The sequence below is a fragment of the Benincasa hispida genome, chromosome 3 (assembly GCF_027475165.1).
Source record: "Benincasa hispida cultivar pf3 chromosome 3, pf3_genome.v1.1, whole genome shotgun sequence".
Taxonomy (NCBI): Eukaryota; Viridiplantae; Streptophyta; class Magnoliopsida; order Cucurbitales; family Cucurbitaceae; genus Benincasa; species Benincasa hispida.
The window spans coordinates 37,183,535-37,255,623 of NC_143480.1; the positions used below are offsets into that span (position 1 = coordinate 37,183,535).

General features: G+C 34.8%; 3 protein-coding genes and 1 long non-coding RNA gene across 9 annotated transcripts; 1 reads left to right on the plus strand and 3 right to left on the minus strand.

The window, feature by feature from the left end:
* Positions 1–7,518: 7,518 nt before the first annotated feature.
* Positions 7,519–15,833, minus strand: LOC120073959 (ATP binding microtubule motor family protein). Its single transcript, XM_039026886.2, has 24 exons — positions 15,542–15,833; positions 15,219–15,454; positions 14,589–14,718; positions 14,350–14,505; positions 13,917–14,254; positions 13,685–13,823; positions 13,380–13,477; positions 11,768–11,924; positions 11,611–11,680; positions 11,434–11,510; positions 11,113–11,166; positions 10,965–11,045; positions 10,753–10,864; positions 10,593–10,679; positions 10,197–10,372; positions 9,959–10,120; positions 9,756–9,863; positions 9,498–9,656; positions 9,328–9,411; positions 8,577–8,782; positions 8,319–8,420; positions 8,116–8,225; positions 7,875–8,026; positions 7,519–7,776 (listed from the first exon to the last, which is right to left on the minus strand). Exons 2-24 carry the CDS (start codon positions 15,401–15,403, stop codon positions 7,570–7,572), a joined length of 3,150 nt encoding a protein of 1,049 aa, XP_038882814.2. The 5' UTR covers positions 15,404–15,454; positions 15,542–15,833; the 3' UTR covers positions 7,519–7,569.
* Positions 15,834–28,350: 12,517 nt separating this feature from the next.
* Positions 28,351–30,667, plus strand: LOC120073960 (pentatricopeptide repeat-containing protein At5g42450, mitochondrial-like). Its single transcript, XM_039026887.2, has one exon. The coding sequence runs from the start codon at positions 29,004–29,006 to the stop codon at positions 30,552–30,554; it is 1,551 nt and encodes a 516-aa protein (XP_038882815.2). The 5' UTR covers positions 28,351–29,003; the 3' UTR covers positions 30,555–30,667.
* An 11,111-nt stretch (positions 30,668–41,778) lies between these two features.
* LOC120073538 (uncharacterized) lies at positions 41,779–51,440 on the minus strand. 5 transcript variants are annotated; one of them, XR_016528222.1, is made up of 12 exons: positions 51,176–51,440; positions 50,823–51,067; positions 50,210–50,472; positions 49,981–50,126; positions 49,355–49,887; positions 46,133–46,287; positions 45,975–46,044; positions 45,798–45,874; positions 43,481–44,411; positions 43,276–43,412; positions 42,602–43,172; positions 41,779–42,290 (listed from the first exon to the last, which is right to left on the minus strand). It is a non-coding gene; the product is annotated as an uncharacterized LOC120073538 (long non-coding RNA). The 5 variants fall into 5 exon arrangements; XR_016528224.1 differs by lacking the exon at positions 41,779–42,290 and having other exon boundaries at positions 42,430–43,172; positions 49,355–49,470; positions 49,626–49,887; XR_016528225.1 differs by lacking the exon at positions 41,779–42,290 and having other exon boundaries at positions 42,430–43,172; positions 50,210–50,317.
* Positions 51,441–52,708: 1,268 nt separating this feature from the next.
* On the minus strand, positions 52,709–57,951 carry LOC120072606 (diaminopimelate epimerase family protein). 2 transcript variants are annotated; one of them, XR_005480548.2, is made up of 10 exons: positions 57,488–57,951; positions 56,987–57,154; positions 56,802–56,872; positions 56,054–56,111; positions 55,435–55,614; positions 54,852–54,936; positions 54,622–54,681; positions 54,445–54,518; positions 54,105–54,279; positions 52,709–52,994 (listed from the first exon to the last, which is right to left on the minus strand). XR_005480548.2 is itself a non-coding variant. In XM_039025003.2 (9 exons), the coding sequence occupies exons 1-9, from the start codon at positions 57,764–57,766 to the stop codon at positions 54,160–54,162; spliced, it is 1,095 nt and encodes a 364-aa protein (XP_038880931.1). In that variant the 5' UTR covers positions 57,767–57,951; the 3' UTR covers positions 53,953–54,159. The 2 variants fall into 2 exon arrangements, 1 of the variants encoding a protein (XP_038880931.1); XM_039025003.2 differs by lacking the exon at positions 52,709–52,994 and having other exon boundaries at positions 53,953–54,279.
* Between the last annotated feature and the right edge of the window lie 14,138 nt (positions 57,952–72,089).

Here is a 72,089-nt window from a genome sequence, read left to right on the forward strand (position 1 = left end):
CTTTTTTTTTTTTCCTTGTTATTTAATTAAATAAAATTTATTTTGGCTGCTGAGAATTGGGATTTGTTTAAAAAAGTTGGACTATGTCTTGTGTGATGAATAATTTTGGGCATGTGATTGAAAAATGTCATTTTGATTTAATTATTTGTGTTGGAAAAGGATAGATTGGACTTTCCTCTTTCTCACATCAAAATAGGCAACTATTCCCAAGTGTTGTTAAAAACCATGGGAGGGCAACTTATAAAAAATTGGAAAATTCTTATAAATAGAAAAATCTAAAAGAAAAATTAATTTTTTTAAAGAAAAGAAATTTTTATCGGACAATTATCAAAGATAAGTACAATCTATGCCATATCTAAATTTTTTCCAATTTTTATTACTAAGTTTTCTATTTGGTTTATGTAATTTTAAAATGTATAGAGAAATATATTTTTAGTCTCCATGTTTTAAATCTAGATTCTATTTGGTTCTTAGATTTCAAAATGTTAGACATTTAGTTCTTAACTTTTGATTTTAGTTTCAATTTAGTTCCTAAGTTTCAAAATGTTACAATTTTATTCTTAAGATTTAAGTTTTATTTCAATTTGGTTCATATATTTCAAGATTTTACATTTTTAACTTCGAATTTTCATTAAATAGTCATTTTCAATCATTCATGTTAATATCTCTTGATTAATTTAAAATAATTATGAAGTGAAATTTTAAAATTTTAAACATGATGAAAAGTAATGAAACTTAATTAATTATAATTATAGTAATTATTTTAAATTTATTAACACACATTAACATTAAATATGGAAAATGAGTATTTAGTGAAAAATCGATGTTAAAAGTGTAAATTTTGAAATCTAAGAATCAAATTGAAACAAAACTCAAATGTAAAAATAAATTGTAACATTTTGAAACCTAGAGACCAAATTGAAATCAAAGTCAAAACTTAAAGACAAAAGTCACATTTATCTTATGAAAACGTAATAAATTAATGGGCCCCATTTGATTACCTTAGGTATTGTTTATTGTGTTTTGCACCCATTCTCACATGTGAGACCCACTTCTAAATATGTAATAAAATAAACACAAGCTAATTAATGAGTGAAGTGTGGTCAATCCAATTGCGTCTGTAAATTACGTCAAGGTACCATTATTGTTATTGTTCCAAAAGAAAAATTATGAATTTTGATACTTTTACTATTATCGTTACCATTATCATTACCGTTTGACCCTCAGAGAGAAAGGTAATGGTAACGGTAACAGTAAATTTGACAAAATTCACAATTTTGTGAACACGATAAAAAACAATTTAATTACATTTACGATTGTGGTCTATTACGATTAATCTATTAATGAAATTTCATTATGATTACACCAAATTTCATTATGAATTAGTAAATATGATTTAAATGTGTAATATTTTAAACTTTAAGGATCAAATAGAAACTAGATAAAAAAACTAGAGATTGAAAAAGATAAATTTCTTTTTAAAGATATTCTTTCTAGTTTTTTCCTATTATTGAAGGAATGTCCTACACGCTTTTCATAATCTTCCTTTTTAACCGTAATTAAAATACTGCATAAAAGAAGGAAGGTAGAAGGGAGAGGAAACAAGGTGGAATGATGGTGGAGGGAGAGATAATAGATAACTTTTTAAAACAATTATTTTTCTAATTTGAAATGTCGTCATCATCATTTGAAATAAAACAAAAATTCTTTCAGTTACATTTTAAATATTTTCTCAAAAACTTGAGAATTAAAAAAAAAAAAAAAATACAATTTAAATTTACTCATACTTAAGTCGTGAACTCATAATTTATAAAATTTAGGTCTCGTTCAGTAATTATTTGATTTTTTTATTATTTTTTTTTTAAAAATTGAGCTTATCTCATCTATATTTTTTACGATGATTTACATATTTATTAAGTACAATAGTTGAATTCTTAGTCAAATTCAAAAAACAAAAATAACTTTTTTAAAGCTACTTTTTTTCTAGTTCTCAAAATTTGACTTGATTTTTTTAAACTATTGGTGAAAAGTAAATAACATTTGGATGTGTAAATAATGTCCATAGGCTTAATTTTAAAAAACAAAAACAAAAAATAAAATGGCTACCAAATGGGGTCTTAGTGTGCTATAACTAAATGCTTGTCTTGTTTCTCCACGATGGATTTTTTTTTTTAAGTTACAAAACAAATAGAAGGAAAGTGTTAGATGGTATAATTAAATTTACCTTCATCGCTTAAATTTTTTGATCAATCAATGATTTAAGATGGTATCAGGGTAAGTGCTCCAATGTTCAAGTTCTTGTCATATTATTTTCTTTTCATTTAATATTGATTTCTATTTCTATTCCCTTATTTTGGAGTCATTTTTATTACAATAATTATATAATAGATAATCTAAACTTTGTCCATAGAAGGTTAAAGTCTTAATTTTGAAACAATAGGAAGAATGTACCATTCTCCTAGATTTATTGTTATTTTATTTTTTAAAAAAAAAAAACTATTTATCGTTCCCCACGATTTATCCAACAATTTTTTTTCAATAGATTTAACCAACAGTCCTTATCCAATAATAACAACAACAAATAAATAAATAATATGACACAATATGAATTGTGTGTAAAAATAAGTGAAGTAGGTGAAGGAATAAAGTTTTTTTTTTTAAAAAAAACAAAAATTAAATAAAAAAAAGGTCATTTATGGCGAGCTGGGATAATGCAGTGGATGAACTTCCATGGAAGCTTCAAAGCCAAATAGACATACTTTGACTTTCTTCATTTATTCCCACAATTTATTTATTTATTTATTTGAGTTTCAGAAGACACTGGAATATGAGATTAATTAGAATTTTATTTCACACGTGTGAATTATGATATATGTGTGTAATTGTTTTTAATATAATAATATCCTTTAATTATCATGTTTAATCAGGTTTAATTATTGACCGTATGACAATTATTATCCAGAAAAAAAGACATTTGTGACCAACTTGAACATAATGTAGTTCTTAGAGATGATAACAAAACTGCTCATAATCTAGATAGTGATTTTTCAAATAATATTCTTCCCGTTATTCTTGAAAAGTGAGGATAGTTTCTTGTTTGTTGGTGGTTGGTTGTTGGTTATTTCGGTTTGAATATATTTAAATTTCAAATAATAATAATAACAAGAGCATAGCTCAACTTACCTAAAGTGTTATATACCATCTATCTAACAGGTCGATTTTTCAAATCGTAGTTGTAGTCTCAAAAAGGGTTTATGATATTTAATTGACCATAAAAACTAAATTGAATCTTAGATTGAACTCTACAAATTTTTAAAACTATAATAAACAATTAAAATTAAGCTCAAATTATAGCAACTAAATTGACAAATTAACTAAAAATATTTAAATATTATAATTAAAGTGAACATAACTCAATGATATACTTTACTACTTCATTTGAGATCAAAAGGTTAAAATATATTGTATTAAAAAAAATTATAATTTCATTGATATAGTATTTATTTTATTTCAATAAATGAAAGTTCTAGTTAAAAGTGTGGAGCCCATTGAAAAACCAATAGAAGTTGAACACCAATGCTGTTTGGAGTCCTGATCAATATTCTGGCAACTTTAGTTGGGTGCTTCGAGACCGTCAGAGTTGTGTTCGTCTTGTTAACTTCAAGATAATGTAACGAAGTCAAGATCCTTGAAGCCAAGGCTATGGACCTCTTTAGCATGACATCTCTTAATCTTTGGCTTATCATTATGGAGTCAGAATGTTTGGAGGTTGTAAAACTCTTGTCTAACATTTCTAAGGAACTTACTGAAGTATCCTTTTTCATCCATGAAGCTAAGATTTTGAGGCAAGATATGGGCGATGTCTCTTTTATCTATATTCGTCGATGGAATAATGTTCTAGCTCACTCTTTGACCTCCAAAGCGTGTTTTTCTTCCTTTATCCTGTATAGTTTGAATCTTTTGTTTCTTGTGACGTGATCCTTTAATCGGTTTGTTGTTTGTTTAAAGAAAAAAACAATAAAAAGAAGGTTAGGAGGGCGGCTACCTTCTCGTGTGGGCTGAAGTTTTAAGGCATATGTTATAATGCTTGGACCAAATTTATTAGATTAATTGCAATTTACATCAACTACAAAAAGGAATAGGCAGCCAACGTTCTGTCATCTTCTAAACTTTTTTTTCCAACATTCAAATTAGTGCAGCAAATTCTTTATAGCTATATATGATCATTTGCAGCCGTTGGTAATCTAACCATTTGAATATTTGTTAAATTACAAGTCTTTATCAATTTAGTTTTTTAGATCTCGTTTGATAAACATTTTATTTTTAAAAATTAAGCACATAGATATTGCTTACACCTCCAACTTTCTTTCTTTTTTATCTACTTTTCTCCAATCGATTAAAAAACCAAGCCAAATTTTTCAGAATTAAAAAAAGTAGCTTCCAAAAAGTTGTTTTTGTTTTTGAAATTTAGCTAAGAATTCAACCATTGTACCAACACAAACTTGAAAGTTTAAAATTTAATTGTTCTACTGGATAGTTTTATATCTAATGTAGTAGGTGTGTGAATGTCTAAAAATATTGGTTATATCAAGTAGGGGTGGGATTGGGTTGGGTTAAAAAATTTTTAGATCCAACCTAATTGTTTGGATTGTAAATTTTTTCAATCCAAATAACTCTTATTAAAAAATGAACCAAATTCAACCCAAAATATTTGGGTTGGGTTGGTTCAGGTTAATCGGATAATTTATTTAAAATTTTATTATAAAAAGAAACAAAACGTAAATATGTAAAAATCTAATTTAATTATTTTTCTATATTGGATTAAGATTAACAATTCAGTTTCAATTTATATAGTGAAAAATTTCTTTATATAATGCAAATAAACTACTTTTAAGAGTTATTGCAGAATAAATTATTCAAAAAAAATATTAGAATTAAATAAAATTAAAAATCGATATATGTATAAATAATTGTGTTATAAGTAATAAAAGAATATATTTTAAAGTTAAAATAAATTCGGATTGGTTTGGATTATATTTAGAGATGTCCACGGGGCGAGACCGAGGATGCCATTCCCTATCCCCGTCTTCGCTCCCGTGAAATTTGCGGCGATCAGTTCCACGCGGGAATTTTTCCCCGTTACTTTTTTTTTTCTTTTTGTAAAAAGCCAATTAATTTAAATAACTAATGTGAGCAAATTTTAATTAAATAATTAACTTTATCACTAAATTGTTTATTATGGTTAGTTTTATATGACAATTTGAATTTAAAGATAAATTACTCAAATTTTGGACTAAAAAGGCTAATTAATTTTTTTAGTAGAAAGAAATAAATATAAATCAAATTGTTCACGTATATAATCTAAATTTAAACATTCAATTTAAACATATTCATTATCTTTCCCAAAAAATAATCAAATTTGAAATTTAAATGTAATATTTATATAATAATAATAATAACATAACATTAGATAGCTATACTAAATAAATTTGTAAAAGCTAATGAGGCGGGGATGGGGACTTGTCCCCCTTTAGCTCATGGGAAATTTTTTTCCCCCACTCCCTGCCCCATGGGCCTCGTCCCCGTTGGGAAGTTGGACATCTCTAGTTATATTAGGTGAACCATAAACCAACCCATAAAATTTTCATTTATTTGAATCCAACCCAACCCAAAGAATTGATAACCCAATCCAAACTGCATGGGTTGGGTTAGGTTGATCGGTTTTTTCGGGTCATCAGGTTTTTTGAACACCCCTAATATCAAGTTTAAGATCTATTAGACATAAAATTGCAAATTCAAGAATCTATTACACAAACTTGAAAGTTTAATGATCTATGTTGAAAGTTTGGGGTTCGGGGCAAATAGTGGAGCTCAACTCATGGGTTCATAGTACAAGGTGGATAATAAGACACAAAATTGATGTTTTTAAGTCGTGAGGTCCAAGAACTACTTGGGTCAAACACCCCTATCAGCCCTGTCACTGAGTTGGCCGATTCAACCCGACCTTAGAAAGTAAAACCCAACCTCAAGTGCTTAAGGCTTGGATTGAGCCCCAATCGCCCAACCGTGAATAGCAAGTCCATGACCCAACCCCTTAGACCTGACTCATTAGATCAAAGTTTAGTTCGAGCTTGGACATGTCTCGTCCCATTAAATATTAAATATTTAATTATTTAAAAATATATGTATCATCATAGTTTACAAGAATATAGTTCAATTGGCATAGTGTTTATATTATCAATTTTGTGTTTTGAAGTTCGATTCCCTCATCCCACATTTTAATTACAATACATTTTTAAATATAATATATAGATTTTTTGAATGAAATATGTACCTCAACTGCCTGTTGTATCCGATGAAAGGAAAGCTTATGACACGTTTGACTTTTTCTTGAACGAATTTTATGAACCGCCACCAAATTAAAAGTTATTAAATTTGTATTATTCTAATATATTTTGTATTTTTATTTTTTTCTTGATAAAATTGTTGATACCACAGAGTTTTCACCCTTCAAAAAATTTTATGTAATCTAAATATATTTTCTAAGAGATATATTAAAAAGGTATTTTTTTTTAATTACAGGTTTTAAAGTTTTGAATTTCATTAAATTACTAGAACTAAATAAACACAAACATAAAAAATCAAATAGATTAAACTAATATTTATAATAATCTTTTTTATCCCATCTTTAAATCAAAATGGATTTGACCATTTGCCTTTTACGCGATATGAAAATCACGTGTACGAACTTTTTGACAAAATTCGTGAATACTCGTTTAATACTAATATAGTTCTTGAAAATTTTCAAGTTAATCTAGGACATAAAAATATAAGAAAACAAAACTGAACACCAAAAAAAAAAAAGTATTTAAAAAAAAGTATAGGCTCCATTTCATAATGGTCTTATCTTTACTTTTTTTTTTTTGGTTTTTGAAATTTCGCCTTAATTACGTGTCTATTCTTATATATATATATATATTTTTAAAGAAATACTTCATTCTTAAGAAACCGATTAGTTGAGAATTCAGGTTTATGTTTTTAGATTTACTGTAAATATATGTATTTGCGGACAATTCGAATTTTGTTTCTGACAAATATTTTCAGATTATGTGATACAAACGTACAAGTTCTGAAAATAACATTTTTATGTTTTCATTTTATCTATATTTTGAATTTTAAATTATGAAATGTAGAATTATATTAAATCAAGATTAAAAAATATATTTAAAAATACAATACATCATGTTATAAACTCAATTATTTTTTTATAAATTATAATATTATGTAATGTATTATAAATTATATATAAATTTTTTCAAGGGACCTAAAATATTTACAACTTTAAAGAATCAATTTTTGAATAAGTTACCAAACCACATCTTTGATAACATGAAATACACTATCAAATAGGCCCCTGGTTGGGAGGAAAAAAACAATTTTCTAAAAACAATTTTTTTTCTTGACTTTTTAAAAACATTTGTGAAAGGGTTTCTCAGTACAAACATCGACTTCAAGAAGAAGAAGAATAAACTTTTAGACATTTGCATTTGCTTTTTGGTGCTCTTCATTTCAGTTGACATTTGTAAAAGGAGCTCTTGAGGGTAACAACACTGCTCCATGTTGAAGTTTGCCTTCTGTCAATCCCCATTTCAACTTGTTTTCTATTGAAATTCCTTCTTTCAGATGATGTGCAGGAGTTCTCATCTCCTCAATGGATGCTAAACTTGGCACTGCTATTACTCTTTTCTTCGGCGTTGAGTCGGAATGTTGATCCACCTGTTACCAATCGAAGTTTTATCGTATTATGAAAATTGTTGTAAACAAAGCTATATGAACATGATAATGAATATGATCAGTCAAGCAAAAAGACAGACCAGATAATCTTTTATAAGGCACTGTTCTGCCTGGTCTCGGATTTTCGATATCGTTCTTCCATGGTTATCTTGTGTGGATTTTAGCTCATCCAAGCAAGAGGTAGAAATTGAGTCCAACTCCTTTTTATTTTCATGGTCTAATCTCAAAGAATCTGCCATCAGGTTCTCTCAGAAGTAAGCATAAGAAACATAGTTTTTCAAAAAGGAGAAGAATACAATTTTAAGATATCTAAAGAAGTACCATTTACTGCAGCTAGTGCACTACTGACTTCAGCATCAAAATCAGCATCCAGTGTTGAAGAAACAGTCGCAAATTCTTCATGTGCAAAATTGTTTTTGCAAATACTAGCCCTGTTTTTTTTTTTTTTTTAAAGAAAAAATAAGGAAATTTGCTTTTGATGCTGAAAATGAAGATCAATCAACAGAGAGAAAACAGATACTCACTTTACGGTAGATTCAATCTCTGTAGCACCATTCTTACTCAGTTTTATTACCGATGATTGCGCATCTTCCCATAGTCCTTGAGAATGATCCAATCTCTTTGAGCTGCATAGTGTAAGAATATAGATTTATACTAAACTATTTTTTCAAAAGAGAGTTTTATATTTGACAAAGATATACCTTTCAGAGCAGTTTACATCTATTCATTTTGTATGATAGGTTATTATTCAATCACAAGAAAATGATTCAAGTAAAACTTACCATTCGTCGATTGCATTTTCCAGTGCAGTCTTAGACTCATTTGATGAAACCATGCTCTCTGTGAAATGAGATTCCACCTTTTCAACATATTCATTCATTTCCTTCTTGGCACAATTTGATACTTGCTGCATGCAGGACATTTCTTGCTGTAATATCTTGTTGTGCTGTAGGTTCCATTCTTGAATGTTTATTGACGCCTCTGATACCTATTCAATTCATAAAAAGTTAAGCCAAGAGAATGCTTCACTCAAGTCTTAGCCTCATCATTGGACCAGTCACGGTCAGCCCAACCTTTCATTACATAGACCCTCCATAGTCCAATCCATAGACCTTGTTCAATGGGCCAAAATTAGATTAGGCTCGGATTGGCCCTTTGGATCGGCTCAAAATATACTATATTATTAATTTTTATTTTAAATTTAAAAATAGCATTAAAGAGACTTATTTATAGAGTATGCAACCCCCCTCCTACCTTCAATTTTTTTCAATGTAGGACAAGAATAGTGATTTTGGGTTGGGCTTTTAGGCCAGCCAAATAGGTTGATCCAAATATGGCTCAAAACGAGCTAGTCCATGGGCCAACCCAATAAAAAAAGATAGATCTATATCCAATCCAATTTACGAGGGCTAGAATGGGTCAAGCTGGTTAACCGTTAATTTTAGACTGGACTTAGATGGCCTTTGGGCTTTCGGCCTGATGATGAGACTGACTCAAGTCTAATATGCTTATGACACTAAAAAGAAAACCAACCATCTCAGCCTTCTTAGCTGTCAAATTTGCAATAATGGCTGCAATGTTCGTCAGAGCTTGTTTCTCCTCTTTCTCTGCCAACGCCTGTTCCACAAATTGAAGTAGGTTATATAAATTGACAGCGAACTATGAAAAGCTTCAATTTGAAATTTCTCTTAAAGCTACCTTACCTTGAACGTCTTCTCAAAATTCACTAATTGATTGGACCTCTCAATTTCACTTTCTTCAAGCAGTGTCATAACTTTTGATGCATGTGAATGAAGTTCATTAAAAAAGTTCATACTTGCATTTGATATTTTCTGCGCCGAAGCCAAACTGTGTTGCAATTCCTGATATTTTTTTTCAAGGATTAAATTGCAAAACTTGACAAAATAAAAGAATTGATAAAGCTCCCAACCATCAAAAGCCTAACAAAAAATGACCACTACCTCCTCTTGGCGTTGAACATAGAGATCAAGAAGCTGTTTTTGATCATCAAGAGAACTTTGAATGTCCTTGACAACCTCTTTGGCATCCAATACTGCATTAACCAAGAACTGGACAAAGTTTCACATGTTGAATTGTCAGTACTTGCACATTACTTATGGACGAAAATGAATGGAAAGAAAAAGGATTACTATGCACTTCATACATTTTCAACATTAATTGCTTGTGATGAAACTGTAGCATTCATCTGTTCTAGGTCGGTGGAAATATTCTGTTGCAGTGTTTTGATTAACTGTCTTAAGGCAGCCACTCCCGAAGAGTAAGTCTGAGCCATTTTCCCTACTTTTGTCTCCAGGATTTGAGTTGCCTGAAAATGAGAAGGTTATGATTAATCGGATGCACAAATGCCATCAAAACTTTACAACATTTCTTTCATTCCTTACATCAGATTTACTTGCAAGATACGTGTGTGCATGTTCTTCCATGCATCTTAGCTGTTCTTGATGTTGAGAAACAGAACCTACGATGATCTTGTGAAGATCTTTTAAATTTTGATCAAGCTGAGATCCAAATGTCAACACCCTACTCTGATTTTCTGCTTCCATCCTATCTTTCTGGTCTATATAGGGAGAAACCAAAATTAAGATAATACAACTATGTGATAGTCTCCAGAAAGACAACATTTAAATTAACCTAATTGCATGGACGAATGATTCTTTTTCTTTTGCTTCCGTTTCATCTGTCTTTGGATTTTCAATGCACTTTATCATGATCAGAATAATAACTTAAATAGGGTAACTTTACAATCCAAGAATTCAATTATTTAGAAAAAGACATACCAATTTTATCAAATAATAAACTTATATCCTCAGAGGCATTCTGCAAGTCCATGCGCAATGACTTTGCACGTTGAAGTAAGGAATTTTCTGTTTGTACCAAAGTAAACAGATTATTTTAAATCATAATATTTGAAAAATTTCTGATAACCGAGAGACAAACCTGAGGTTTTCAGCTGAGAAATGATGGACTCCTTTTCTTTCAAGGCTGCAATGGCTAACCCATGTTCATCTTGTAGTTCAGATAATGCCTTGTTCCGCTTTTCCAAAGTTATCTGAACAAACAAGCATGTAGAGAAGAGAAGCAATATTTCAGGACATTCTTCTATGGAGATACATGTACACAAGAGAAGCAATATTTCAGTACATTCATACCATGCAATCCTTGAGCTCGTGTTCCATGTCCAGTTTCATTTTTTGTTCAGTCAAATAAAGCTCTCGGAAGCTTTCAGCTTGCTGTACGAGAAGCCAACCTTTCAGTTTTATAAACAATGTTCATGAAAAATGTTTGAGCAAAACTGACCTTCTCGCTAAGGTTGAGATCATTTTCAAGTTGTTCAATCCTCTCAGATTTTGCCTGTGGAGCAGATATCATGAATCTTAAGGATGTAAAATTTCTGTTTGAAGTTTGTAGGTTTAAACCAATTTTTAGGTCTTATGCACCAATTATTAAGCAGATTCTGTTTGAAATATGTGTGTAGAAGATTCTGCCTTTCAAACTCCACATACATTCTCTTTAGGCCACTGATCAAAATTTTGAAAGCTAATGTTTTGAGAGAAACAAAATTTCAAAAGAAAGAAAACGTTCCAGGCATGTTATTCTTTTTAACAAAAACCGACTGACCTTCTTTTCAGCTTCATCTTGAGCATATCTCTCACGTGGGATATAAACACCATTCTTGTCCCTTGCAGCTTTAATATCTGCAACAATTTTCACATATTTTAAACAAAAGGGATATTTGATCTTCTATTGTTAATACAGATGTCAATCTAAATATGTTGAACAGGAATTCGATCCAACCTTCTTTCATCCTCTCTATTTCTAGATACAAATCCTTAAGTAGCACAGCTTTAGATACTTTCTGGTTTGCCTGTCATCGAACTTCATTGTCAGTATTTGGGAAAATAATACAAATTAAGAGGATGAACAGGTTTTGAGGAGGTTCGTAGGAGTAAACCTCAGGTTTGTTCTTGATATGTTTTGCACGATGGGCATAGTCTAGAGTACTAAGAGTCTCTTCCAAACAGTTAGCAGAAGGAGAAATTGTGGCAATGACACAAGTTTTTGTCTTTCCTCCCAAAGAATCTCTCAACAGCCTAGTAAGCTTACTATCCCTGCACAAAATTTTGCCATGACGGATGAGCCAGAAAATTGTTAATAGTAATAATAATAGTTGCAAAATAACAGTAATATTTAATAGGGACTAAAAAAGGAAAAATACATATTTAAAAATAGGCACTTGGTTCCTAAAAGTTTCAATTTGGCCTCTCTTCTCAAGAATAGTTTAAAAGTCTCTATTGTTATCTTCAACCTTAATTATATATTATTATTAAATACTGAAAAATGATGTTTTTAAATTAAAAAAGTAAAAAAAATAGTTTCTCACACCTCTCTCTCCTCTTCTCCCCCTCAACTAGGGGTGAGCATTGATCCATCAGAGTTGGTTTTTCGACCAAACTGCCACCGAATCGACTATAGATAGTCGGTTTAGTAAATGTTCAAACTGACCTCGACCGTTGAGGAGTCAAGGTCGGACGGTCAGTTTGGTTGGTTTAATTATTTAAGCTTTTTTTTTTAAACTTTCCAATTTGTAATTTTTCCCAAACCAACACTGACCGACTTCGGTTCACAATTGGTCGACTCGGTTTTTTAGTCTATCATGCTCACCCCACCCTCAACAACCTCCCTTTTCATCATGCTCTCCGGTTCTTCCATTTCTCTTCCTTCATTTTTGGGTGAAAAAAAAATTTGCTCCACCCATCTCAAGGTCTTTTTCAGTTCCACTGTAGTCTTCTTAATCTTACTCAAAATGGTTTGTTAGCTTCATCAATCCCTTTAAAATTTTCAACCCTATCATCATTTGCTAATGGGTTTTTTTCCTCTTATTTATTTATTTTTTTTAACTAAAGCTGTTCACATTGAAAAGTAGAACTGTTGATGGGGTTTTCATTGTTTTGTGCATGGTTTCATCCTTTGAGATTAAGCAAATTCACACACCAAATTTAGGTTGGTCACAGTAGTTTAATTTAATCCATGTGTTCAATTTAATTCTAATCATCTTGGAGATAATGATTCCTCCTTTTTCCATTTGGAAATTCAGACACTGTAAACTCAACCACGACATCTCCATTTCTCACAAACACATTAATTCTCCCCCTCCGCTCTCCAACCCAAACCATGATATACTTACTTGCTAAGCCCCTCAAAATTCATAAGCGGCAACAATTTGATACGAGTAGCAACAGACATAGAGAATTGATATGACTCCACATAGAGAATTGATATGACTCCAATTAATGGGACAGAGAAATGTATTTGGGAATGGAAGAACGGGAGAGCAAGATGAAGTGCGAAGGTTGTTGGAGGGAGGAAAAGTAGAGAGAGGTAGAAAATAACAATAGGGATCTTTTAAATCTAATCTTTAAAACTGATAGACTAAATTGATCAAATTGAAACCATAGGAACTGTAAGGTATATGAGGTGTATTTGACTAAAAAGGTATTTATTTTTTCCTAAATAATACAAGAAAACTTAATGATGTTGGAAGATTAGTATATTTCAGGATATACCTGTAAGGTATATGAGGAGAATGTTCAACCAATGCATTTATAACACGGCCCAAGGTAAGTAAGCTCTTATTAATCTCTCCTGCTTCTCTTGCTCGAGCCTGTAAGTTAAAAGAGGTGTACACATTGATTCAAATCTGACCAACAAAAATATCTACTGAACTACAAGGCGTTTGGCTCCATATGTTCATTAAATGCTGATCAGACACTATCTTATAAACTTAATTAACAGATCCTATAATTGACTGTCTAAGAATTTTAGATCTGACTTACAAATTTGTTTTATATGCATAGAAACAAATGTTCACCTCTCGTGCACCTGAGCGAGATATATTCTCTGATCCGGCTAAATCAACAAGATTAAGCTTTCCACATTTGATCAGTTCCTCATCACCAACAGATGATTCTTTAATGTGGAGAGTAATGGAAAAGATAGAATGAGAGCGGCTGCAGTTATAGAACATATTGAACAAAACATATGAGGTTTACATATTTTTCAATAATCCAAATCTTTTTACCAACATGACATTACAAATCTACCTGCTACGCTTGTTTAACAAGGTGTCTGCTGTACGCCTTTTGGCAGATCCTCGTTCCAAAAGAGTATATATCTCACTTAAACTGTAAACTGCTTCTTCTTCAAGGCCCCTTACAACCACTGCGCCCTTTCCATCCTCCATCAAGGAAATAGGTTTCTTTTGCTTTTCTTCTGCAGATCGTGATTGATCATCCTGAGCCAACAAATCAGTAATTTCTTCATTGTAGAGCTCCAAGAATGTCACTTTCATGCTATAGTCTGCATTTTGCTCTTCAAGTGTATCGAAGATTTGACGAACGGCCCGTGGGATAACACCAGCCTCAGCAGGCAGATCCTTACCCTGTTTGTTCGTCATGGTGAAATACATGTTAAAAACACAGAATAAATTAACTTAAGGAAATAAAATATAAGGTTCTTGTTTGACTAGATCTATACCTTATTTTTCATCCCACCTTCCATCGTATATGTTTTACCGGTGCCTGTTTGCCCATAAGCAAAGACGGTGCAGTTGAAGCCTTCAAGTACTTCATTAACAATAGGGGCAATAGCTTGTTCATAAATTGATCTTTGCTGTGCCTTCGGACCAAATACCTGACAACTATTCATAGTCAGCTAAAATAACCAAATGTATCCATTATCACAAAATCAACCAAGTTAACGTTTCAGAAACTTACTTTGTCAAAGGAGAAGATTCTATCGACTTGCTTATTGGCTACACTTTGCAAGACACTAACTTCTCTTCTTATTTCATTACATGATATCACTTGTGGAACATTTGACCGCTGTTCATCATCATTTAATGGCCTACCATTGTAATACAACACAATTGGTTCCATTTAGAGAAACCGACATAGTCAACAGTCAAAATTTTCAAAGAATTAATCAGATTCTGAGGAGGCAAATACACAAGCAAGTCATCATCACCACTTCAGTTCTCTATATCATAAAAAATACCATGGTCATACAAGTAGAAACTCGAATAAATTAAGTGGCCAATACTTCTGAAATCCACCAAGCTAGGTTTTAAAAGCAATACAGACATCAAAAGACACATTGCTCGGGAATTTTGCGCAGGAACAATCCAAACAAACATGAGAGCTTTCAAGTGAAAGAGAATTTCTAAACCTTGATACTCTGAATATACTTCTCAAAAGCATTTCAAGTGGAAAAAACTAAACCTTAGAGAACCTTCTTTTACCTAATGAATTTAATGGAAGTGGAGAATATGAGCAAAATCCGACAGAGGATCTACTTCTAACACTCATTAACACCCTAACAAGTTTCTCTAAAACAATAAATCTCACCTGCATCTCAACACAACCTGCACATTAACTTCTTTATCCCTATTCTGCTGATGATGGTTAGAATTCGAATCAGATCCTCTCGAATCAGTTCGTCGCCGTTCGGGACGAGGAGTCAGAAACGGAGTTGGAGATGGCGTAACCCCAACTCCCGATTTCTTCGACTGATCAGGCGTCAATGGCACCATTTTATTCCTCAATTTCAACAATTAGCAAAAAAATCACCACCACCACACCACCTATAGTAAACAAAACAGGATCGCGAATTAGAATTCACAGAATTTTCTCTCCGCTCATAAATTCAGAGACGAAAAATAGAAGAAAACCTTAATTGAAGATGCGATTGAGAGAATCCTTGTTGTGTTCGATTCGAAGATTGATTGAATTGAGAAAAGGAGCTATGGAGAGAAGAAGGGGGAGAAAAGCTTTTTTGTCTATGTTTCAACGGCTACTGTCCACTACAATATTTACATATAGGGGAGAAAGTAGCCGTTGGAATCGTAAATTTGAATTCGATCAAAGGTGGGGGCCCCACTCCGGAAAGAATTTTCAAATTTCTGGGGCACGGCCGGAGCCTGCAATTGCAATTGGTGGAATTTATTTCCTAAAAGCTTCCATGCCTTTTTTTTTTTTTCCTTTGATTTTTCTTCCTAAAAGGGAGGAAAAAGGGGGCTGCTTTCTTGGGGAAAAAAAATTAATTATTAATTACCACAATTTTTTAGTTAAATCTTTCATGACTAGTTAAACTATGTTTGTTTTTTTATTATTATTATTATCCTTTTTAGTATAACAAATGATTTAGAAAAATTCAAATTTATGACCCTAAAATAGAGAATATATGTCAATGACCACTCAACAATGTTTATGTTGGCTTATAAATTTAGGACTTGTTTTAATGTTAATATTGATTTGGTAATCTCCTGTCATTTTAGGCTTTATTTTATTTATCCTTTTTGCTTGTGACTTTTCTTACAAAATGAAAATCTACGTATTAAGACTTTCCTTTACATTGCGTATTATATATAATCTTCCTTTCCATTTTACAAATACATTTATCAAAAGTAGCTATTTCGAGTGTTTTTGGCATGGTTTCCAAAATAATTTTGGTTGAAAATCAATTGCTTTTTTCTAAAATAATATTGATTTTCAAAAACTGCTGTTAAGAAACGAAAAAATTAAAAGGATATTGTCCTTTTAGAAATTATTTAGAAAAATATTGTTATTTTCAAACTATTTGTAAAAATATTGTTTTTTTTAAATAAGTCGAGGGTTGAAAATTCGACCTAGTTGGGTCGAATTTAGAACCCTCGACCTTCCCCTCTCCCTTTACATTTGCACGTCGAACTTTGAACCTTGACCTTACCCTAACATTATTATTGAGTCTGTTTAATTATCATTCTGGAGACTTTCCTCATAATTATTTGATGTGGAGAAAACGAAAGACCTTCCTCATAACACTCATAATTATTTGATGTGTTAAAAATTATTTTGTATTGGGAGAGAACGAAAGAGGAAAGAGTAAGAGAGAGAGCGAGATTTTGAGAAAGAGCGAGAGCGAGATATCCGTACAAATTTCTTTTTTTTTCTTTTTTTAATTATTACACATTCCACCTTCTTCTTTCTTTCTTCCTTTCTTTTTTTTTTTTAATTTTCCATTTTATAAAAATAATTTCTAAAAATATTTTTTTATTATTTATATTTTTTTTTAAAAAAAGAAAAAAACTCCATCAAAATCTTAATACCAAATGTAAAAGGAATCTAAGATCATTATTATAAAATCTTTTAAACTATTGACCTCACTACTGTGATTAAAATTTATGTTCTTTATATCAATAATATAGTCTTATTTATAGACTTGCATGTGAAGGTTTTGAGTGTTGATTTGATTTATTATGTCCCCAAATTATTGTCTAAAATATGTAAATTTGAATATTGAAGTTTTTTTTACCTAACTTTTTAGATTTAGACTATCTGATGTTATTATTTATGTCAGTGACATTTAAAAGCTTCTATATCAAAATAATTACTATTCATGATATATAAAAAGAATAAATTAAAAAAATAATATCTCATAAAAATAAAAAATGTAAATTAAATATCTCATTTATATAAAAATAATTACAAAAATCAATGTGTCCCATAAGGCAGACATCGTCGATTTCCAGCTGGTTGTCGTCGTCGACTTCAAACTTGAGGTTGCTCGGGTTCTTCTTGATGTTGCTCTGGTACCTCTGCAGGCGCTTCATAATATAAATATTCATTATGCTCTCCACGATCCCGACCATGTCTATGCACGTATGAAGATGAAAGACCAGCCTCTGAGTCATAATGTCCTGAACCAAATGCTGGCATCATCATCATCGGACTAATTAGTTTGACTTTGCGTCTACATCATAGGGGGAAACTCTTCCACATTATGTGCAACCTCATCAAACTCATCCTCTTCCCGAACAGGTCCTCTACGTCTAGGAGCTGGTGGAGGAACAATAGGTATATCGTACATATAATGAATTTCCTCCATATAGCTTTGGTTGTCACTACATATAGCAAGAACCTGGTTCAGATCATTCGCAACCTCACGGAGTCTACGGTTGTTCGATCTCTGTGAATTATAAAACAATTAGACAATATTTAAAATAAATTTAAATTAAAAATAATTAGATAAGATTTATTTACCAGATGACCCACAGCTGCTCCCGGATGAGTGACGTAGCGCCTTGTGATATTATTATACCAATGAATATATTCTTGAGTGACATCTGTGTCAAACTGTTCAAGAGAAACCCCCACTGCAATAAACCTTGCACGATAGTGCCATCGCACTATCAAATGTGCAACTTTTTCAGATCAATCTTCAGTCTTTAGGTCAATCTCTTGAATCTCAGGTCTTGTTGCTTTGCATAATTGTCTATACAACTATGCCAAGCATGCTCCACCCCACGAATACTGCCCCACATCATGGAGGTTAGCTAACAGTGGCAGGAACATCAAGTGAACAAAATGACTTGATTTATCTGAAAACAGACTTCCACCATTTGTGAGCTCACGAAATTGTGTTCCTAACCATATTAAACTTAATCTTGATCCTTTAATCTTGTCGGTAGGTGGGGTCGTACCGAGGTATAGTTGACAAACTTCTAACAGTCATCGTACATCGCTTCGGTGACCGACTCACCATCAACAGGTAACCCCAATAACACTTCTATGTCTTGTAGAGTGATAGTGCACTCTCCAACAGATATGGAATGTATGCGTCTCCATCTCTTGACCAAGGTTGTGATCAGATCCCAGTCCAACTGAATAAATCCTAATATGGCAATCCCATAGAATTCAGATGTGTGCAGTAGCGGTAGTAGGGTGGAGCAGGATAGTGCATTGGAGAACTGCCGCTCGACGCCTGCAAGATATTTCTCCAGTAGTACGATCTCGCCATACAACAGATGATCGATGAATGGACTGGTCGTATAAAACATCGGGATTAACAGGTCCTGGGTTTAAAGCCATGATCTGAAAAAAAAAATATTTATTTCTCAATTAAAAAAATATTTGTTTCTCAATTAGAAGAATAATGTACAACTTAATTAAAAGAATAATGTACAAGTTAATTAGAAGAATAATGTACAAGTTGATTAAAAGAATAATGTACAACTTAATTAAAAGAATAATGTACAACTTTATAATAAAAAAAATTGAATATACAACAAATTTATTTACTTTCCATAGAAATATATATATATATATATATATATACATAACCAGTGAGAAAAAAAGCTAGTAATCATTAATGAAAAAAATAACAACAATAACAGAATTTTGAATTGTAAGAGAGAGCGAGATTAAAAGCGAGATTGTAGGAGAGAGCGAGATTGTGAGAGAGAACGAGATTGTAGGAGAGAGTGGGACGCATACATTCCATAAACATTGGAGATTGTCCCATCATACAATCCCGCTCTCTCAATCTCGCTCTCTCCTACAATCTCGCTTTCAATCTCACAATCTTGCTTTCAATCTCGCTCTCTCTAACAATCTGCTTCACCCACTTATCTTCCTTGTCGAGGATTGAAGTTTCGATTTATGTATGTCGAAACTTCAACCCTCGACAACCCTTGTTTCCAAGTTTTTCTTTGTTTGTCGAGTTCTGAACGTTCGACCTCTACATTAGTCGAATCTTCAACCCTCGACTTCTAGCCTCGAACTCCCAAACCAACAATATTTCTCTAATAAGTTTTAAAACAACAATATTTCTCTAATAAGTTTTGAAAACAACAATATTAATATTAAAGGTCCGTTAAGAAACTCTTTGAAAGTTGATTTTCCAAAAAATAATTATCTAGATTCTTTTGAATGACAGAAAAAAAAATGTGGAGTTAGGGCTGTGGAAAAAAATCTACATAAGCTATATGGAAACGAAGATGGCTCACTATTACCTCGTCAATTTGTAAACATATTGTTGAATAGAAATGAAATAAACTACATTCGGTTACAGTTTTTGTTACAAACTTAGCTACCTTTAAATACTCTGTATAACTAATTTTGTGTAAGAGAGTGAGAGAAATTGTAATTGAGTGTTTACACTATCTTGAAGCAATCTTGAATAAAGAAAACTCTGTCAGCTTCTCCATGGACGTAGGCCTCCCTTGGCCAAACCACGTAAAGGATCGTGTTCATCTTCTTCTTTTTATCGTCTTCCTTTTCATATACCCCTCTCCCCAACCCAAACGATCGTTTAGCTTTAGCAAACGATCGTCTAGCTTTTCCCAATGATCGTTTAGCTTTTACCCAACGATTGTTTACTTCTACAAGCCTCATCGTGTAGACGACCATCGTTTAGTAAAACCTCATCGTCTAGACACACTTACCTTATCGTCTATTCAACCCCTGCTTTACCTCCATCGCTTAGACGATAGAAGACTCCTCGCCCCAGCGAATTCCAGCAGCCTCCTGACGTTCCTTTTCTTTTCTCTCGATTCTTTCTCTGTAAAAGGAAAAGAAAAGATCAGTGAGTCGAAGCGGTTTTTCAGTAGAAGTTTGTGGTTCTAATCTCAGCCATTGAAGTATAAGGTCGAGATCGTATGTCACCCAGTTTATACATCCTACACGCGACCTAGCATTTGTCTGAAGTATCGAGGGGTATCCGATAGTCGTGTAAGGGCCTTCGTTCACTCTCGGCCCGAAAAGACTTTGTAAATTCTTCTTGCGTTTCGCCTCCTTCCACATTTCAAGCCCTACAAGTGGTATCAGAGCCTGCAAGAAAGCTTCAAGATTAGTCAAGATTCAAAGAAGCAATAATCTTGAAGTATTTTAGTTGAACTTTCAGTTCATAAATGATAGTTGCAAGGTACGACATTGAGAAATTTGATGGAAAAGGCGACTTTAGTCTGTGGAAGACCAAAATAAAGGCTATCTTGGGATAGCAGAGGGCGCATAAGGCCCTTGATGATCCGGAAAAGCTGCCAAGTACAGTGACAAAAGAAGAAAAAGAAAATATGAAGCTTACTACTCATGGAACACTCGTTTTGAACTTGTCAAATAATGTCCTACGGCAAGTAATCGATCAAAAGACAGCCTACAAGATGTGGAACAAATTAAATGAGCTTTATGAAACAGGAATCTGCCTAATAAACTTTTCCTAAGGGAAAGGTTCTTTACATTTAAGATGAATGCATCGAAGTCATTAACAGAGAACTTAGATGATTTCAAGAGAATTACTATTGAGTTTAAGACTCAAGGAGAAGAAATCGGAGCAGACAATGAAACATTTGTGCTTCTTAACTCATTGCCAGAATCCTACAGAGAAGTGAAGACAACCCTGGAGTATGGAAGAGATTCCATTACTACTGATATCATTATTTCTGCTCTTAAAATCAGAGAAATGGAACTCAATACAAGCAAAGAAGAAAAATCTAATGCAGAAGGCTTGTTTGTTAAAGGGAAGTCAAAACAGAATAACAAGGAGAAAGACAAACAAAGCTCAAATGAAGAAGGGGGAAAAGAAAAGTCCAAGGTCAGATGCAAATATTGTAAAAAGCTTGGACATTTGATCAAAGATTGCAGAACACTCAAGTGGAAAAATGAGCAGAAAAATAAGCAATCTCAGCCACAACCCAAAGTCCAACCAAACCAGTCAGGTGAAGCATCAGTTTGTAAAGATTCTTACTTTTATTCTGATGCTTTGGCTACATCTAATTGCAGGGCAAAAGAAGAAGCAAATAAGAACCTAGATTGGGTTCTAGATTCAGGGTATTCATTCCACATGACACTTCACAAGGGAAACAATAACTCATGTCCAGTGGTTGGGATTGGTTCAGTCTCATTGAAGTTAGAAGATGGAACAGTCAAGCTCTTAAGAAATGTCAGACATGTGCCTAAACTAAAGAGAAATTTAATTTCACTAGGCATGCTTGACTCTATTGGCTATGAATACCGAGGCAAGGAAGGATACTGTGAAGTGTTGAAGAACAGTAAGCCTGTCCTTAGAGGGATGAAGATAAATGGAGTGTTTGTAGTGCAAGGTGTTCATCAAGTACACTCAGCTTTTGATTGTGACTCATAATCAGCCTACTGAATGAGACCTATGGCACAAAAGACTCTCTCACATCAGTGCCAAAGGTCTACAAGCTCTTGCCAACCAAGGTATTCTACCTAAGGGAGTACATCAGAGCCCATCCTTTTGTGAACATTGTGTAATAGGGAAGGCTACTAGGTAGAGCTTTGTGAAGGCACAACACACAACCAAGGCCATCTTCGACTATGTGCATTCAAACCTATGGGGTCCTTCACCTTATCAATCATTGAGTGGTGCCAGGTATTTTCTTACATTTGTTGATGATTACTCAAGAAAAAGCTGGATCTATTTCCTTAAATTTAAGGAATTAGTGTTTGAAAAGTTAAAAGAATGGAAAGCGATGGTTGAGAAAATGTCTAACTATCATATTAAGTGTCTTAAAACAGATAATGAGCTTGAATATTGTGCAAAAGAGTTTAATGTTTATTGCAGACAGCAGGGCATATTAAGACACAAGACAGTTAGATATATACCCCAGCAAAATGGGGTAGCATAAAGGTTAAACAGAACAGTAATGGAGACGGTCAGAAGCTTACTATCTGATGCTTTACTACCTGAGAAGTTTTGGGCAGAGGCAGTTTCATATACAGTCTATACACTGAATAGATTCCCTCATGCATCTCTTAACCTTCTAACCCCTAAAGAAAGATGGACCAAGCAGTCACCTAACCTGAATAACCTGAGGGTATTTGGCTGCACTAGCTATGTTTATCAGAGTAAAGTGAAGCTTGCAGAGCTGTGAAGTGTATGTTTTTGGGCTTCACAGAAGGTGCTAAGGGGTTTAGAATGTGGCACCCTATTGAGAAAAGATGCATAACTAGTAGAGATATGATTTTCAGGGAAGAAATGTATATGCAGAAAACTAATCCAAATGTTTCAGTACCTCAAGAGAAGAGTGATACAATTGAGGTGGAGTAAGTTCTAGTTCCTACTTTTGATCCTTCGAGCTCTGAATCACACTTTGATTAACTACCTCATCAAGAAGAAGAAGTAGAAGATGCTATTATTGATACTGAGGCAGAAGAATCAGAAGTGAGAAGTTACTGCCTAGCTAGAGATAGGAAGAGAAGAAACATTGTCTCACCATCAAGGTATGAAGACTACTTAGCTTTGAATACTACTGATTTTTCTAATGACGCAGAACCCTCAACCTTCAAGGAAGCAGTCGGTTTTTCTCAAGCTAAGATGTGGATAGAAGCTATGAATGAAGAGATTGATTCACTGGTGAGAAATAATACATGGGAGTTAACATCCTTGCCAAAATGATGCAAACCAATTACATCCAAATGGGTGTACAAGCTAAAGGAAGTGTTCTCTAATGATCAAGGACCTAGATTTAAAGCTAGGTTGGTTGCTAAGGGCTTTACACAATGGCCAGGTATTGATTTTAATGAAATTTTTTCTCCAATGGTTAAATAGACTTCTATCAAATTACTATTATTAATTGTGGCTCAAAACAACCTAGAGCTGGAGCAACTAGATGTCAAAACAACTTTTCTACATGGCTTCCTATAGGAAGTTATATACATGAGCCAACCGAAGGGACATGAGATCAAAAGGAAGGAAGATTGTGTTTGCCTGCTGAAAAAAATCTATCTATGGCCTCAAACAGTCCCCAAGATGCTGGAATAGACAATTTAGTGACTTTGTTAAGAAGAATGGTTTCTACAGAAGCTCCTATGACAGTTGTGTTTATATAAATACAGAGTCCTATACTCATCCTATTTACTTGCTTTTATATGTGGATGATATGCTTCTAGTAGAAGCAACAATGAAAGAGCTGAACAAAGTAAAAGATCTACTGAAATCAAAGTTTGAGATGAAAGACATGGGAAATGTAACAAGAATACATGGCTAATCTAGATGATAAAACAGAAAAACAAGTATTCTAAGCATTGATCAGTCACAATACTGTGGTAAATTGTTAAAAAGGTATCAGATGATAGAAGCTAAAGAAGTGACTACTCCAATAGCCAACCATTTCAAGCTTTCAACAGAGAATTCACCTAAAGATTCAGACATTGAGCATCAGCAAATTATGTCAACAGTTCATTATTCCCAAGCTGTGGGAAGTTTGATATATTTAATGGTGTCCACAAGATCTGATATAGCCTATGCTACTAGCCTGGTGAGTAGATACATGGCTAATCCAGGTAAGAGACACTGAGAGGCTACAAAGTAGATTATGAGTACCTAAAGGGTACTACTAATGCTAAACTGAAATACCAACAGCTATCAGACAGTGAACTAAAGCTGGTTGGTTATGTAGACTCAGATTATGTAGGAGATCTCGACAAGAGGAGGTCATTATCGGGGTATATCTTCCTATGTGGAAGATGTGTCCTAAGCTAGAAGGCTACCTTACAATCAGTAGTAGCTCTTTCTACTACTGAAGCAGAGTTCATAGCATTATCAGAAGCAGTGAAGGAAGGCCTATGGACTAAAGGGTCTCTTAAGTGATTTCGAAATTAAACAAGACACTGTGAAGATCTTTTGTGATAATCAGAGTACAATTCATTTGTCAAAGCATCCACAGTACCATAACAGAACAAAATATATTGATGTGAAATATCATTTCATACGACAGCAGATAGAAGTTTTGAAAGTTCATACCTCAGAAAATGCCTCCGATATGTTGACAAAAGCAGTCACTCAGCTCAAGCTCCAGAAGTGCCTTGATATAATAGAGTTTGAGCTGAGAGACAAAGATTAAAGCAGAGACAGTCAGATCAAAGAAGCTGAAGTTCATTTCAAGGTGGAGATTATTGAATAGAAGTGAAATAAACTACATTCGGTTACAGTTTTTGTTACAAACTTAGCTACCTTTAAATACTCTGTATAACTAATTTTGTGTAAGAGAGTGAGAGCAATTGTAATTGAGTGTTTACACTATCTTGAAGCAATCTTGAATAAAGAAAACTCCGTCAGCTTTTTCGTGGACGTAGGCCTCCCTTGGCCGAACCACGTAAACGATCGTGTTCATCTTATTCTTCTTATTGTCTTCCTTTTCGTATACCCCCAACCCAAATGACCGTTTAGCTTTAGCAAACGATCGTCTAGCTTTTCCCAACGATCATTTTAAATTTTACCCAACGATCGTTTACTTCTGCAAGCCTCATCGTGTAGAAGACCATCGTCTAGACGACCTTCAGTAAAGCCTCATCGTCTAGACAACTCCTGCCTTATCATCTAGTCGACCCCTGCTTTACCTCCATTGCCGAGACGATAGAAGACTCCTCGCCCCAGCGAATTCCGGCAGCCTCCCAGCGTTCCTCTCTTTTCTTTTCTCTCGATTCTTTCTCTGCAAAAGGAAAAGAAAAGATCAGTCAGTCGAAGGGTTTTTCCAGTAGAAGTTTATGGTTCTAATCTCGGCCATTGAAGTGTAAGGTCGAGATCGTACGTCACCCGGTTTGTACATCCTGCACACGACCTAGCGTTTGTCTGAAGTATCGAGGGGTATCCAATAGTCGTATAAGGGCCTTCGTTCACTCTCGGCCCGAAAAGACTTTGTAAATCCTTCTTGCGTTTTGCTTGCTTCTGCATTTCAAGCCCTACACATATAGTTGTATCGATTAGATTCCTAAACTTTCATAAACGAATGAATTTAATCTCTTGGACAAATTTTCTTTGAAAATTGTCCATGCATTTACTCTAGTTGTCTATTTTGTAAAACCGACATTTGAAAAAATCTACACATATTTGATAATTAAAGCATAAATGGTTTTTAAAAGTAATCCTAATGTATGATCTAAATTGATTGGCTAATGAAAATTTAAGCGGAATTGAATGTTGGATTTTTGTGATAATTATGTCCAACTGATTATTATAACCCTTCTTGACTTCTTAGCCATTTATTGAGACTATGTTTTATTTTACCACTAGCCAACCAAAGATGGTTAACAAGTGAAAAAATATATCACAAATATTAGGTAATATGTTGGCCAAAAAAGAAAAACACGAGAATTAACTAAGAAAGGGAATATTTGACAAAATAAAACCAAAATCATAACTTTAAAAGAGCGTATTAATCAACCTAAACATGGTCTATCCACCCCTCTAAAAAGAAATACTAAAAGGTGAACATTGAAAGCGATAGAACCGAACTGAACTGAAAATTCAATTTTTACTTAAATTTCGATTTGATTCGGTTTGGACCAAGCAATATATTTGGTTTGGTTCACTTTAGTATATATCCAAAAGCAAACCGTGAACAACCATAAGTAAATACTATGAATTTTCTCATTGTCATTGTTCTAATGAAAGAATAATCGCATTGGATAATGTTCACGAAAGATAATACGGAATTCTCTTTTTAGTTGGAAACTTAACACTAACCAGATTCAACAAAAGAAATTAAAGCATAATATGTCTACTTGTTCAAAATTATGTTAATTTTATTCTTACGAAACAGAAGACAATTAAGACAATTATTATAATTCACACAAAACAGATAATGTGCATTACAAAATAATGAAAGTACAAATAGAAGATACATTTTCATCAATTACCATCTACCGGCTGAGAGACCAAAATTCGACAATTGTTTTTGTCTTGATTCTTTAGGTTGCTTTTATTGTAGGGAGCCAATCCATAGAACACTACTTCGGCTGTTCCCGTCATGTACACGTTGTTGTCTTGCTCGCTCCACTCTATCTGTAATGGTCCTCCAGGTAGATCTCGACGGTGCAATTCTATCTTGAGATATTCAAATCTAATGTTTGGAAATGTAAAGCTAAGAAAGGACTGGAATTTGCACGATCTTAGTTTTTCTCTATTTATATAACCATACTGTGCAATTATATTGATGAAACTAAATCATGTTATTGATGTTGTGGCTAAAAGATACACATGATCTTCTTACCTGTCCAGCATGACCTTCAAGAACTGTTACATCAACGATCACACAGGCTCTAATTCCACAAGCAAATGTCGCTCATGTAGTGTCATTGAGAAGTACACATATTTGTTTTGAAGTGATCCAATATTTATATGCTTATAACTTAAATTTATCTTAAACTATAAAAAATTCAAACCTACACCACACTCCCGCACGCACATTTTAAGGCGTGAATTGGAGAAGACTTGCACAAATTATGTATGAATAGGGTAAAAGAGCATCACAGTGAACAAAAAAGTAAAAAGATTACATCTATGAGAGGGATTAGAAGACCCTTTAAATGGTTAGAAAAAACTACATTTGCTCAAAGATATATACCTCAACCAGAAAAAGTTGAAATCTCAAACTTGCTAAAAAACCAACCTGTATTTGTTCGTGCTGGAAACATCTCACAAATTTTGGACCAATTGCAAAGTTTATGTCATCGACCTTGCAGATTCTGTTTGTGACCAAAGTTGCATTGCAGAGTTTAGACTGCTGTAAACTACATTAGATCAAATGAGGGAAAAAATTACTTAAATGTTAAAGAAGCTTACCCTTCACCAGAGGTTTCCTCATAACTTCGTATTGCTTCTTAATTTAATTGTACTCGTTGGTTCATTAATGCTCTTATAGCTTGAACACATCTCAATCAATCAACTAAACTATGACATATACAATATACGTATTTATGAAGCCTACAAAGTACTCAGGAACTCTTGTACTTAATATAAAAGTGTAACTTATAGTTTCTAATCTACTAAATCACTTAAACAATACATACAACTTGCAAAGTGATTATATTTATGTAAAAGAAAAGAAAACAAAAGAGCAAGTCACGTAATCCACGTTAGCAACTTTGAGAAGATTTAGAAGAGTGAATGGGATGTTGCAAAATGTACATATTAAATAAATACTTGGTCAATTTTGTTACCAAAAATTACACAATGGGGGTTTCCCATACTGACAGGTCAAGCTCCACGTAACTCCATCTACTTTAATGTCTACCTTCACAACAGATTAGTCTGTAGTTGGTGCCAATCGGGTAGGCACATTTGATGTTTTGAGAATCGGTTCACCCATGTCTACTTTTAACCTGAAATTCCATGTACGTTAAGATGGATACGAAACCAAAAAATTAGATTGCATTGGGTACTCCATTACCACACATCTATAAGATACAAGCGCAAAGAAAAATATACGACTCAAATGTAAATGATAGTAGTGATGTCCACGGGTGAAGTGAAGTTGGGGATGTCATTTTCCATTCCCACTCCCCATTTCATTTCCCATCCCGTGAAATTCTCTCTGGGATTCGTTGGAATCGGTTCTGGCGGTTTAAATCACTAATGTGAACAAATTTTAATTAAATAATTAACTTTATCACTAAATTGTTTATTATGGTTAGTTTTTATTTGATTAATTAATTTAAGGATAAATTACTCTAATTTTGGTCTATAAAAAGTTAATTAATTTTTTAGTAGAAATAAATAAATATAAATCAAATTATTCACGTATATAATCTAAATTTAAATATTCAATTTAAACATATTCATTATTTTTCCCAATAAATAATCACATTTGAAATTTAAATATAATATTTATATAATAATAATGATATAATATTATATAACTATACTAAATTTATATGTAGAAGGCAGAGACGGGGGTACAGGGTGGGGATAGGGAATGTATTCTCCATCCTCGTCGTTCACAAGGGAATTTTTTTCCCAGTCCCTTCCTCATTTTCCTCCGAGAAATTCTCGTCCCGTTCGGAGGGGGCCTGCAGAATCCCTTCCTATAGAAAAACTGGACATCTATGGATGGAAAAATACAATAACAGCCACGGACAATTATTCATGAAAAAAAAAAAACAATTAATTACCTCCGGTTCACTACCGTGGGAATTAAATATCCTCATCGTATAATCAGTACCATTAACGCCTGGCATAGCAAAGATAAATCCGTCAGCACCGATCCCCAAGGTTTCGATCACATAACTTCGCAGCTTGCTCCGGGGTGATCCTAGGCTCTGATAAATCCCTATTATCAACCTATTCAAGCTCAATTGCAATCAATACCAGACACCGAGAAACAAACGTAGACTCTTTGCTGTGACTTCGGACCAAACATACCTGACAACTATTCATAGAATGCCATTAATGGAGTCAAAAGATGCCATCAAACTTCTGAATTCTTGAGCTGATGATGGGAATTAGATCTATTGATCCAATCTTAAGAATATACCTTAGCTCTGTTTTGCTTGCCGCCGAAAAATAAGCGATTCAAGCTCGTCCGTCCGATCTCCAATCTTCAAGTTCCGACCCAACCTAAACGCTTTCAGCATATGAAACCCATTTCAATGTGGAGAAAATCTTTCACTTCATCTTGTAGAAAATTGATCAAACTCAAACCCGATGGCCATGGCGCCGTCGGTACTCCACCTCTTCAATCCAACGCAGCCCCATTTCCTCGGAGTGAATTGAATGCCCACCAATTGTTCGACAAAACGCCTCACTTAAACGTAATTTCAGCAACCGTCGAGATTGGGCGTTGCGCAAGGCAACACCAACACGAAGAGGCATTATATCTCTTTTCTGCAATGTTAATGTTAAATTTAAGGCCCAACGAGTTCACTTTTGGAACTGTGATTCACTCTGCAACTGCACTTGGAGACATTGATATTGGCAAGCAACTTCATGTATGTGCCTTAAAAACAGGCCTTCATTCTAATGTGTTTGTTGGTAGTGCACTTTTGCATTTGTATGTCAAGTTGAGTGTCATTGAGGAAGCTCAAAAAGCTTTTGATGATATCAAGATGCCAAATGTGGTTTCTTACACTAGTTTGATCTCTGGGTACTTGAAAATGGAGAGGATTCATGATGCTCTCCGAGTGTTTGATGAAATGCCCGAGCGAAACATCGTGTCGTGGAATGCGATGATTGGTGGGTTTAGTCAAAAGGGACACAATGAGGATGCTGTGCACTTGTTCATTGATATGCTTAGAGAAGGGTTTTTGCCTACTCAATCTACTTTTCCTTGTGCTATATGTGCTGCTGCTAATATAGCATCCATTGGGATAGGGAGGAGTTTTCATGCCTGTGCTGTCAAGTTCTTGGGCAAGCTTGACGTGTTTGTTAGCAATTCACTTATTAGCTTTTATGCAAAATGTGGAAGTATGGAAGATAGTTTGTTGGTTTTCAATAAATTACTTGATGAAAGGAACATAGTTTCATGGAATGCTGTCCTTTGTGGTTATGCTCAAAATGGTAGGGGAAAGGAAGCTATAGATTTCTATCAAAGAATGATTTTTGCAGGCTGCAAACCGAATGGTGTGACACTTCTTAGCTTGTTATGGGCTTGTAATCATGCTGGCTTGGTTGATGAAGGTTATGCGTACTTCAATCAAGCGAGACTTAATAACCCCAACCTACTAAAACCTGAGCATTATGCTTGTATGGTTGATTTGCTCTCACGTTCGGGTCAGTTTAGACGAGCAAAGGAATTTATACACGACCTACCGTTTGATCCAGGGATCGGGTTTTGGAAAGCATTGCTTGGCGGTTGTCAAATTCACTCAAATGTGGAACTTGGGGAGCTTGCAGCTCAAAAAATCCTGGCCTTGGATCCAGGTGATGTCTCGTCATATGTAATGATGTCGAATGCGCATTCTGCAGCCGGGAAATGGCAAAACGTATCAATATTAAGAAGGAAAATGAAGGAGAAAGGGTTAAAGAGAATTCCAGGTTGCAGTTGGATTGATGTTAGAAGCAAAGTTCATATATTTGTTACTAGTGATAAGAATCACCGCCAAAAGGATGAAATTTATTTTGCCTTGAGATTCTTTGTTGAGCACTTGAAAGAAAGTGAAGATTTCAACTTTCTTTCAGATTCATAATTCACAGTCTATTATTAATTAAGTTAATGTTAAACTTAATGTTATTTTGTGAGAGTTTGACGAGAGTTATTGCAACTAGAAAGGAAAAGAAAATATAACTATTTGTTGAGTAATCCTGTGTAGTAATCTACTATTTATTTATTTATTGAAAAATGGACAACCAAAAACTGACTTCGGACAATGGGAAGGTCAAACTTGCTTGTAGCTACAAGGTCAATCACATAGTATCACATCGTAGCATATTCATTTTTCTAAAATGATATCTGCAAAAAATAGTACAACCCAACTAGCATCCAACCATTAATCATCGAGAAAATTGATTTTCCAACTTCAAGAAGTGAATTATTATCGAGCCACATTGTTGACAATATTATTTTGCAATGATTAATGTGACAAACAACCATGAATTAACATGGGAATAGGGAAAAGCCAAACAAGCTCTAACAATCATCTCTAAACGAGTACTACTTGCTTGTAGCTACGTGGTCAATCTGTTAAATCCTTGATCCTATGCACATCTAAACGGAAGGGCAAGAAAGGAATTGCATGGAAGACATTGGCTGCAAAAGTAGTTAGAGAAGAGAAAACGCATTGAGGGACCACAAAATTTTTTATAAATGGAAGGCTTGGGAATCCGTGTAGGCAGGAAAATTTTGGGTAAAAGCTTAGAGTAGCTTTTAGAGGAGAGGACCACCAGCTCTCTCAGATGTGTTGGTTTGCTATCTATTTTCTTTTCTTTTCTTTATCATCCTTGTTATGTCCTTCTTTTGGTATTGTTATTTGTGTTAAACCATAAGGCTCTGTTTCTCGCTCGTAAGTAAGACTTTGAATATTCATCTCTTTAAATATCAATTTCTCAGAGCTTGTTGCTTTGTTTTACTGCATACTTTGTTGGGTTTTACTAAGTGCAGGGAAGGAAATCCTAACGAATTGGTATCAGAGCCATCAATCTTAGGGTAAACAAGATCAATGGCTCAAAAGCAAATAAAAGAAAGAATGGAGACCAATGAGAAAAAGATCTCCGAAATGAAGGATATGATCTTAGGTCTCTGTAAGAGTATCGAGAAGCTTACCAAAGAAGTGAGAGACAATAGCTCGACGCAAAAGATCGAGGAATTTGGGACGAGGGGACTCATCTCAAGATGAAAAGAAAGATTGATGAGGTAGACTCATCCCAAAACCAAAGAGTTTGAGGATAAAATAAGAGTAAGTATAAACACCCTATCCGATTGGTAAACAATAGAAACATAGCACTAAAATTAGCCCTATCCGATTTGGGTATTATTGGGCTAGACAAAAAGGAAACCCAAAGCATAAAGAAAGGTGGGTTGACCACCGATAAGGCAATGGTAAAAGGGAACGAAACCGTAGGGATGAAGAAAATTTCTATTATGAGGAAAGGGCATTACGCGAAGAAGGATCCTCCAGTGAAGCGCTTGTCTGACAACAAATTTTAAGAATGACTTGGCAAGGGCTTATGTTTTTTATGTAATGAAAAATACTCCTCGAGGCACCATTACAAAATGAAGGAGAATTAGGAAATTATGTTGTTTATCACGAATGAGGAAGAAGCAGAGGGTGAGAAGGACGAAGAAGAAAATAAGAAACCGGAGATTGTAGTAACCGAGAATGCCAAAATAGTGTTGAAATCGATGTTTGGATTTTCTACAAAAGGAACATTGAAGCTAAGAGGCTCTATGAAAGGTAAAAAGGTCATTATGTTGATCGATTGCAGAGCGACCACAATTTTATTCATAAAAAAGTTGTTGAGGAATTGAACCTACCGAGTACGAAAAACGCGAAATTTGGGGTGATTATTGGGAATGGAACTGAGATCGGGGAAGAGGAATATACAAATCAGTGGAGCTTAAATTTTCAGAATTAGTAGTAACGGTCGATTTTCTTGCGATTGATTTCGGTCAAATGGATATTATATTAGGGATGCAGTGGCTTTGTACAATCGGCTTCATGGGTGTTCATTGGCCAACGCTAACGACGTCGTTTCTTTTCTAAAGTTCTCAGGTGATATTACGTAGGGATCCATCCCTAACAAAGTTAGAAATCTCATCGAAAACTTTATAAAAAACATAGGAGGAATAAGATACAGGGGTTCTTAATTGAGTTTCAAATTTTAATAAACAAAGAGATGGAGGGTCTTGTGCCTGACTCTAAGGAGAAACAGGAAGAAGACTTGTCAGTGATGATTCAAACAATATTAAAACAAAGCAAAGATGTGTTTAACATTGCTACAACTTTTCCTCCCAAACAAGCCATCGATCGCTGGATACTCACAATGGAGAGGCAGAACCCTATTAGACCATATAAGTACGGTCATGCTCAGAAGGAAGAAATTGAGAAGTTAGTCAGTGAAATGTTTGCAAGTAGGAATTATTAGGCCTAACCGCAACCCATACTCTAGTCTGGTGTTGTTAGTCGAGAAGAAAAATTATGAATGATGATTTTGCATTGACTATAGGAAACTAAATTAAGCCACAATGGCAAATGTCACACCCTGCACCAGATTACCCTCCTAACCTGGATGGAATGATGACTGCAACAGTTACCAACCTTTTTGCTGGCACTTACTACCTATCTTACCTGTTAAATTTTGCTCAAACCCTGAATACATACATATTAACTCATAACTTAACACATTTATATTACAGGGTTTCACAACATTGTTTATACATGGATATTACAACTTAGTGAACCCCATCAAGAATACTAGTCTCTAGACAGACACATGTGTACTAACTAATACAGGTCTTCAAATGCGCTTCCTTCAACTTGTTCCTTTGAATGGTTGAGTAGCAGCAGAAAAGTCTTTTGGAAACTGACCGCTACCTGAAAGGAAAACATTTGAAAACATGAGCTGGAAGCCCAGTGAGTGACTTAATAAAACATAAATCTCATGCTTAAACTGAAAGCTCGAAAATATAATACTGGAACTAAAATATACCAAGCAAACGTGTACATAAAACCTTTAAAACTATTGTATCTGAAACCTGAATCTTAGCTGAGAATGAACATTTATCGCTCTAATTCCCAGTGCCAAACCATGACCAAATGAGACCTCTACTTCGATCTCTTCGTATTGAACTATGGCTAGGAGTGATTCCTACGTCGATTTCTTTAAATATACCAATGGGCATCTCAAGCAACTTCCTCTAAACATTAGTATTGATAACTACTCTTAAACACCATTAAACATCATTATTCCTTAGTTGAGAACGAGCATACATTGCTCTAGCTCTCAAAATTTGTTATCGGCCACGAGACCCATGCTTCGACCTCTCTTTGTTGGTTTATGGCCTAGGAGACCCATACTTCGGCCTCTCCTTCAGAACTACCTAAGTGCACGTGGAGGTTTCTATGTACTGTCAACACCTTAAATACATTTATTCAGATACCTTTCTTACCTTCAGTATTCCTTTTCATTGTGTTTAGGAATACCAACGCATGTACTTTGGCAATCTTAGGTATTTAAACATAGTACATCAAGCTTCACTCAACCTTAGTTTTAACCCTAACGCATGCTTCATATTTTGTAAAATAATTGGCTTAAATCGTGTTGAACTAGCTTGTAAAAACCATTAACATGCGTTAGACATGGAAAACATACTTGGAAAACTCATACATTAGTAACATCACGCGTTGATCATGCTTCTAATCATAGAAATAAGTTGCTTGGAATCACATAAAGTTTAGCATGAGAATAACCTTCCTCAATCCCTCGACGTCGTATTACTTACATGCATGTGCTCATAACTGAGTACTGTCATACCTTAGGTACTTAACTAGGATACTTTCTCATTGTCCTTCAGTATCCTTAGAATACCTTCTCATTGTCCTTCAATATCCATTGTATAACTAAGCATTTAGCTGAAAGCTAAGGCTTAGTGCTCAAATCATCATACTAGTTTATCATACTAGTTCTTTATAAAAATGGAGTTACTAAAACATGCTGAAAGTATTTGGACAAGATAACATATTTAATCATGTCAATTTCCATGGAAAACATGCTTTACTTAGCATGAGAAATAGCTTCAAACATACGTTGCTTGGCACCTCATTTAAACACTAGGATGAGAAATAACTTCCAAGAAATCATAGTTTCTAAATCATTAAAACATTAAATCATCATATAGTCACTCACAGCTCGTCGGGACTCTTAACAGGTTATACGCCTCTCCTAGCTCTTCTTGACCCGAAAGGACATAATTTCGGGTTAAATTCCTTAGAATTCTTAGCAGAATACCTCAAATAGTTCATTTACTAATAGAACTTTCATCAACAAAGACAGCATTACTAGCGAGATGATCAACATGAGTGAATTTATCCTCATGAGCAAGATCAAACTTTTCTTAGCAACATTTTCATCCTAGCGATACTCACCTCTTCTAACAAACTTGGCTTCCTCACCAGCGAGATTCAGCCCTCATCTCTAGCGAGATTTCCTCCTTGAGCAAGATCCTCATCACAAAATTAGTGAGATTATCATCTTGAGCGAGATCCTCATCCTCCCCATCTCGCTCTCACTCTTCACGGTGAATTGATTGCTTGTTCTTCCCAAGCAGCTGTCTGCTTCTGCACAGATTCTCTATTTCAACTTCAAAAATTCATAACTCAAAAGTCTGAACTCTTTTCAATAAACTTCCTTCTACAAACTTGTTTAAAATTGAGTTAATTTTCTTACCTCAAAATTTTAGCTAAAAATTTTTTATAATTTGGCCTGGAGCTTCCAATATTCACCTCGGGCTTTGATTAATTCGAGATTTTGCCTCTTATGCAAATTCCTCACTTTTTATTCTTCTTCTCTTACAATATTTCTCCGGCAAGACAACATCAAAAACTAGATTCTCTCAGCTTTCAAATGGCACCAATTTCACTAAATTTTCTCATGTAGATTGTTGAAACCAAGCTTTCGAAGTTCCTCTTTCTTTTAATCTTCCTGGCGCTTCCTGAGTTCAAGGATTAACCGCCACGTCACCCCATATTTAGTGCCTCCAGCCAAACCAATAAGTGAGCTTCCCTATTTAATATGTTTTTCTTTTCCTTTCTCTACAACTCCTATAAATGACATGAATTTTTACTTATTAGATATTTAATATATCATTCTTTGGCTAAACATACTTGTCTAGAAAATTTAGAATTCAGAGTTTACAGCAAATAAGTTCCATATTCTTGTGATTGAAGAACTCCTTGACGATCTACGTGGTGCAACAATCTATTCAAAGTTGGACCTTTGATCAGGGTATCTCAGATCCAAATGCGAGACAGTGATATAGAGAAGATCGCCTTTAGAACTCATGAAGGACATTTACAAATTTCTGATAATGCCTTTTGGATTAACCAATGCGTCGGCCAAAATTAAAATAATACAAATATGTGATAGTCTTCAGAAAAACAACATTTAAATTAACATAATTGCACGGTCGAATGATTCTTTTGCTTCTGTTTCATCTATCTTTGGAGTTTCAATATACTTTATCATGATAAGAATAATAACTTTACATAGGGTAATTTTACAATCCAAGAATTCAATTATTTGGAAAAAGGACATACCAATTTTATCAAATAATAAACTTAGATCCTCATAGGCATTCTGCAAATCCATGCGCTTGCACGTTGAAGTAAGGAATTTTCTGTTTGTTCCAAAGTAATCAGATTATTTAAATAAATCACAATCTTTGAAATTCTTATAACTGAGAGACAAACCTTAGGTTTTCAGCTGAGAAATGATGGGCTCCTTTTCTTTCAAGGCTGCAATGGCTAACCCATGTTCATCTTGCAGTTCAGACAATGCCTTGTTTCGCTTTTCTAAATTTATCTGAACAAACAAGCATGTAGAGAAGAGAAGCAATATTTCAGGACATTCTATGTAGATACATGTACATAAGAGGAGCAATATTTCAGTACATTCACACCAAAATCCTTGAGCTCGTGTTCCATGTCCAGTTTCATTTTTTGTTCATTCAGATAAAGCTCTCGGAAGCTTTCAACTTGCTGTGCGAGAAGCCAACCTTTCAGTTTTATAAACAAACAGTGTTGATGAAAAAGAATACAACTAAAATGTTTGAGCAAAACTGACCTTCTTGCTAAGGTTGAGATCATTTTCAAGTTGTTCAATCCTCTCAGATTTTTCTTGTGGATTTGATATCATGAATCTCAAGGATATAAAATTACTGTTTGAATTTTGTAGGTTTAAACCAATTTTTAAGTCTTATGCACCCAATTATTAGGAAAATTGGGGAAAATGACCTATTGAAAGTTTGATATTGTATTCTTGACCAATTTTTTAAAAACAAGCTTTTTTGACCCTGTTGGCGACGAAAATGATATAAGCATGGTAAATATTGGTTGTACAATTACTCTTATGTCTCTTATTAAATTCACACTTTTAATTTCAACCACCAAACTACCAAATTAATTCACATTTTTCACCTAAATTTATTCAAAAAAAAAATTATCCAAAAACCATTAACAAAAAATTATTCACACAAAATCCCAATTACTCTTATCTCCTTATTAAACTCCCACTTCCAATTTCAATAACCAACCTACCAAATTAATTCACAAAAAATTCTCCACCTAAACTTATTGACAAAAAAATAATTTATCCAAAAACCATTAACAAAAACATATTCTCACAAAAAAATTATTCACTACCAAATTTGATTTGTTTACAACCCCACAAAAAGTTCTCTTCACCAAACTATTCCATAACGAAATTTGTCAAGTCCAAAACTTATATTTCACGAAGTTGTAATTTTGTATACTCCATAAGAAGGTATGTATTTCATTTTGTATGTATTCACTGGTTCGATAATTTCTGAAAAAATTGACAAAAATAAACGACCTTTTTAGAGTTTGATTTATGCTTGCTTTGTTGATTGTTTCTTTTCTTTTTATAATGTTTTGCATTTGATATTTATAAATTTAAAAAAAATGAAAAAAATATAGTAATTTTTTTTAAGATACCCGGTCGGGCTTCACCGCTTAGAAAGCAAATGAGTTGAAATTACTCGGTCGGGCTTCACCAGGTACAAAATAATTGTTGGAACAAGTTTGATTCTCGTTCGGGTTTCACCGAGCATGAAATTAATTAATTGACTCGATCTTCCAGAGTATGGGATAGGAACCGGTTTGGGGCTGGTCCGGGGCCCGATAGAGTTAACCCTAGCCCGACCGGGCGTACAAAAACTAAACATTCTATTTTTTGGCTCGATGTTGTACCCGACTCGGTGGAAGATCGGGCTTTTTTTATTTTACTTTTTCTTTAACTACATTACATTAATACATTTTTGTTATAAATTGTAGAAAATACCTCGTGTTTGGATTTGTTTTGATGGCATTTGGAATGAAAGGGAAAAGGATTATAATGGAAGAGAGTTGCGGGGGTGTGACATTGAGGTCGGCACGATCTATAATGAATTTATGACTAAAGTTTATAGGATAAGTGGTATAATGTCAGATGAGTATAATCTTGTTATAAGATGTATACTTCAATTGAGATCCAAGGCCCCTGAATTTGTAATTCAGAATGATGAAGATCTACACACATTCCTCACATGGGAAGAGGTCTCAATAATACCTCTTTACGTATCCATGCTTCAAAAGTGTTCAAGTAATCAAGGATTTTATCCAAAAAATTCACATATTCGACGAACAGAAGAAATCCATTCAACATCTAGGTCAGTACATTGCAAGATGGAGTCGAATAGTCAATTTTCCCCCACATATTTTAACCCATTACTTACTTCGTCGCCTAGTAATTTGGAAACGCATAACTTAGAGGATGATGTAGACCAAGGTCAATATTTCAATTATTGGTCTTAGAGGGAGAAGGATGATGGAGAGGAACCCAAGATTAATACCCACCATACATTGCATGGAGAAGAACGAACAATCAAAGTTTATGGAGGGTCGTCACATGCAAGGGGTCGTGACTTATCACATCCATCTAGTAGCACAATCGTCATGCCAGGTCAGTCATATTCTTCTGAAAATTTGCAAGTTGGTGACATATTTATATCTAAGAAGGATTTAAAGATGTGGTTATCTATGTTAGCAATTAGAGGTAACTTTCAGTTTAGGGTGAAGAAGTCAAACACAACATTATACAAAGTTATATGCTTAGTTGAAGAATGCAAATGGAGACTTCGAGCCGTTAAATTGAAAAATTGTGAAATATTTAAGATCTATAAGCATGACAATCAACACATGTAGAAATGAAATATTGACTAACGATCATAGACAAGCTTCTAGTTGGGTTATCAGACAATTAACTTCGTTGAAGTTTGAAGACATTAGTCATTCATATAGACCGAAGGACATTGTGAAGGATATAAAACAAGAGTATGATGTGAGTTTAAGTTACAACAAGATATAGAGGGCAAGGGAAGAAGAATCCTACAAGAAGTTGATATGATCTATAGGAAGATAAATATTTCAAGCACGTCTTCATGGCTCTTAGTGCTTCCATTAGGGGGTTTCTGAACTACATTCGCCCTGTTTTAATTGTAGATGGAACACATTTAATGGGTAAGTACAGTGGTAAACTCCTGCTTGTGACTAGGGTCGATGGAAATAATCAAATATACCCCGTCGCGTTTGGTATATCTAGTGGAGTTCATGATTTGGTTATCATATGATAGACACCCAAGATAAAAAAGGCAAATTCAGGCATTTCATGGTGAAAGTTAACTAATTTTAAGAACATTTTCGACAAAGTAGCCAAGGCAAGTTGTGAGTCTGTATTCAACTACCATTGGGCAAGGGTATCAGGTCCACGCAAATACTTAGAAGATATTGATCTTGAGCGGTGGGCTAGGGTGTACCAATGTAACAGAAAGTACAATCAAATCATGACAAACCTCACAGAGTGCATAAATGGAGTGTCAAAAGATGCACGACAGTTACCAACCACGTCATTTCTAAACCATATTAGAGGTTGGCTACAGGACTTGTATTACAGACATCGAAAGGATACATCAAATAGTATGTCAAGACTGTCGAATTATGCAATGGCAATTATTCGTGATGCGGCAGACAAAGCAAGCAGACATAAAGTTAGGCCAATTGACCAATATGAGTTCGAGGTGATAGATGGAGGTTTAGGAGGTCATGTAAATATTCACGCAAGAACATGCATTTGTCATAAGTTTGATTATTATGAAATCTCTTGTTCACACGCGATTATTGCATTTAGGGTTCGGAATATTGATCCTATCTCTCTTTGTTCATGGGTATACTTAGGGTTGGCAAAAAAACTCGACGGGACGGGTCCCCACCCTATCGGGGCGGGGATTCCCCAGTTTGACTAGGGATAGGGTCAAACCGAAAAATTTATTCGGGGCCCCGTCTGGGGATGGGGTGGGGATGGGGACAGTATCCCCACCCCGACCTCGACCCTGACCCCGACCCCGATTAATCTCCAACCCCGAATATATATATATTTTTATCCCTTCCCCAGTCCCCTCTCGCTCTCTGAAATCTACAACAAAACATCCCTTCCCTCTCGCTCTCTGCCTCTTCGTTCTCTCGCTCTTGCCCTCACGCTCTCTCTTTCGCTCCTCCTTCCCTTGAGCTCTCACTCATCCTCCCCTCGCGCTCTCCTCTCGCTCATCCCTCCCCTCTCGCCCATCCCTCCCCTCCGTTGAAGTCTGCCACGAATGGGGCTCTACGGGGACCCTGTTTCCCTGACGGGGAATCCCCGCTCCCGTCCCTGCCTTCAAATGGCAGGGACGGGGGTGGGGATGGGAGACAATTTCCCCTACGAGGTAGAGGACGGGGGAAGCCCTCCCGCCCCGGCCCGGCCCCATTGCCAACCCTAGGTATACTCTGTTGAATTAGTGTTAACTACGTATGTTGAACCTATACGACCAGTTGGTCACTTTTCGGAGTGGAAGCAATCATCGAAAATCATTGATGTGAAAACATTGCCTCCAAAAAGAGTTTCAAGAGTAGGTCGCCCATGAACAACGAGATTTCCTTTTGCAGATGAATTTCGACAAGTCCACAGGTGTTCTAGATGTAGGCAAAAGGGTCACAATAAAACAACATGCAATCAACCTTTCAATACTGTCGAGTGATATATGGATTTTGTATTACTAATTGTGTTGCACATCTTTATGGATTTTTATGCATTTGGATGATTTTTGTATGATTTCTTGCATGAACGGTGGGCCAGGAATTGATATTATTTTATGATTTTTTACATGAGCCCAGTTGGGAATTGGTGCCTATTTGCATGGGCCCGATCGGGAATTGGTATTATTTTATGATTTTTTGCATGAGCCTGGCCGGGAATTGGTGCCTATTTGCATGGGCTTGGCTGGAAATTAGTATTATTTTATGATTTTTTGCATGAGTACAGTCGACAATTGGCGCCTATTTGCATGAGCTCAATCGGAAATTGGCACCTATTTGCATGGGCCCGACCGGGAATTGGTATTATTTTATGATTATTTGCATGAGCCTGACTGGGAATTGACGCCTATTTGCATGGGCTAGTATTATTTTATTATTTTTTACATGATCCCGACTGGGAATTAATGCCTATTTGCATGAGCTCAACCGGGAATTCGTCTTGTATACTTTGATGATTTTCTGATATATCCTTACCATTAACTACAAAAACAATTTAAGTCAACTATAAATTTTCATTCATTACTTCAACTATTAATTACAAAAAAGTCTACGAACCTCTAAAATAATGCTTTATTCGCCCAAATCTGAATGACATATTGTCTATGAAAATATATCATTTTATCTTGTATTAAGGTGTCCATTTTGGACTCGGTTACATCATATTCGAAAAATTTATATGTGAATATACAGTCACCATTCTCATGTTGTTGAGGCACGAAAGCATCTCAACGTAGAGTCCATCAATCTACTAGAAGATTATGAGGCTCCATTATCGCACCAGCAAGGAGTAAACCGGGAAAGTTTTCACACACTGATCTCATTTCACGTTCCAAGTTTGTATTCAAATGTAATCCAATCAATGAATCGAACACGATTAATTCTCTGACCTGGAAGTCCGCACAAACAAGCATCCAGTGCATCCCAGAGAGGTTGAAAGGTATGTAAACAACATCGACATTACTCCAAGGTATATCGTGGTCAGTGTGTTTACCCCATTGACGTACTTTAATATGTTCTATGTCGATCGCATCTTAGAAAATTTTAAAGCAATGAGAAAATTAGACAATGTTGATTACATGAACCTATGGAATAATATATATAACGTATCGTTACTACAATGTCAACTATGGCAAATTTTCGACAACATAAGTCCGGTTGGGCTTGCAGTTTCGTTTTTATGAACATAAATAATGTGTATTACCTGCATGACAATGTTGAGTGTTTAATTAAATAGGAACACCTATCACACATGACAATCTTCATTAAAGGTTATATACCTTGTCATTCATCCATTCGAATGGTGTTAACAGACTATTAAACTATTTTTTATCCATTTGAGCATATGCATTCCTTTGTACCATCACAACAAGGTCTACGATGTCCATCCACTTCTGAAATTTAATATTCAAATCTTCAGGTATGTCAATGAGTGGATTGTACTTCTGTTACATTTTTTTGTCTCTTCCCATACTTCCTTGTGTCTTTCCATGGTGTAGTTAATTTCCAAGAAATTTTCCTCATTCGGCTACCGCGACCTTCTATTACATTTAGATTTTCCATGTCTTGTGAACTTATATCAACAACCTACACAATAAATAATGGTTACACTATTATTAATAAGAATAGTGTTATTCGATCAACCTACACAATTAATAAAATCTTGTGAACTTATAGATGACGGCTACACTTCTATGTCAATAATAGTGTTATACGATCAAAGAAATAATAAAATTTCAATTATTATTTAGAATTACAACAATAAATTTACCTACATACTAAATAGAAAAACAACGATGATAAGAACAGACAATAAGGATCATGACAATATATCCTAACTTTTCAACAACAATATTACATCAATAATTTTGATCATTAACTTCTCAACGAGGTCATACCTCGTCCTTCCGCCCATCAATGCCCGACCTTTCATCTATAACATCGTCACCTAGAACCACAGGTTGAATGATCGTCCCTGAGAATGATCGTCCCTATCACCATCATTTATCATAGCATGAACACTCGTACCTCCATGATCCCCACCTTTAGTGTAATCAACGTCCTTTCCCTACGTGCATAGGTATCATGCATAGGATGATAGGATAAATTACGTATGAAGAGAACAAACAACAAGGATGATAATGGTATATCCTTATCTTCGATAATCATCGCAAGTACTTTTTAATGCTCTTTAGGTCACGTTCCAAACTTTCCATGCGACAATCAAAATCTTTGATTAACTTAATCAATTTGCAATACTACTTCCACTTCTTCTTGATCTTCCTATGATGCCTTCATTGACTATCACTGTGATCAACCTCTTAGTGTTTGAAGGTCCAGCAACATCGTCATCATTTGTGGGTAGAGGTGGGGTGCAGGTGGTGCAATTGGAAGGATGGGTAGCTCCATAACACGATTCATAAACTGAATCTTTTCCTCAAATGGAACGAGTTCCAATGTGATCCTTACCTACAAAAGATTGTAATCATGAATAAATAAAACTAAGAAGCTATAATCATGGGAAAAAAAAATCTAACTCAAAAATAGAAAAAAGGAACATAATGTATCTAACCCGAAGACTTCGTCTCTAATAACTCCATATGGAGGAGAATATGAGCATGATCATCTTAAAATGCGTCATATCGCATTGTCATTCAATCTGTTTGCAACGCGACCGAATAATGATGAAATCGTTTCGTATGCCCATACCTATATGAAATGTAAGTGTGTATTAGTGGTGTGATTTAATGAATATTCATTAAATCAAATTAATTTACCTAAAAAGCATGGGGAAACTCGTAAAGACTGTACGTCTGTTGTTTTCCATCTGCATTGCCCTTATACGCCAGTGCTCTTTCAATCTTGTTTAAATCGTTTGATTGTATTTCCAAAAAATTTCTTGCTCCAATCCTCATTACAAAATCTGTTTCAGTTATCTATGATAGCTAAATTTTTAAAATCCATTTGTTTTTTCCTCTCTCTATCCATCAAAGCAAACTCAATAAAATAAAATAATGCAATTTTCACTACATCAACATCGTTTTCAAACTCAAGTGTTGGAAAAATAGAGTCCAACTCATATGCCTTCATACCTTCATTGTCATTTAGATACTTAGCTCTATAACAAAAGAATTTTCTCCCCTCACAATTCTAGTTTGATGTTTTAGTCCTGTAATAAAGTCAAACTCTATTTGGTTGAGTGATACCTTATTCCCCATAAGATTAAAACTAATAATATCTCTCATAAGTTCCTCTGCCTCTTGAAGAAAAATATAATGTATAAGTGGTCCATTGAAGATGATGTTTGTATCAAGGAGAGGACCAAACATGTTTATCTCCCACACAATTAGCCATGTTTATTTTTTCTTAATTTTAGGAATAATCTTTCCTATATGAGAACAACATGAAAAGGCTCCAAGAAAATGATCATTATGATGAACTTTCATTTCTCGTTCCATTATAAGGTCAATTAAAACTAATATGCTCTCATAAGTTCCTTTACCTCTTGAAGAAAAATATAATGTATAAATGGTCCATTGAAGATGGTGTTTGTATCAAGGAGAGGACCAAACATAAGTCTAAACATGACTAATTGTGTGGGAGATAGTTTTTTCTTAATTTTAGGAATAGTCTTTCCTATATGAGAACAACATGAAAATGCTGAAAATGATCATTAGGATGAACCTTCATTTCTCGTTCCATTATAACCTATATTTTTCATCAAATAGATAAATTAGAAGTCAACACAATACAACAATGCGTCAAAATATTCAAAATTTCAAATAATAATAATAATAATAAGCTACTAGTTGTTGGCCGGCCCAATACCTGACTGAGCCAAAAACCGGTAGCTAGGTTTGAAGATTGCTCGGTCCGATCCCTTCCCAGTCCAAAAAAATAAGCTACTAATTTTTTGCCCTGTCCCATACCCAACCGAGCCTGGGACCGGGCCAAAAACCAGAAGCGGTCCCTCGCTCGCCTCTTCACCCCTTCTTGCCCGATCCGACACCATTTCCCAAGTCGCCCAGCCCCATACCCAGCCAGTCCTGAGACTAGGCCACAAACTAGTCTGGTCGTCCCTCCCCCTTCTCATCCGATCCCACCCTGTTTCCCAAGTCACCTAACCCCATACCCGACCAGTCCCGAGACCGGGCCATAAACTAGCCTGATCGTCCCTCCCCCTTCTTGCTGAATCCCGCCCCGTTTCCCAAGTCGCCCCACCCCATACCCCATCGTTCTCGGGACAGGGCCAAACCCATACCCGACCGTTCCTTCCCGATTCGACCCCCCTTCCCGGTCAAGCCCCTTCCCGATCAATCTCTCTCTCCAACTAGCCCGATCCCGCCCCATCTCGCCTGGTCTGTCCCCCTTCCCGGTCACAATTTCCCCCACCCAGTCGCTTGCTTGGGAAATAAATTGCTTCTTGGCCCCCTTCCCAGTCATCGAATTGAAGATGCTCAAAAGTTCGAATATCGAAGTTTAAAGAAAAAAATGTTTCTAATGTACAAATCAACTCATATACTATCTATAGGCCTTAAAATCATTCTAAAATGAATGTTTTTAAACAAAGAAATCTAAAAAAATATGAAACCCCATAAAAACTAATAAAATCAAGATGCCAAAAAATCCAAAACCAAAACCCTCCTAAAATGTGCATAAATACTTGCTTGATAAAGATGAACCGATGAGGTTGAACATGATGAACCGAAATATTGAAGAAAAGTTTTGAAAGGAATTTGAAGGGTTACAAGAAAGCGGTTATGGAGAGAGGGGTTGGGGTTTTGAATTTTTTTCCTAAAAAAGAAGTATAATGGTTTTTTCCCTACTTATAAGGGGTCAAAAATACATTCTTTTTAAAAATGATCATTTTTTCCAAAAAAAAAAAAAAAAAAATCTCCAATAGGCCATTTTCCCCAATAACCCCAATTATTAAGCAGCAAAAATATGTGGGTAGAAGATACTGCCTTTCAAACTCCACATAATTCTCTTAGGCCACTTATAAAATTTTGAAAGCTGATGTCTTGAGAGAGACAAAATTTCAAAAGAAAGAAAAAGTTCCAGGCATGTTATTCTTTTTAACAAAAACCGACCGACCTTCTTTTCAGCTTCATCTCGAGCATATCTCTCACGTGGGATATAAACACCATTCTTGTCCCTTGCAGCTTTAATATCTGCAACAGTTTTCACATATTTTAAACAAAAGGGATATTTGCTCTTCTATTGTTAACACAGATGTCAATCTCAATATGTTGAACAGGAATTCAATCCAACCTTCTTTCATCCTCTCTATTTCTGGATACAAATTCTTTAGTAGCACAGCTTTAGATATTTTCTGGTTTGCCTGTCATTGAACTTCATTGTCAGCATTTGGGAAAATAATACAAATTAAGAGGATGAACAGGTTTTTAGGAGGTTCGTAGGAGTAAAACCTCAGGTTTGTTCTTGATATGTTTTGCACGATGGGCATAGTCTAGAGTACTAAGAGTCTCTTCTAAACAATTTGCAGAAGGAGAAATTGTGGTAATGACAAAAGTTTGTCTTCCCTTCCAAAGAATCTCTCAACAGCCTAGTAAGCTTACTATCCCTGCATAAAATTTTGCCATGAGCCAGAAAATTGTTAATAGTAATAATAATACTTGCAAAATAACAGTAATAATAAATAATAGGGAAGAAAAATACTTTTTAATCCCTGATTTTTAAAAAATAGGCAATTGGTAAATTTCAATTTGGTCAATTTAGTCCCTCTCTTTTCAATAATAGGTTTAAATGGTCCCTCTTGTTATTTTCTACCTTAATGATATATTATTATTAAATACTGAAAAAAGATGTTTTTAAATTAAAAAAAGTAAAAAAATAGTTTCTCATACCTCTCTCTCCTCTTATCCCTCAACTAAGGGTGAGCATCGATCGACCAGAGTTGATTTTTTGACCAAACTGCCACCAAATCGATTATTGAGGAGTCAAGGTCGGTCAGTCAGTTTGGTCGGTTTAATTCTTTAAACTTTTTCTTTAACTTTCCGATTTGTAATTTTTCAACCGAAATCGGTCGACTCAGTTTTTTGGTCTATCATGCTCTCACCCCTACTCTCAACCTCCCTTTTCATCATCCTCTCCCGTTCTTCCATCAACTCTTCCTCCATTTTTGGATGAAAAAAATTTTGCTCCACCCAGTCCTTTTCAATTCCACCGTGGTTTTCTTAATCTAGCTCAAAATGTTTTGTTAGCTTCATCTTTCCCTTTTAAAATTTTCAACTCTATCACCATTTGCTAATGGATTGTTTTCCTCTTATTTATTTATTTATTTTTTTTTTTACTAAAGCTGTTGACATTGAGAAGTAGACTTGTTGATGGGGTTTTAATTGTTTTGTGCATGGTTTTCATCCTTTGAGATTAAAGCAAATTCACACACCAAATTTAAGTTGGTCATAGTAGTTTAATTTAATCCATATGCCAAATACATCTGTTGTTTAATTTAATTCTACTCGTTTTTTTATGTTGGAAATTCAGACACTGTAAGCTCAACCACGACATCTCCGTTTCTCACAAACACATTAATTCTCCCTCTCCCCTCTCTAGCCATGACATACTTACTTGCTAAGCCCCTCAAAATTCATAAGCGGCAACAATTTGATACGAGTAGTGGTGTAAATCAAACTCTAGTTTTTTTTAATCAACTTGAATCTCTCCTCAAATAAGTGAGAGGTACTTTATTTATAGGGAAAATGTTTACATATGTGCTGAATAACAGCTAATTAACATGTAACTAACTATTTTAAACTGACTCTTATTCTAACTTGCTTACAAATGTTTCTCAATACACCATATTCCATCCTCCTAAAATTCGGACTCAACCTTGCGGATGACAATTAGGATACCAACTGATAGTCATCGGGGGAGAAAATAAGGTTTAAGATTGGCAACATTGATTATTGGATTGATATGTATGTCATAAGGTAACTCAATGTGGTAATTTGGTTTGGTCATCGGTTTGCGAATGACAATTAGGATGACAATTAGGATGCCAACTGATAGTCATCGGGGGAGAAAATAAGGTTTAAGATTGGCAACATTGATTATTGGATTAATATGTATGTCATAAGGTAACTCAATGTGGTAATTTGGTTTGGTCATCGGTTTGCGAATGAGAAGTAGGGCTTAAATGCAGTCTTCCACTCATCCCTCGACCTTATTCGAATATGATGGTATTCACTCTTCAAGGCCTCTTTTGAAAAAAAATAAGGCTCCTCCAAATTGATGAAGTAAATCACATATTCTAGGGATTGGGAAGCTATACTTCACTATAATCCGGTTGATAGTTACTATCAACGTACATCCTCCAACTACCATTTTGTTAGGGGTAAGTAAAGTTAGTACTACACGTGTGGTAAGGTTTGGCTGAATGTGCCTTCTTTTCAATAATTCTTCAATACGTTGGTGGAGGATCTCATACTCCCTAATACTCATCCTATAGTGAGAAAGATGAGAGATTGTAGCACCTGGAACCAAGTCAATATGGTGCTGAATGTCTTCGTTGTTTTTTTGTATTTTTTGTCTTTTCAACAATTACAAGACCCAATATTTCTCTCTCTCTTTAACAAAAGTTTTGCAATGTATTTGAGGATTAAAATCTCTTTTGGGAGCAATCGGCACCATTTGAAGAACACAAGACACCCTATCACCTTCATCCGTGTCAATATAATTGGCTTCTTCCTCATTATCTTCACTACATCCAGCCAACAAATCATCTTCTTCATCTATATATGCTGCTGTTTTTTGTTGGGGACACTCATTAGACAAGTGCCTCACTTGGCCACACCACAGACATTTTCCCAATGTAGGCCAGTTATAAGGATTTTGAACTTTCTGCTTGTAAACAGCCTTTGTTTCCTTCTCACGAACCTCTTCTTGCTTTTCTTTATCCTTTTCTTTGGATGAAATTGGTGTAGGATGGTCCAAGGTACTATTTGCACTTCTACTTATAGAAGCATCCCAAGGAGCTTTTCTTGAAGTTTTCTTGGAGCGTAAATCATTCAACTCCTCTATTGTTTCAGCATAACAAAGTGCATCATCCAAAAAATGAAAATGTTGTAATTTTACCTTCTCTTTGATGTCCACCCATAAGCTGCCAATAAATCTTGTAATTAGATGTTCATTTTCCACCAAATTTGTTCTTGCTCCAAATCAGTGGAATTCTTCCACATAATCTGCCACATGTCGAGGACCTTGTTTACAGTTTTGTTATTGATCGTAAAGATTCTGCTCATAATTGGGAGGAAGAAACCTCTGTTTCATCAACTGCTTCATTTTTTCCCATGTGCGAATGGCTTCTTGCCTTGCCATTGCCGATTGATCTCCAATTGATCCCACCAAGTGGAAGCTTCCCCTTTCAACTTGAAGACTACCAAACGTACCTTTTTGTGATCCAGCGTATTCATATAATTGAAAAAATTCTCAGTGTTCTTGATCCAATCGAGGAATGTATCGATGTCACGCTTCCCACTGAAAAATGGCTAGTTAATCTTCATTTTGTAATCATATGAGTCACCTCTATCTATAAACTTAATCAACAGATCCTATAATTGACTGGAAATATAATTGACTGTCTAGATCGGACTTACAAATTTGTTTTATGCATGGAAACAAATGTTTACCTCTCGTGCACCTGAGCGAGATATATTCTCTGATCCGGCTAAATCAACAAGATTAAGCTTTCCACATTTGATCAGTTCCTCATCACCAACGGATGGAAAAGATAGAATGAGAGCGGCTGCAGTTATAGAACATATTGAACAAAACATGTGAGGTTTACATTTTTTTCAATAATCCAAATCTTTTTACCAACATGACACGCTTGTTTAACAAGGTGTCTGTCTGCTGTACGCCTTTTGGCAGATCCTCGTTCCAAACGAGTATATATCTCACCTAAACTGTAAACTGCTTCTTCTTCAAGGCCCCTTACAACCACTGCGCCCTTTCCATCCTCCATCAAGGAAATAGGTTTCTTTTGCTTTTCTTCTGCAGATCGTGATTGATCATCCCGAGCCAACAAATCAGTAATTTCTTCATTTTAGAGCTCCAAGAATGTCACTTTCATGCTATAGTCTGCATTTTGCTTTTCAAGTGTATCGAAAATTAGACGAACGGCTTGTGGAATAACACCAGCCTCAGCAGGCAGATCCTTACCCTGTTTGTTCGTCATGGTGAAATACATGTCAAAAACACAGAATAAATTAACTTAAGGAAATAAAATACAAGGTTCTTGTTTGACTATCTATACCTTATTTTCATCCCACCTTCCATCGTATATGTTTTACCCGTGCCTCTTTGCCCATAATGAAAAGACGGTGCAGTTGAAGCCTTCAAGGACTTCATTAACAATAGGGGAATAGCTTGTTATAAATTGATCTTTGCTGTGCCAAACACCTGACAACTATTCATAGTCAGCTAAAATAACCAAATCTATCCATTATCACAAAATCAACTAAGTTAATGTTTCAGAAACTTACCTTGTCAAATGAGAAGATTCTATCGACTTGCTTATTGGCTACACTTTGGAAGACGCTCACTTCTCTTCTTATTTCATTACAGGACATCACTTGTGGAACGTTCGACCGCTGTTCATCATCATTTAATGGCCTACCATTGTAAATACAATATAATAGGTTCCATTTACAGAAATCCACATAGTCAACAGTCAACACTTTCAAAGAATTAATCAGATTCTGAAGAGGCAAATACACAAGCAAGTCATCATCACCACTTCAGTTCTCTGAATCATCAAAAATACCATGGTCAGAAACTCGAATAAATAAGTGGTCGATACTTCTGAAATCCACCAAGCTAGGTTTTAAAATCAATACAGACATCAAAGGACACATTGCTCGGGAATTTTTGCGCAGGAACAATCCAAACAAACATGAGAGCTTTCAAGTGAGAGAGAATTTCTCAACCTTGATGCTCTGAATATACTTCTCAAAAGCATTTCATGTGGAAAAAATTAAACCCTAGAGATCTTTCTTTAACCTAATGAATCTAATGGAAGTGGAGAATATGAAAAGAAACCGACAGAGGATCTACTTCTAACACTCTAACAAGTTTTTTTAAAGCAATAAATCTCACCTGCATCTCAACACAACCCGCACAATAACTTCTTTATCCATATTCTGCTGATGATGGTTAGAATTGGAATTAGATCCTCCCGAATCAGTTCATCGCGGTTCGGGACGAGGAGTCGGAAACGGAGCTGGAGATGGCGTAACCCCAACTCCCGATTTCTTCGACTGATCAGGCGTCAATGGCACCATTTTCTTCCTCAATTTCAACAATTAGCAAAAGAAGAAAAAAAATCACCACCACCACACCACCTATAGTAAAACAAAACGGGATCGCGAATTAGAATACACAGGACTCTCTCCCCGCTGATAAATTCAGAGACGAAAAACAGACACTAGGGGAAAAAAACAGAAGAAAACCTTAATTGAAGATTCGATTGAGAGAATCCTTGTTGTGCTCGATTTTTTGTTTGTGTTTCAACGGCCACTGTCCACTACAATATTTTCATATAGGAGAAAGTAGCCGTTGGAATCGTAAATTTGAATTCGATCAAAGGTGGGGCCCCACTCCGGAAAGAATTTCCAAAGTTTCTGGGGCACGGCCGGAGCCTGCAATTGCAATTGGTGGAATTTATTTCCCAAAAGCTTCCATGCCTTTTTTTTTTTTTTCTTTTTTTTTTCCTTTGATTTTTCTTCCCAAAAAGGAAGGAAAAAGGAGGCAGCTTTCTTGAAAATTATTAATTACAACCATTTAATTTCTGAAATTTTTAATCCTCTTTTTTCTGAGATTTAATAATGGTATTAAATTTTCATCTGTAAATTGACATTTTTGTAGATTTGGTAATATTATAAGAAATGAATTGATATTTTTATTATATCGTAAAAAATTCATGAAACAGACAAATAAGTAGTAGAATGTCACTAATGTAAACACATTAATTTGTTTAAAAATTAAAAAAAAATGTTTATTAATTTAAATAATTTTTTAACTTTTTTGTTTTCATAATTTTTTTCACAAATATCCATCGGCATCTAACATGTTATCGGTACTTTAATTGAAATTTTCAAAAAATTGAAACTTTGATATTGTAAACCTTAGCTCTAACATGTAGAAATTGAAAATTTTTAATTTACAATCTTTTAGTTAAATCTTTATGTTATGACTAGTTAAACTATGTTTATTTATTATTATCATCTTTTTTAGTATAACAAATGACCTAGAGAAATTCAAATTTATGACCTTAAGAGAGAGTATATGTCAATTACCACTTAACAATGTTTATATCGGCTTATAAATTTAAGACGTGTTAATGTTAATATTGATTCGATAATCTCCTGTCATTTTAGGCTTTATTTTATTTATCCTTTTTGACTTATGACTTTCAATTTTAATATTGATTTGATTTGCAAAACGAAAATGTGCGTATTGACTTTCCTTTACATTGCGTATTATATAGCCATTTCTTTCCATTTTATCAAAAGTAGCCATTTCGAGTGTTTTTGGCATAGCTTCAAAAATGATTTTGGTTGAAAATCAGTTGCTTTTCTTTTAAATGATATTGAATTTCAAAAACTTCTGTTATGAAACTCCTTGAAAGTTGATTTTTCAAAAAGTAATTATCTAGATTCTTTTGAATGACAGGAAAAAATTGGAGTTAGGGTAGAGAAAAAAAAATCTCAAACATATAATTGTATCGATTAGATCCCTAAACTTTCATAAATGAATCAATTTAAACTCTTAGACAAATTTCTTTTGAAAATTATCCATGCATTTATTCTGATTGTCTATTTTGTAAAACCGACATTTGAAGAAATCTATACATGTTTAAAAATTAAAACACGGACAATTTTCAAAAGTAATTGTAATGTATGATCTAATTTGACTGAATAATGAAAATTTAAGCATTTAATTGACTCAAATTAAACATTTCGCACGATATTAGTCGAGAGAAATTTGAAGAAACGTGTAGATTAATACACCAATGGAAGTTCAAAATTTAAATTGATACAATGTTTGCCCAAATAAAAATATCTGGTAAGGAGGTATTACTGGACTGGTATATTTGATTTTAAAGAAAATGCTTTGACAAAAAAAATACACTGCAAAAGATAAACTACTTTATAGCAAAATGTGGTCATTACATATAATAACACATTAAATAATCACATTCCCCCACTGCCCTTGTAGGTAAATTTATGACAAGGAATTTGATTCTCCAACATCTACATTGTAGCGAATCTAAAAAAAAAAAAAAGCAACTATTTTTAATGGTTGTCACCTATCCAAAAAAAAATCATCTTTATCGAGATCGTCAACTAATTTGAATTAGAATGCCAAATATTAAAATTAAATGGACATTTTTGACTGATTTGGAGAATCTATTCGTCATCAATTCCTATATGAGCAAATGTTTATCCACCAATACGCATATTAAACCCATACGCATAATATTCGTAATCAAAGTGAGATTGGAGGGAGAAGAGAGGAAATATGGTAATTAAACCCATACGCATGCTACTAGTGAGTAAATATATTTTTTTAATATTCGTAAGTATCCAGACCAGCTTACGCACATCTCAACTAATCTTACGGGATAACTAACTCATCTGACCCTACAACATTTAAATGTCAAGAAAACTCGTAGGATATTAATTTCTAGATAAATGGTCACCATGGATTGCACCCTTGACCTCATAGCCATTTATTGAGACTATGTCTCCTTTTCACCACGGTCAACTTATGATGGTTAACAAGTGGAACAATATATCACAAATACTAAGTAACATGTTGGCCAAAAAGGAAAAGCACGAGAACTAAGAAAGAGATGGTCTGACAAAATCAAACCAAAATCATAATTACAACAGAGCCTGCCTATCAATCGAACCCACACATGGTCCATCCACCCCTCTAAAAAGAAATACTAGAGGTGAACATTGAAACCGACAAATCGAACTGAAGCAAAAATTCAATTTTTACATAAGTTTCCATTCAATTCGGTTTAGACCAAACAATATATTCAGTTTGGTTCACTTTGGTATTATATCCAAAAGCAAACCGTGAACGGTCCTAAGTAAATACTATGAATTTTCTCATTTGTCATTGTTCTAATGAAAGAATAATCACATTGGATAATGTTTACAACAGATACTATGAATTCTCTTTCTTAACGTTAGTTGGAAACTCAACACTAACCAGATTCAACAAAAGAAATCAAAGCTAATATGTCTACCATTACGTTAATTTTATTCTTAAAAAACATAAGACAATTATTATAATTCACACAGAAAAGTGCATTACAGAATAATAAAAGTACAAACAGAAGATACATTTTCATAAATTACCACCTACCAGTTGAGAGGCCAAAATTCGACAGTTACTTTTGTCCTGATTCTTTAGGTTGCTTTTATTGTAGAGGAACCGATCCATAGAACACTACTTCGGCTGGTCCTGTCATGTATACATGGTTGTCTTGCTCGCTCCACTCTATCTGTAATGGTCCTCCTGGAAGATCGACGGTGCAATTCTGTCTCGAGATATTCGAATCTAATGTTAGGAAATTTAAAGCAAAGGATTGAAATTTGCATGACCTTTGTTTTTCTCTGTTTATATAACCATATTGTGCAATTATACTGATGAAACTAAATCATATTACTGATGTGGGGCTAAAAGATACACATGATCTTCTTACCCGTCCAGCATGACCTTCAAGAACTGCTGCAACAACGACCGCACAGGCTCCGGTTCCACAAGCAAGTGTTGCACCTGTAGTGTGATTGAGAAGTACAGCCAGCAGGTTTATAATGAAGTGATTCAATATTCATGTGCTTATAACTTAAATTTATCTTAAATTATATAAAATTCAAACCTGCACCACGCTCCCACACGCGCATTTTAAGGTGTGAATTGGAGAAGACTTGCACAAATTCTGTATAAGCAGGGTAAAAGGAGCATCCCAATGAACAAAAAAGTAAAAAGATTACATTCGTAGAGAGGGAAGGGAAGACCCTTTAAATGGTTAGGAAAAAACCACATTTGCTCAAAGATATATACCTCAACCAGAAAAAGTTAAAATCCCAAACTTGCTAAAAAACCAACCTGTATTTGTTCGTGCTGGAAACATCACATGATGTTCAAATTTTGGACCAATTGCAGCTAAATTTATGTCATCAACCTGCAGATTCTGTTCATGACCAGGCTAAAGTCAGCACAAATAGTAACTCAAAACTCTATGAAGTTGCATTCCAGAGACTGCTGTAAGCTATATTAGATCAAAGGAGGGAAAAAATTACTTAAATGTCAAAAAAGCTTAGCCATCACTAGAGGTTTCATCATAACTTCGTATTGCTTCTTAATTAAATTGTACTCGTTGGTTCATTGATGCTCTATAGCTAACATTACAATATTGAACACATCTCAATCAATCAACTAAACTATGATATATACAATGTACGTATTTATGGAGCCTACAAAGTACTCAGGAACTCTTGTACTTAATATTAAAGTGTAACTTATAGTTTCTAATCTACTAAATCATTTAAACAATATATACAACTTGCAAAGATATTTACGTAAAAGAAAAGAAAACAAAAGAGCAAGCCACTGTAATCCACGTTAGGAACTTTAAAAAGATTTAGAAGAGTGAATGGGATGTTGCAAAATGTACATATTAAATAAATACCTGGTCAATTTTGTTGCCAAAAGTTACACAATGCGGATTTCCCATACTGACACAGGTCACACTCCACGCAACTCCATCTACTTCGATGTCTGCCTTCACAACAGATTGGTCTGTAGTTGGTGCCAATCGGGTAGGCACATCTGATGCTTTGAGAATCGGTTCACCCATGTCTACTTTTACCTAAAATTCCATGTACGTTAAGATGGACACGGAACAAAAAAATTAGATTGCATAACACCCACCCCCCCCCACCAAACAAAAATAAATAAATAAATAAATAATAAACATAACAATAATAGCACCGATTGCAAAATTGTAAATATGTGCCTGTTAAGCCTTCAAAAAATAATAAAAAATGAGTAAGAAACCACACTTTGATTGAGAAAAATGAAAGAACGTACGAGATAATACAAGAAAACAAGCCCATAAAAGAAATCTCCAAACTAATTACAAGAAGGGCCTTCAATCAAAAGGATCTAAACAAAGCTGATTTACAAAAAGCCCAATGAACGATGCCAAAAGAGAAGCATTAACCTAACAACCTCTCAAACCTCCCTCCAAAACCTCTAAAAATTGAAACAGCAGTTGAGTATAGATTAGAAAATCTATCGAGGTATACCTGCCCATTATCCTGAAGTTCTGGAATAATAAGACCAGCCCCAGTATGAACAGTGAAACTGCGTGAGGATGAACAAAAACAGTGCGCTCAGAAATTTCTAATGCATAAATAAACATGAGATAAAAGATGTAAGGTATCATAATTTAATAAGTCTCATAGGTAAACTACAGATTTCTAAGCACAGTACCAGGAATATAAGGCAAACGTTCATTTTTGAAATATTAATACCGAAAGTAAAATTTTAATCGTCTTGAAAGGGCAATACCAGTGTTTTTAAATGCCCAAGGCACCTTAAGGCGCAATGGCCCTCTGGAGCCTAGGCGCAAGGTGCACAAAAAAACGCGGGCTTTTTTTTGTGAGACGCACTATATATAAAAATGTTACATTAAAAAGAGAGGGTATAATTGAAGTGGAAATATGGAAAAAATAGGGACCCCAAACACAAGAAATTTTGCATTTAGGTTTGGTATACTTGATCATTTTAGTTAATAAAGAACGAAAACCCTTAATTATTACTATTTTTTAAAAATAATTGAAAAGCCCCAAGGCGCAGGGCTTTGATCTTTGGGGCTTCACAAAAGGCGCGCACCTAAGGCATGCCTTATTTTGTGAGGCTCGCTTACCAAGGCGAGGCGCCAGACCTGTGCCTTGGGCCTAGGCGCGCGTCCGGGAGAGCTTTTTAAAACACTGGGCAATACTACAAATGGCCTCAAAAGATAAACAATGGTAAAACAGGAAGAAGATATACCTATGCGTTCCCTGCAAATTCTCGAGCTCAGCAATAAATCTGGCAAAGCATCGTACTCCATTACCACACATCTATAAGAAACAAGCGCAAAGAAAAATACAGACTCAGACGTAAATGATAGAAGAAATACAATAACAGCCATAGACAATTATTCATGGAAAAAAAAAAAAAAAACAATTAATTACCTCCGGTTCACTACCGTCGGAATTGAATATCCTCATGGTATAATCAGTACCATTAACGCCTGGCATAGCAAAGATAACTCCGTCAGCACCGATCCCAAAGTTTCGATCACATAACTTCGCAGCTTGCTCCGGGGTGATCCTAGGCTCTGATGAGTCCCTATTATCAACCTATTCAAGCTCAATTGCAATCAATATCAGACTAAGAAATAAACCTAGACTGATTAGCTGAGAATGAATTAAACTATTTCCCTGCACGAAGAAAAAACTGACCGAGAAAAACTTTCCAATTATTTTCTGATTAAAATCCATATAGTTTTCCATGATTAACATCACCAGAGTCAACGGCAGAAATTTAAGATACCAAGTACCGATTACAGACTCCCACCATTTCAAATGCAAAGCTCCAACGGATAAGTTTTAGATACGAACACGTATTTACAGCCAATTTCAAGATTTAACAAACAAAAAACATATCAAACAGTAAACTCAAGGAATCATTACCAAGATGAAGTCATTGCCGAGACCATGGTACTTAACAAAGTGAAGGAGGCCACTCTCTCTCCGGTCAAGAAAAGACGACGACGGCGCTTTCTCTGTAACTTCAAGACCAGCGGAAGACGCGGAGATAGTGAGCCTAGGGCTTCTTCTCTGCGCGGAATGCTTCGAAAGGGAATCCAGTTGAAGTGTGGAAGAAAAAGACGATCGAAGCGAAGGAAATGAGGCGAGAGAGCGTGGAGATGGAGAGGTCAGTGGAAAAGAAATGGTGCCGGCTATGGCCATGGCGGCGCTGTGGTGTCGGAATACGGAAGTGTTGTGGCTGTTGAGGAGGTGCCACGAGGAAAGAAGTCGTCGTTAGTGGTTCAGCCTTGGGCTTCGGCCACAAAAATGCCCAGGCCAATAATTCAAAACAATCGGTTTGGGCTTAACTTCCAAATTCCACTTCTACCCTTGGGTCATTAAATTATGAAAATTTATAATGGGTAGTACCATTGGATTTTATATTTGCATCTCTAGCACATCTTTAAGATAATTATAGACATGATAATTTGACCCTTGAAGTTATTATTATTGTTATTATTATTCAAATTTTTCCCTTGATTTAATTTTAATTTGTGGGCGCTTTCTTCGTTGTTTTCTTTCTTCGATGTTGAAAGAAAAATTTTAAATCAATCACAAATTGTCACGTCATTTATCAAATTAATGATGAAACTACAAATAATTAATTGGAGACTAATTAAAAATTGGCAAGTGTCCCAATTAAAATTGAAGACATAAATTGGTGAATCCCGATGATATCATTTGTAGAAGTCTTAATTAGATTAAATTAATTATTTTGATCTAATTAAATATTAAGATTTGGGTTAAAGTCAAATTGAGTCTAAAATAATATATTTAATTTACCTCAATTACCAATAAGCCCAAATTCAATTAGTTGAACCAATGGTCAGGTGCATGGACCAACCAAGTCCAAGCTCCCAAAGCCCACTAGAAAACTCTATAAATTGATTCTTCCTCATTTGAAGTGTTAAAAATTTGTGCACTCTAGAGAGTCTAGAGAGAACTAATTTTGCACTTCAAAAAGTTTAGAAAGAATTCTCCCAACAATCCGAAGATTGAACCACTCTTTGAAACTCAAAGACTCCAATTTCAAGAACATCCACACGTTCCGCTTCCATACATCAAGCTTACACATTCAATTGATAGAGAATTAGAAGGTCAAGTATTAGAAGTCAAACCACATCTGCATCAAAATCTACATTAGCACAAGTTCAACGCCACGAAACACGTTTCTCCGAAAATCTCGTACGAGCAGTAGCATTGCTTTTCTTTTTTCTTTTTTTTTTCCTTCTTACCTCACCCGACTCTTCGTCATCGTTTTATTCCTAAATAACCAATAAATTAGGCATTGAGCGAAATCCAAATTGTCAGTGACTTTATTATTTGTAATTCGGTCTCACTATTAAGAAACATCAATTTATATCTTATCAACTTCTTACACTATAGGCCAAAGTTTACAACTCCTTAAACTTCGTAACTTCTTACTCTTCACTATTCCACTTCTTACTCCAAACACCCACTGACGCCTTGGGTCAAAGAAGGAGTGAAATTCACATATCCTACTTCTAAACTCCATGCTTCACAACTCCTTAGTGATACCCACTCGATAGTAGTGCACCACAAAAATGAATATCATTATATTTTTAGCCAAGTGGTATCAAAATAAAAAGATTTAATTATTTTATTTCAATTTTTTCATTTAAAAAAATTAAAGAGGAAAAGTTTATACGATAGTGTTTTTACTAAGAGATAGCGTTGAGAGCATACACGATTAAGCTAAGAGTTGACTATACGATAGTTGCTCGTTTGATCGTTGCTACACGGTTGAGTAGCAAAAGTCTATACGGCTGGCTTTATCTTCTAAACGATCTAGTACATTGTCTACGATAGACAATCTTCATTATCTCCCACTTACTCGATCGTCTACTCGATCGTATACCTGCTGTCTTCTTCAATCCAAGATCCTACAGAGCCCACAACTTCTGGATTCTCACACCGAGAATACCAAGATAACCATTATGGTAGTGTTCTAAATTCGTGGACTCGATTGAGTTCGAGAAGCATCCAGTTGTTTGTGTTGTTGGTTGTTCCGTTCATTGCATTCAAGTGCATCATTAGACGCATTGGACATTGATCAAGGGATACTTGAAGAAGAGTTCTTCAAAGGTACGCATACTTTATCCCTCGTATCTTCTTATAACATGCTATAATTTCGGTTTATGCATAATCTGTTTGTTTTCGTTTAAGTCTGTAAAATGTTTGTGTTCATTCTGAATGGGATTTGGAATGATCCACTTCCGCTGCTCATGGAGATCTCTGTTTAGATTTCCTTCAATTGGTATTAGAGTCAGGTTTGTTCTGATATTCCAAATTCCATTGTTGTATTGAATTTCTTTTACAGTCGTGGTAAGTTTTAAGTTTTCTACAATGCATTTAAGAGTTAAATGTGTTTGTGGATGTGTTGATGGATGTTTATGGGATGGTTGCCTCTGTTTAAAGCTTTCTTTAAGTTTACAAAGTGTTAATTTGTAAGGGCATAATTAACAAGCAATTGAGTCTGTATTCAAAATATTTGAAGTTTTTTTAGTCGTTCGTGATGAAGTTTCGAAGCATGGAGATGTTGTTCTCATCGAGGAAGAAGACCAAAAGTTGGTCGCATCATGTAGCCCAAGCTAAACATTCATTAAGATTTGGCTAAACGATCGTGTAGAAAAGTTATACCCGATCGTGAAGTGTTTACTAAACGATCGTATAACTGATGGTAAATAATTGAGTAAAGAGTTTACTTTATCGTGTAACGTTGGCTACTCAATCGCATTGACACTTGAGGTAAACGATCGCATAGAGTTTTTGACACTCATCATTTAGAAGGCACTCATATTAAACGATGGTGTAGTTCAACATGCTTCATCACATAGTCACTGACTACACGATCACCCGATATACGATATTTTACGCTTTCTTAGCGATCGTTTAGACGTTTATGCTTCACCGCATCGTTGTTGTCTACTTGATCGTTTCACGATGTGCACTGCACGATCGTGTGACCTTCATGCTTCATCGTATAATGAAAGGTATTCGATCGTTGCTAAACGATCGTTTATGCTTATACAGCGTTGCTAGACAATCACAAGGATTTGTTACACGATCAAAGAGACGCGGCTTCGCCCGGACGGTTCAAGACTCGATTCGCCTGTTTGAACTGTTAGACTCAATACTCTTTGTAATAGTTAGCTTTGTTTTTCAGGATTTAAGGCTAATTATCCCGGTCCATCAACTTTTACTTAATGTACATGAGATGTATGTTTGTTTTTATGTCATAGTGTATGACATATAGATTTAAAACCCACCTTAGGTTATGCATTTTACTCATGCATCATATACTATAAGTGTTATAATATAGTAATTGGCATGATGAAATTACAAGAAAGCATGCTCATGCATTATATAATATAAGAGTTATATTTATGCATGCATTAAGCATTTTCATGCTTCATCTTTATATTATAAGTGTTATAATATAAGGGTGTATGAGAGCATGTAGCTTGTTTCATTACTTTGTTATATAAGAGTTATATAAAAGTAGTAATGAATGAACAATGCATGGAGCATGACACTTAGGCTTATTTATAAGAGTTATGAATGCCTTGTATGTGTTGCTTTGCATTGTAGTTAGTTTTAGTTGTTTCCTGTTATAAGTGTTGTAATGGAAATTAGAACTAAAATCAATAAAAAAAAGTTGCATGCGAACTTAGGTGAACTCATGTTTTAAAAGTGTAACAACTACAAGTAAATTGTAACAACTACAGAGTGGGCCGAATCCAATAGTATTACCAGAATAAGGCACCCAACCTTATTCATATACTATAGATCATTTTGACTATTTTCTCGAACCTAATCCACTCTTATGTCTCTACATAAAGTTTAAATACTCATGTAAAAGACATGGATCTTTTAGTTTATTGGATATATTTCTAAAACGAAATAAGTAATTCGTATATTCAAAAACAACTTTATTGATTTATAGAATGAGTTTATTGTTTACAAACCACGAGTTTTAGGACATAAAACCCAACAATTGGAACTCGAAAGGAAAAGAAAATATAACTCTTTGTTGAGTAATCTTGTGTAGTAATTTACTATTTATTTATTTGTTGAAAAACGAACAATCAAAAACAGACTTTGGATAATGGGAAGGTCGAACTTACTTGTAGCTACGAGGTCAATCACACGGTGTCACATTGTTGCAAATTCATTTTTTTAAAATGATACCTGCAAAAAATGGTTGCAACCCAACTAATATCCAACTATTAATCATTGAGAAAATTGATTTTCCAACTTCAAGAAGTAAATTATTCCTTTAACAACCATCGAGCCACACCGTTTGCAATGATTAATGTGACAAACAACCATGAATTAACTTAGGACAAGGGAAAATCCAAATAAGTTCTAACAATCATATTTAAGCAAGTATGTAGTATATGTATTAAACCCCTAATTCTGTACACATATAAACGGAGGGGCAAGAAAGTAATTGCACAGAAGGCATTGGCTGTAAAAGTCGTTGAGAAGAGAAAATATATCGAGGGACCACAAAAGTTGTTATAAATGGAAGGCCTGGGAATCAATGTAGGCAGGGGAATTTTGGGTAAAAGCTTATAGCAGCTTTTAGAGTATAGGACCACTAGCTCTCTCGGATGTGTTGGTTTGCTATCTATTTTCTTTCCTTTTCTTTATCATCCTTGTTGTGTCCTTCTTTTGGTATTGTTATTTGTGTTAAGCCAAAAGGCTCAGTTTCTTCTAAGCAAGATTTTGAATATTAATCTCTTTAAATATCAGTTTCTTAGAGCTTGTTACTCTATTTTTTTTTTTTTTTTGAATGAATTTTAATTGTGGCGGACAGAACGTAATGGAATGTAAATGTAATGCCGCCGTAAGGATTGGAAATGGTGGAGAATGGATGATGGTGTCTGGACGTGGATGATGTGTATGCGGTTATGAATCACGCTTCTCGATAATAAATGCGATACTACGTTCTAAAATAATGTATGTGATACTGCTGATCTGCGTACGTAGTATGCATTCATGTAGTACGCACGTGTCACAAGTTTTCTTGCGCTGGAATCAAGTATAATTCCAACGCAAGTTTCTCAGAGTGATCTGAGGTCGAACACGGGGATTGCGATGATCAATGCAATACTAATGTGATATATGCAACCGAAAACAAAATAATAATGAATTGTATTGGAAAAGTAAAATGCGATGACAAAGTAAAATGCGATGATAAAGTAATAAATAAACAAATAAATGGCTGACTGTGAAGATGTGCAAGTATCTGATGGAATGCAGTAGCAAGTCTTGTGAAATGTGTCAGAAAGAGAATGGGTTAGGGGAAAGTACATCGCAAGGTCGTCAATCCTGTTAAGGACGCATCCAAGGTTCCGCTTTTCCTTGGCTTACACCTTTTAGTGATCGGCTGCATTCCCATATTTCTATGGTGAATCAGGGATGAACGTTGCGAACGCAAGGTTGTTTCCATCTCGGGAAACTTCTTGCTTTAGTTAACGCATTCTTCCACCTTCTTTCAAGAGGTTGAATAACATCTTCACTTCTACTCTCACAGGTGAAGATGCAGTTGAGCATGCTTTAGCTAAACTTAGCAAATTTCTTCAACATGGATTAACTTACTCGCTTAATCCTTCCTCTTTACTCTGGGGATTAGTTGCACATGATGAGAGAGATGGACCATGAATGTATGGTGGAGAACATAGCAATGACAATGAATATGATAATGATATTAAGAGATAAGATATGTGTTTGTTACAGATGGATGAATGAAACATTAAAAATAAGTACAGTCGATGAATAGAAAGTGAGAACAAATTAGGAAAGCGTGTCAATGTCTTGACACAGATCCCGATCGGAGACGATTTGCTTGCCGGCGTGTAAGAGGAGTGTGGTGGAAAACTTCCTTCTTAGGCTTGTTTCCCAGGTAGAAATGATCTTTGCACAGAGCTTCCCTTTGGGCGTGTGAATGAATTTCTGGCTCCCAAGACTTCCCTTTTGGACTTGTCTCATCTTTCTCCCCAATTTTCTCTAAGTGTCTCTTCAGACCAGCCTCCTTTCTTTGGAATTGATGTAGCTATTTATAGACCTTGGCATCTCCTTCGTCAGTTGTCCCGCTCTGAAAAGCTGATTTTTCTGCCATGGCTCGGTGGAAACGTCCACTCTGCTCCACATTCAATTTGTCAGATCGTACAATAGAAAAGCTGTACAAATTCAGAAATCCTTGCGAATGCATCGCTCTTTTCATCTACGATTGATCGCCGCATGCAGTGCAAATGCGTTGATCTTTTTATCTAGGATCGATTGGCGCATGCGGTGCTAATGTGTTGCTCTTTTTCGTTCTTGATTGACCGTCGCATGCAGTGCGAATGCATTGCTCTTTTTGTCCTCGAGTGATCGTCGCATGCGGTGACCTATTTCCTACAAAACAAAGACTTGGACATTCCATTTTGCCATTGCAATGGGGTTAGTGGGTGTGTTTTCGACAATTTCCAACTTTTACGTTTCTAAGCCGATTTCTATACGTTCGACGCAACTTTTTCCTTCTTTTTGCCGTATATTCTAAATAAGATGGTATAAATAACTTGTATTTCTACAAGTTATCAGTTTTATTGCATACTTTGTTGGATTTTACTAAGTGCATGGAAGGGAAACCTAACTAATTGGTATCAGAGCCATCAATCCTTGTATGGGTGTACATGGGCTGGATTGGAGGCGTTTTATGGACCAACCCAAAAATTCGGGTTGGCTTTAAATAAACCCTAACAGTTCATTTTTTAAGGGTTAACCCAACCTAAATTTTTCGGTTTGGGTTGGGTTGGATCACCAATTTTGATTTTTTTTTTAATTGAATTTTGACTGTTTTTTGAATTTTTTTTCCTTACTTCCTTTTCTATTGAAAAATTTGATTTTTGTGGGTCAATAAACCTTCATATTTATAGAAGTGAACTAATTCTAAATATATTACATCAATTATTAAAAATTTAATAATCAAACAACATGTAATCTATGCAAAAGTTTTAGCATTTACCTTAAAATACAACCACCATAAATTCAATAAAAACTTCAAAAGAAACTATTTCAAATCATTCAAATGTTCAAGTTCAAAGTCCATACTCAAAGTATTCAAAGTCTCCATTCAAAATCATTCACAATAGAAACAAAAAGTCCAAGTTTAATAATAACTATTAGCCTATTACATAAAATTCCATGTTCAATAAGAACTGTTAGCATATTACAAAAAAAAAAAAAAAAAAAAAAAAAAAAAGAAAGAAAGAAAAAAAAAAGCACCCTGATGAATGATTAGTGAGTTTTCTTCTTCATTTTTGGTCTTTTCATTTTTCAATGCTTGAAAAAATTACAAATACGTTTAACCAAGAGGATCGTTTATAAATAATAATAATATTTGATCGTTTATAAGTAATAAAACAACAAAGGATGATGGGGCTCTCTACAAATGACTAGTGTCCATCATGACGGCTTTGGAGAATCTAAATATTCTTAAGACACTGTGAATTTGAACAAAAATTAATTCAATTAGTTACATAAGGGAAAGGCAACAATTAATTAATGAATAATTTAGGGATTAACCACTCATAATTCATCATAATATTGACTTAACAGTGATTAACAAACACAAACAATACTGCAAATTTTTTATTCAACATCATTAATAAAAAAAAAAAGCAAAAACTCCATACCAAAAGAAACGGACGGTGAAGATCTGGTATGAAGGACTGAGAGATGATGAACAAACTGAGAGATCTGGCATGAGACTGAAACGGATGGTGAAGATATGGTGTAAAGGATGAAAAATCTGACTTCTGAGGCAGAGGCGTGAAGGTGATCGTGAGGGACCGAGAGGGTAGAGGCGTGAGGCATGAGGGACTGAGGTGTGAGGTTGGAGGCATGAGGCGATTACGAGACTCGGTGAGAAGATTGCGAGTCAGTGTGAGGCCGGAGGCATTTAGGCATGAGGCGTGAGATGAGAGAGACTGTGATGACAGGTGGCGAGGGTTTGTTTTTTGAATACATACATATATATATACATACATACATACATATATATATACACACATACATACATATATATATATATATATACACATACATACATATATATATATATATCTATACATACATACATACATATATATATATATATATACTCGGGTCGAGTTGGGTCAACCCGACCCTAAACAAGAGTAAGCCAAGACCCAACCCGTAATTTAATTTTTTTTTAATACTTTTTAACCCAATCCAACTCAAAATAAAATCTAACTCAACCTAATCCTTACGGTTTGGTTTGGTAGTCTGAGTTGGTCGGGTTATTGGGTTTTTTGAACACCCCTAAATCCTGGGGTAAACAAAATCAATGGCTTCGAAGCAAATAAAGGAATGAAGGGAGACCAACGTGAAAGAGAACTCCAAAATGAAGGATAATGATCTTAAATCTCTGTAAGAGTATCGATAAGCTTATCAAGGAAGTGAGAGACAAAAGGTCAACGTGAAAGATCGAGGAAGCTGAGACAACTGAGGGGACTCGTTTTAAGATCGAAGGGAAGATTGATGAGTCAGACTCATCCTAGAACAAAAAAGTTTTAGGATCAGATAAGAGTAAGTATAAACATCTTGAGATGCTTGTTTTCTCTGGTGAAAAACTTTAATTGTGGATATACAGGGCTGAACCCTACATTGAAATCCATGAGTTGACGTATGCTGAGAAGGTGAAAGTGGTCGTAGTTAGTTTTGCATCTGACAAGGTTGGCTAGTCCCAATGGAGCTATAACCGAAAGGCAATCACCATTTGGGAATAACTGAAGAAAGGAATGTTTTATCATTTCTGACCTACCAAAGAAGAGAGTTTGAGGACGAGGTTGATACGAATCAAACAAGAAGAATCATATGCCAATTACATGAAGAAGCTCATAACCTACTTGACACCAGTGCTGGAAATGGTTGAGAATGTGCTCAAGGATGTGTTCATAAATGTGCTAGAACTAACATTAGAGGCTAAAGTAATCAGTCGACACCCAACAATGTTGGAGGAGTCTATGCATGAGGCCCAATTGGTAAACAATAGAAACGCAACATTGAAATTAGCCCTGTCCAATTTGGGTATTATTAGGCTAGACAAAAGGAAGCCCAAAGCGGAAAGAAAGACTAGTTGACCATCAACAAGGCAACGATAAAAGAGAACGAAACCATAGGGATGAAGCAAATTTCTATTTCGATGAAAGGGCATTACGCGAAGAAGGATCCTCTAGTGAAGTGCTTGTCTGATAGCAAATTTTAGGAACAACTTGGCAAGGGCTTATGTTTTTTATGTAATGAAAAATACTCCCAAGGGCACCTTTGCAAAATGTAGGAGAATCAAGAACTTATGTTGTTTATCACACATAAGGAAGAAGATGCAGAAGGTGAGAAGGGCAGAGAAGAAAATGAGAAACTGGAGTTAAAAGCGATTGTAGTTATCGAGAATGCACAAATAGTGTTGAAATTGATTCTTGGATTTTCTGCAAAAGGAACGATGAAGCTAAGAGGCTCTATGAAAGGTAAAGAGGTCATTATGTTGATCGATTACAGAGCGACCCACAATTTTATTCAACAAAAAGTTGTGAATGAATTCAACCTATCGAGTACGAAAAACGAAAAATTTAGGGTGGTTATCAGGAATGGAACGTAGATCGGGGAAGAGGAATGTACAAATCATGGGAGTTAAAATTTTCGAAATTAGTAGTAATAACCGATTTTCTTGCGATTGATCTGGGTCAAATAAATGTTATATGAGGGATGCAGTGTAGTGACTTTGTACAATCGGCTTCATGAGTGTTCATTGGCTGATGTTAACAATGTTTTTTCTTTTCGGAAGTTTCTCAGGTGATATTACGCGGGTATCCATCCCTAACGAAGTTAGAAATCTTGTTGAAAGCTTTATAAAAAATATGGGAGAAAGGAGATCAAAGGTCCTTAATTAAGTTTCAAATTTTAATAACCAAAGAGACGAAAGATTTGATGGAGTTAGTATGCAATCAATGGAAGAAATCAGGATCATTAATCACTCGAATTCATCAATTTTAGCATCTAAGAAAGCATGTTCATTACATAAAAAAAGGGTTTCTAGAACATACCTTTGAAGAACTCTTTGATCTTCAAATCGAGCTTGAACCTCATCAGCATAAACGTTGTAAACCACCACTTGATCTTCCCTATTATTCTTTAGGACCTTAGATTGGATTGTGGGATCCAAAATGAGCTAGTGTTTAGGGAATTGTAGAGAGAAAAGTTTGTTTTCAGTTAGTGAATGAAGAATAACTTCTTCAGCAGCTTAGCTTTCAAATTTTGATTGCATGGCCCTTTAACTCAGTTAATTGAACTGAGTCTTGTTCGTTTCCATCATGCATTCAAATTGTCTCAGGGGTTGACAACACCTACCTGTGGTATTGAGTGGGAAAATGGTGTCTTTTGTTGGATAAACCCATTAATGGGTTTTTCCAATTTAAATTTGAAATTCAATTTTCTTTTTTATCTTGAAAAATAATTTTCAAACTTAAAAAAATCTTTAATTCTATATTAAAACCTTATTAATTTTATATATAATTAATTTCATATAAAATTAATTCTTAATAATTAATTATATTAATTTAATATCAGATATTAAATATTCTATTAATTAAACACCAAATCCACAATCATAAATTTTTATTCATGTAATTAATATTTAAATTAAATTTAAATATTATCCAAATCTCTAATTTTGTTTAATTCGATAATTAGACGTGTAATTATATCATATATAATTACTAATTCCCTTAATTCAAATTTGAACACTTCAAATTTATTCATCACTCTATTTTAAGGTTTAATCCATTTGTGAGCTAGTAGGGGACCTAGTAGACCTATAGATCATGGGCTCCAACACTCCGAGATTAATTGACTAAACTCTTTAAGCCGAATTAATCAACATTTGTTAACTACCAGGTCAGTCCACTAAAGTCCAGTGGTTGCACTCCCTTCACTGATATATTTTTGTCCACTTCATATAACCATAATCAGTAAGTTGACCCTTCCCAGGTTGTTCGTAATAAAGGTTGGGTCGAATGTTGTTTTACACCCGAGATTACATCTTGCTCTTTAAATCTCACTGATCCTCTAATGAATAATTGGTTCATGATCCAATTACTAAACCGAATCCCTCTCGGGCCAATGAGAGAGGGGAGCCTCTTAGTCAAGACCTGGAATCAGTAATTCAGAGAACAACCTCTCTAATATCCCTAAAAGTAGGTAGGAGTGAGTTTCATCTTACACCCTATGTCTCCAGCTATCTACCCCCTTAAAATGGGAGGCTTATTGAGCCGGTGCTATTGAGCCAACCCTCACCTATGCCAATCTAAGAATAATCTCGAATAAACAGAAGTTCATAGTTAGCTCAGTATTAAGGTCGAGTTACCTAGGTCATCGCTTTGAAATAGCCAGTCTTAAATAGTAAACAACATAAGTAAGAGCGACTTATTTCTTTGTCTAGTCTTATAAAAACTCTTTACATATGACGCCCCCACTCACATGTCTCCACATGAACAATTCAGGATTAAATCGTTTGTACAATGTGGGTTGTATCCAATAGTGTTACCAGAATAAGGTACCCAACCTTATTCGTATACTATAGACCATTTTGGTTGTCTACTTGAACTTGATCCATTCTTATGTCTCCACATAAAGTCTAACTATTCATGTAATAGCCATGGATCTTAGTTTATTAGATTTAGTGCAATTTACATATTCAATAACAATTTTATTGAACAAAACTTTAATAACATTTTATTGCAAATAGAATATGTTTAATTTTACAAAGTGCGAGTTTTAGGATATACAACCCAACAGGATCTTGTGCCTGACTCTAAGGAGAAATAGGAAGAAGACTTATCGATAATGATTCAAACACTATTAGAATAAAGCAAAGATGTGTTTGGCGTTACTACAACTCTTCCTCCCAAACGAGCCATTGATCGCTAGATACTCACTATGGAGGGGCAAAACCCTATTAATGTTCACCATATAAGTACGTGAAAGGATTGAATCCCGTAATGGAAGTGTCTCTCTTGTGAGATTGCCTTGCATCCCGCGAGTTAATTTTTACAATAAACAAAATCGTTATACTAGATGGAATAGAATAAAAACATAAACTAGCATGTTATTGGGAAAAAGGTTAGAACGATTCTTATCTTTGTAGATTCGCAAGTGCCACAAACAATCCTTTCCAAGGTTCCAACGAATAGATCTTCAAATGGTTTTGATCACGAACAACTCCTTGAGCGATCTTGAACACTACCACGAGAGTTACCTCATTATTGTCTGATATTCTAATAGAGGGATGGGCAGTATCTAACTATTAGGAGAGAGAGAGGAGAAAAGTGTGTTGGAGAGTTGAGAGGATTTATGGCTTAGAGAAAATTCTGCAAAATAACACTAAGGAGTTGTGTATTGTAGAATTTTTCTACAATCAAAGTGTGTTGCCAAAGGGCCATGAGGAGGTAATATAGAGAAGAGTCAATCATTTTTCCTAATATATTTTCATTTTCTATAATTAATTAAATAATATTTATTTAATTAATTAGTCCATTTAATTAAATAACGTTTATTTAATCAATTAGCTCAATTAAATGACACATATTTCATTTTAATTTACACAATAATTAAATAACTATTTATACATTAAACCCAATTTAATGTATACATTTAATTATCATATACATCTCATGTATATGTGCAAAACCTTTCTATTAACTAATGCTTTGTGTTCTAATTCACTTGAATTAATTAATTTGAATCTTATTAAAATATTGCTCTCCAATTTAATTATAAATCATATCCATAATTGATTATATATTAATCACATTAATATATAGTTTCCTCAAATTAATTTGAACAATTCAAATTATCCCTCTTAAGTATCCTCTAGTGAGCTAACGAGGGGACCTGGTGGACCTATAAATCAGAAACTCCAATGATATGAGATTAATTGGTAAACTCATTAACTAAGTTAATCAATATTCATTAACTGTGGGTACACTTCACTAAAGACTCATAGCTGCACTCTTCTCACTGTAGATATATTTTTGTGTCTACGTATTGGATTTTATGTTCAAAAACACGTAGTTTGTAAATTAATAAACATATTTTGTTTTGTTTTTCGATAAAGTTGTTATTGAAATTGTAATCTTGAATCCAATAAACTAAGGTCCTGAGGCTATTTAATGTAGTTTGAACTTTATGTAGTGACATAAATGTGGATCAAGTTCAAATATATAGCCAAAATGGTCTATAGTATATGAATAAGGTTGGACGCCTTATTCTGGGGACACTATGGGTGTGGCCCACTTTGTAGTTAGTACAAACAATGTGATCTTGAATTGTTCATATAGAGATATGTGAGTGAGGGCATCCTATGCAAAGAGTTTGCATAAGATTGAACCATGAAATAGTCACTTTTTACGTTCTAGATGCCGTTTTATGTATAAAACTGACTATTTCGTTAATTGATGACCTAGGTAACTTTATCTTAATCCTGAACTAACTATGAACTCCTGTTCACTCGGAATTATCCTTAGATCTGCATAGGTGAGGGAACTTCATCATCGCTGGCCCAATAAGCCTCCCATTTCAAGGGTAAGATTAGGAGGATAGCTGGGAATATAGGGTGCAAGACGAAATTCACTCATACCCATTATAGGGATAGTAGATAGGTTGTTTCCTTTAGTACTTAATCCAGGTCTTAAACAAGGGGCCCCACCCTCTCCTTGGCCCGAGAGGGATTCTATTTATAGGTTGGACCTTAAACCAATTGTTCATTAGAGGATCAGTGGAACTTAAGGAATAATATGTAGTCTCAGGGGTAAAACGGTTTTTATGACCCAGCCAAGATTATGAACAACCTGTGAAGGATTAGCTTACTAATCATGATTATATCAAATGGACACAAATATATCTATAGTGAGGGGAGTGTAACTACAGGACTATAGTGGAATGACTCGTTAATTAACGAATGTTGATTAGCTCCGTCTAAAGAGTTTAGCCAGCTAATCTTGGATCGTTGGAGCCCATGATCTATAGGTCCATTAGGTTCCCTTACCAACTCATATGGAATAAACTTTGAACAGTATGATAGAATAATTTGAATTGTTCTTATTAGGTGAAGAGAGAGAAACCGACAGTGATATAGTGGTCGATTTTATAGTTTAGAGATATAGCTTTAATATTTAAATATGATTTAAATATCAAGAATACCAATACGTTCATATTCGGAAGCTCAAAAATAATGGAAATGGTCAAAGATGTAAAAAGTCAAAGAGTTAACTTTTGACTTTGAAAAGTCAAACTTTGACCGACCTTATATTCAAATGTGATCTGAATTTCGAGAAAATGAATACGGATTCATGCTCGGGAGGTTAAAATTAGTCAACATGGAAAAAATCATAAAAAG

Coding starts and splice junctions, on each gene's coding strand:
- LOC120073959 (XM_039026886.2), bottom strand. CDS start 15,403: ATGGTGCCATTGACGCCTGATCAGTCGAAGAAATCGGGAGTTGGGGTT. Junction 10,865..10,964: donor ACGAGCTCAAGGATTGCATG/GTATGAATGTAC, acceptor TTGTTTGTTCAG/ATAACTTTGGAAAAGCGGAA. Junction 8,783..9,327: donor CAGCTAAGAAGGCTGAGATG/GTTGGTTTTCTT, acceptor TGAATTGAATAG/GTATCAGAGGCGTCAATAAA.
- LOC120072606 (XM_039025003.2), bottom strand. CDS start 57,766: ATGGCCATAGCCGGCACCATTTCTTTTCCACTGACCTCTCCATCTCCA. Junction 57,155..57,487: donor TCGGCAATGACTTCATCTTG/GTAATGATTCCT, acceptor GAGCTTGAATAG/GTTGATAATAGGGACTCATC. Junction 56,873..56,986: donor CCGACGGTAGTGAACCGGAG/GTAATTAATTGT, acceptor TGTTTCTTATAG/ATGTGTGGTAATGGAGTACG.
- LOC120073960 (XM_039026887.2), top strand. CDS start 29,004: ATGAAACCCATTTCAATGTGGAGAAAATCTTTCACTTCATCTTGTAGA.